The sequence below is a fragment of the Aquarana catesbeiana genome, linkage group LG07 (genome assembly GCF_042186555.1).
Source record: "Aquarana catesbeiana isolate 2022-GZ linkage group LG07, ASM4218655v1, whole genome shotgun sequence".
NCBI lineage: Eukaryota > Metazoa > Chordata > Amphibia > Anura > Ranidae > Aquarana > Aquarana catesbeiana.
The window spans coordinates 26,061,599-26,121,500 of record NC_133330.1 but is presented as its reverse complement, the minus strand read 5'-3'; the positions used below and the strand labels follow the sequence as shown (position 1 = coordinate 26,121,500).

At 45.1% G+C, this 59,902-nt stretch overlaps 1 long non-coding RNA gene across 1 annotated transcript; it reads right to left on the bottom strand.

The window, feature by feature from the left end:
• Positions 1 to 6,404: 6,404 nt before the first annotated feature.
• LOC141102391 (uncharacterized) lies at positions 6,405 to 38,414 on the bottom strand. Its single transcript, XR_012235097.1, has 2 exons — positions 38,297 to 38,414; positions 6,405 to 6,707 (listed from the first exon to the last, which is right to left on the bottom strand). It is a non-coding gene; the product is annotated as an uncharacterized lncRNA (long non-coding RNA).
• Between the last annotated feature and the right edge of the window lie 21,488 nt (positions 38,415 to 59,902).

The window sequence follows — 59,902 nt, the reverse complement described above, 5'->3', positions numbered from 1 at the left end:
ACTTGGTGCTTTGGATTGAGGCAAATACATACTATTGAGGGATATGCATTGTTAATTTTTCATATTAGAGAATTACAACCACTTAAAATGAATGAATACATTTTACTTGGATCTATTTTTTAATCGGCAGGATATGAATCAGAACAAAAGTAAAACAAAGCAAAGCTCCCCCTTACATCACTGTCCCATCAGAATCCCCCCCCTTACATCAGGGTCCCCACCTGAGTCACCCCTTACATCAGTGTCTCCATCAAAATCCCCCCTCCTCCTTACATCAGTGTCTCCATCAGAGTCCCCCCTTTCATCAGTGTACCAATCAGAGTCACTTCTTACATCTGGGTCCCCATCAGAGTCCCCCAATATGTCGGTGTCCCCATCAGAGTTTCCCTTACATCAGTTTGCCCATCAAAGTCCCCTCTTACATCCGTGTCCTCCATCCTTGTAATGCCTTACATTGGTTACTTTTGGAAGGTGGTGGAGAAGGGGAGACTGGGCACATCAGCTGCTGGTTGGATAAAATCTTGTAGCGGGCCACATGTGACCCCCAGCCACTGTTAGAGGACCCCTACTTTAAATGAATGTTCAGGGAGGGTGGGGGGGATAGCTTTTGTAAAGAACTGCATTTTGTGTAATGACTAGTTGTGTGCAGAAGCCACATATACATACTGGTGTTAAGAGTCTTCATTCCCCCTTACAGTTCCAAATCTTTGCCATCCACACAATGCATCCAGAAGCTAAAGTAGATTTAGCTATTTACATATAACATATGACTGGATTGTGTGCATTCCCTGGAATTCCTTTTTTAAGTACTCCTTTAAAAAAACACTTTGTAACCTAAACTGCTCGTAAACGATCAGTAAACTGACCCTCTAATCACCTCATCCTGATGCGCATTACCTTCACATAATACCTTTTTTATGTTCCCTCTGACCTTTTTATGTTTTTTTTTTATTATACCACATACATGGATTACTTGTGTGATAAATTAACGGGTTTGAACAAGTTTGAAAGCAGCTTCTAATTATACCAAAGTTTACTTTTTTTTTTTTTTTTTTTTACCATTACCCCAGGCCAAGGAGATAATGAAACTGTTACAAGATCTAAGGAGGCTTTCCGAGCATTTTTTCCCCCTGCCGCATTATGTTGGATTGCTTTGTAAACTGAACTTGTAAAGAAAAATGACAAACATATGACAACCATTATGGAGGAACACGATTCTAACGTGTAAAGGTTCCCGTCCTTTATCCTACTGCCGCGCCTTTACGAAACTGGGTACTTTTTTTGCCATGTCCACACCCATTTTGATGAATTCCCCCCCCCCACTACAGACTCGATCAAGCCACAAAACTGGGCTTTTTGGAAAAAAAAAGGTCTCCTGGCAGTGGCGTCGCTAGGGGGTGGCTTTTGGGGCTATAGCTCCGAATCTGGGGCCCATAGCCCTAAGTCTCTGCAGAGGTCCCCAAGGGGAGGGGAGGCTCACTGGGGACCCTGATTTAAGTGGGGGGCTCTCTGGGGACCCTGATGCAAGGGGGCGGCTCTCTGGGGACCCTGATTGAAGGGGGAGGCTCTCTGGGGACCCTGATTTAAGGGGAGGCTCTCTGGGGACCCTGATTAAGGGGGCGGCTCTCTGGGGACCCTGATGTAAGGGGGAGGCTCTCTGGGGACCCGGATGTAAGTGGGGGGCTCTCTGGGCATATACACACACGTATATTACTGTATATACATGTGTATGCCCGCCCTAGCGTATGACTTTCTTTACTACGCTGCTATGGGCTCTACCCCCAGATCTTTTGTAGACCTAGCAACGCCCCTGTCTCCTGGTAGCATTTCTACTTTGCTGCACTGGATATGAAAGAACAGGTTTTTGGTTTTAATAGGAAAGACTCCAATCAAAACGCTTTTTTTTTTGTTTTAGTCAGAGGGGGGAGTTAGAACCTCTGCTTTTTATTATTATGGGTTTATTATGTTTTTTATTACACATGAGGGCTCGTTTAGACCTATTGGAGGAACATGATTCTAACGATTCTAACGTTAGAATCAACAAAGCCGGGATCGGCTTTAAAGGACTGTCCACAATGGTAACCCAGAAGTGATGATATGACTTCATGACTGATGTCATGACTGAATCGAATACATTCAAAAATATCGATCTCTGTGTTTTTGAATGCTTTTACGTGCAGAAGAGGGACTTATTGACCCCAGATCCTTCCATAAATAGCACCTGTCACTAGTGGTCTATTTAGGCTTTGTGCTGCCCTAGGCCTGACTAAACCCATGCACCCCTAATTTAAATATGACCCTCCCCTTCTTGCCAAGGCCACATCCCTTTGAGTTTAAGTCCCACCTTGTAATCTGTAAACCACACCCCTTCCCTTTTAAGCTCCACCTTAGAGCTCCACCTCTTCCTCTCTTTACATTAAAAGTGGGTACCAAGTGTAGCCTCATCACTGCCTTCAATGCAGCCTCATCAGTACCCATCAATGCAGCCTCACCGGTGCCCATCAATGCAGCCTCATCGGTGCCCATCAATGCAGCCTCACCGGTGCCCATCAATGCAGCCTCACCGGTGCCCATCGATTCAGCCTCACCGGTGCCCATCAATGCAGCCATACCAGTGTCCATCAATGCAGCCTCACCGGTGCCCATCAGCGCAGCCTCACCGGTGCCCATCAATGCAGCCTCACTGGTGCTCATCAATGCAGCCTCACCAGTGCCCATCAGGGCAGCTTCACCAGTACCCATCAGCACAGCCTCATCAGTGCTCATCATCGCAGCTTAACCAGTGCCCGCCAATGCAGCCTCATCAGTGCCCATCAATGCCTCCTCATCAGTGCCCATCAATGCAGCCTCATCAATGCCTATCAATGCAGCCTCATCAGTGCAGGTTATCAGGGGCCATCAGTGCGGCCTCATCAGTGCCCATCACTGTAGCAAATCAGTGCTACCTTATCAGTACAGCTGAAGAGTGCCGCCTAATCAGTGGCAATCAGTGCTTTAACCTCTTTAGAGCCCTTTCACACTGAAAGCGCCCCGGCGGTAAAGCGGCGCTATTTTTAGCGCCGCTTTACCATCGTTTTAGCAGCGCTATTCGGCCGATATCGGGGCGGTTTTAAAAGGGTTAAATCCGCCTGCAAAACACTGCTGCAGCGCCGCTTTGCGGGTTGTTTTAACCCTTTTCGGCCGCTCGCACCGGTCCTGGGAAAAAAAAAAAAAAAATCTAAAAAATCAATTTGCTGAAAATTTGAATCGATTTGACCTACCAACTCGATTCAAGATTCAAATCGATTTTTTTCCCCAGCCCTAGCCGTATCGCAAAAAAAACAGCCTGGTCATTGAGCAGCCAATTCTTCCGGGGCTGAAGTGGTTAAAGTTCATGTGCGTGTAAAGGCAGGCGTCCCAATACTTTTGGTAATAGAGTGTATATCTGATGCTACCTCTGCTGCAAAAAAAGTAAAGACGCTTGTGGATATCTATTTAATACATGATTAAATTATTTGTGAAAACTTTGTAAGCTGCAAGTATCCGCTGACCCACATGGGAAAGTAACCCCCCCCCCCCCCCCCGGGGTACACATACTGGTGGTTAAGAACCTGTGATATACAGCATAAGGACCTACAGCCTAGTGTAATGGGATACTGTCATCGCTATTCTTAGCCACCGTTAGCACCGGTCCAGCCACACCATCTCCAATACGGGAACGCATGTGCTGCAGGCCGCAGCTGACAGCCCGGCTCAGAAGGGACAGGTGGGGGAGGGAGGGGGGGGACACCTGTTGCATCAATTTTTGCGGCTCAGCACTGGCCGAGGAGGAGGAAAGTCAGAAATTGATATTGCATCTCAACGATGTCATGAACCCCTGAATAACCAGGCTTGTCTCTGTCGCAAAACCACCGTCAACACCGTCCAACACGGCTTTGCCAAGAAGAGGTTAAGGCATCGTTACTTCGCGGCGAATTGCTTTTCACCTATCGATAGCCGCGTGCGTCATCTGGTTATACCATCCGAGTGTCAACAGCAGGAGCCAGGGTGGAGTCAGCGTGACCCACATTTCCAGGATGCGAAAGGAAAGCAGATATTCACCAGGTTGTGAACTCAATTCACCCAGCTGAGAAAAGGTGTAAAAAAAACTTGTCAGTACGGTTCACGCATCCGGAAAATGCTGGGTGCAGGCGAACCTCTCGGCCATTGACGGGAAAAGAAGAAAACAGGTACAACTGCTTTGAACTCCTGTGCGTTTACCCTGACTTACTACATAGTGCTGAAACATTCCACCATTAAGAGCCCAGTCACATTTTTTTACACTTAACCCCGGAAGATTTGGCTGCTGAATGACCGGGGCCATTTTTTTGCAAAACGGGCACTGCGTCGCTTTAACTGACAATCGCACGGTCGGGCGACGTTGTACACAAACAAAATTGACGTCCTTTTTTTCCCCCGCAAATAGAGCTTTCTTTTGGTGGTATTTGACCACCTCTGCGGTTTTTATTTTTTGCGCTATAAACAAAAAAAAAGACCGACAATTTTGGAAAAAAAAATATTTTTTACTTTTTGCTATAATAAATATCCCCCAAAAATATATGAAAAAACAATTTTTTTCCTCAGTTTAGGCCGATATGTATTCTTCTGCATATTTTTGGTAATAAAAATCGCAAAAAGGAAATATATTGATTGAAAGGGTAGTACTGTGGAGGGGGGAGGTGATGTGAAGTGCGGCAGTGCTGGGGGGGGGGGGTAAAGTAACACTGCGCTGCTACATCTGCTACACTAACCACTAGATTAGATGCCCCAGTGCTCAGGCTGGTGGCCGCTGTGGATGCATATTTTTGGTAAAAAAAAATCGCAATAAGCATATATTGATTGGTTTGCGCTGAAGTGGTTAATAGGGTCTGTAGGATTGTCCGACCACATGATCATTGTGATTGGCTATCACAGTGGTCACATGATTAGGAACCGGTCCCGCCAACTCCTGATCATTAGTACAGACCGGTCGCTGTACTGGGAGCCTGCAGGGAGGGTGCCCATTGACGCATATGTGCGGTATGTTCGTGCTAAAGCGCACACTCTTTGCCAACACACATATGCGTTACGTCGGCAGCAAAGGGTTATTTCAAGAGAGATCCCATTCATTCATGTGTGGTTAGAGTACATACAGTACATGTGCTGCAGATTTCTAGACTATAGGGGCCTGGTGCATTTAAAACTGAACTCCAGGAATTAGACAAAATGTACTCTTGCGGTGCCCCCCTCCCTCCTTCCAATAATGAAAAGGTGAAAAGCTTTTTTAGTCTAGGAGTGCAAGGATAAGGTGTATTATTTATCACTTGATGTGGAATCACCTACAATGCAGGGTCATTGTATACATAGTATACAGGCAATATAAACCATACATTGTACATTACTATATAGCGGACCATGGTCCGTACCTGGCTGGGCCACTGTCCCATCCAGACCCACGGTCATGCAATTTAGGAGCCGCTTCTTTCCCCCCTGGCCTCCGCCGCTGTCAATCTCAAGGCAGAGCGGAGAGCGGGAGGCAGGATAGCAATGAGCGGAGGGTGGGAGGCTCAACAGCACTGAATGGAGGGCAAGAACAGGAGATGCATGAGTTGCCTTTCCAGATTGACTAGCAAGTGATTGGTTGCTAGGACGGCCGGTGGTCCTAGCAACCAAACGCCAATTTGTTAATATGAAAAGTTAACTCTGGCAGCTCCTGCTCCTGCCCTCCATTCAATGCTGCTGAGCCTCCCGTCCTCCGCTCATTGCTATTCTGCCTCCTGCTCTCCTCTCTGTGTAAGGTAGGAGAGTGAAGGGGGGGAGGCAGTGCTGTGTGTGTGTGTGTGTGTGTGTGTGTGTGGGGGGGGGGGGGGTCATTTGAAGAGAGGGGCAGATGTGAAGGAGGCAGAGCACATTGTTGTAGGGCGGGCAAGTGCTGTGGGGGGTTATGTGAAGGGGGGACGTGCTGGCGGCGATAGGAGATGTGAGGTAAAGGAGAGGGGCGTTGTGAAGAGTGCTGTGGGGGGTCGGTGGGGTTTTGGAATTACAGAATGACAAAAAGGTAGGGAAAGATGTGGGGGGGGGGGGGGGGGGGGGGGCAAGTGCTGTGGGGGAGGTGATGTGAAGGAAGGGTATTGCTGTCCGGGGAGGTGATGTGAAGGAAGGGTAGTGCTGTGGGGGGAGGTGATGTGAAGGAAGGGTAGTGCTGTGGGGGGGGGGGTAATGTAACACAGCACTGCTACCTCTGCAACACTAACCACTAGATTAGATGCACCAGTGCTCAGGTTGGTGGCCGCTGCGGATGCAGAAAAGACTATATTATGATGAAATGCCGGCACTTTGGTAGTATCCACAATCAAATCTCTTAATTTCCAAGTGTCAGAAACCATGAAATCAGACCGAGACAGAAGTACAGTTAAATCACAATTGTTTAATAATAAGAGTTAATAGAACAAACATAGTCAAAACATAGCCAAAGTTCAGGAACCGGAACGGATAGTCAAACAAGCCAAACGTCAGGGAGCTGCAGATGAGCGTAGTAAAACAGCAAGCAGGATCTGGAGCCAGAAGGGATGTCAGCCAAGCAAGTCTTTTAACAGGAATGCAGGAGAGCGTCTCTAGAGATGTTGACCAAGGCGAAGGCAGAGATCCTCTGGGCTGGACGGCTTAAGTAGGCAGGACTGACGAGCAGGATATCATCAACAGCTGAGTACCTGTGGAGAGATAGGAGCTGGCAATTAGCCGACAGCTGAGTGGCCAGCTCAGAAAAGGAAGAGCTGAGCCCAGCCCTGTCACCAAGTAATGATGCATAAAATCCATCTGACAATCCGATGTGTTTCAACCATTAGGCCTTAATCATAGCAATGTTGCTAGAAAATAAAGGAGATTTGTTTGTGGATACTACCGAAGTGCCACCATTTCATCATGATATAGTTGGTTAATATTAGGATGGCCATACATACATTTTTTTTTTTTCAGTTCAAACAGCATGCTGAAGAAAAGAAAATGACTTGATTCCCCCATCTACACACTCGATGTGGATGGGGGATCCCTCCCACTGAGTTATTGTATTCTGACATTGAGGAAACTTCTCCGCCTTCAGAATACACTGATCAGCAATACCAACTATAGCCGGCAGCCAGGGGCTCCCCCCAGCCCCCACCCCCTACCCCCCTGTCGGTCAGTTAGGGACCGCACTTACCCTATCTTGCGGGCAGCGCTCCGGGCGGCGCTGTATAGAGCTGGAGGTGGGGCCGCCTGTGTGGAGGCTGAGGGAGGGAGGGAGGCAGCTCCCCGGGCACCGTACAATAGACGAGATCCGATCACCGGTCCCCTCACCTATGAGTGGCGACGGCTGCTCTCCGGTTCCCCAACGCCTCCTCCCTCCTCCTCTTGGCGGCCAATCCGATCACCTGTCCTTTCAGTCCAATCAGGTGACAGGTCTCAGGACCTGCTTCCTGATTTTGACGGGAGGAGGATCAGTGTGACAAAAGCGAATATTCATTCGCTATTATCACACAACTGTGTGGGCTCAGAGCGCAGTGCTCCACGCGCCCAGCCTCTGGCTCTAATTATGAGCTCCAAAAAAAACACACCCCCTTCCATTGGAATCCATGCATTCGGCGCCCTGTATGTAGATCAGGGGGCCGGACGCATGGATGGTGGGGGGGCGCGGTGCCCTTTAACCTCTAATGGACGTGCTGATGAAGAGAAAATTTTCCAACAGGCTGGTAGTACACAAGTTGATCGATAGACTACATGGATCGAAATCTGTCCGGTCTCTGCTGAACCTGCCGATTTACAACATAAGTATGGCCGGCTTTAGGCCTCATGCACACGAGACGTTTAAATAAACACCAGCGCTGCTGCCAGGAAAAAAAGCAGCGTTAAAAACGTGCTGTTAGCCGCGTTTTTGAATAGCGTTTATGGGCATTTTTCCTGCATTTCTTTGGCGTTAGCGCTTTTTTGCAATTGTTCAGTAAAAACACTCCCTATAATAATGAAATGCCAAAAAATGCTAACCGCTTGTTACAGCGTTTAGCCGCTCTTACCAGCGTTATTTGTTTTTTTTTTTGTTTTTTTTTCATTTTTACAGCTCAACAGCATCTGCTCCCGGACGCACAGGCTGTCGTTTTTTTCTACTGCCCCTAAACGCTTATACCTCCAAACGCATCTTCAAGTTTATGTGTGCATGGATGCATAAGCTAACATGGAGGAGCGTTTTAGAGGCAGTTAAAAAAAAAAAAAAAGTCAGACGCCCCCAACAGCAGCTGTAAAAACGTCCTGTGTGCATCAGGCTTTGGACTAATATCAAGAGCTAACCCCAACACCCAAATCTAGAGTAGGTCAGATCAAAAATAAAAGCTTCTTCAAGGGTCTGATCGTTCCTGATAATCAGGGGAGACAGTATACCCAGTCTTGTTGTTCTCAAAGAGATTGCGTTTGTCTTTCAGGGTGGTGATCAATCAGATATCTGAACACTATTGTTCTTAATGTGATAAGAAATATTGAGCCATCAGGTCTCCTCCCCTTCCCCTGTCCTTCAACATAAACATGCATGCTTGGTTGAGCTGTGTGTAAACATTCATAGGACACCCCACAGAGTCCTCCAGAGACTTTAGCTAGCCATAAAATGTTGTTAAAAACAAATTTGTTTTTGAAATGTTAGTTTGATTTTCCAATAGTTAACCACTTGACCTCCAGAGGGTTTACCCCCCTTCATGACCAGATGAAACATTAAAACTATCAGAAACGTGTTCCAGTGCTCCGCATATCTATTATTTCACTGAAAAGCCATGTTATTGTTTAAGCACTGAAGCAAAGCAGCAGGACACGGAGAACTGCTTGGATTGTCCGTGTCTGACAGTATAAACTCTACAGCCACCTACAGACATAAGGGATAAGGCCATAGGACCATGCATGTTGGGGACCACTGAACAACCTTTCTAAGGCCCCTTTCACACTGGGGCGGTGGGGGCGTCGGCGGTACAACAGCGCTATTTTTAGCGCTGCTGTACCGTCGTTCTTGCAGCTGTATTCGGCCGCTAGCGGTGCGGTTTTAACCCCCGCTGGCGGCCGAAAAAAGGGTTAAAATCCCTCGTACAGCGCGGCTATAGCCGCGGTATTGCGCGCTGTCCCATTGATTTCACCGCTCCAAAGAAGCGGTTTGCAGGACTTTTTTCACCGTCCTGCCAGCGCACCGCTTCAGTGTGAAAGCCCTCGGGCTTTCACACTGAACAAAACAGCGGAGCTGTTTAGGGGCGGTTTGCAGGCGGTATTTTTAGCGCAATACCGCCTGCAAACCGCCCCAGTGTGAAAGGGGTCTTAAGGAAGATCTTGGTACAAGCATGGATGTTTGCATTGGGCAAGTGAAGTGGAGCTGTAGCGTCACATATGGCGAGTGGCGGACCCATCACATTTGGCTACCCGCTGGAGTGCACTTGCGCAACGCCGCCATATGCGTTCCAACACTTTTACGCAGGGCTTTTTTTCTCAAACAATAGGTGCTGGAACTTAACCACGGCCCCCCAAATCCCCTCCCCCTACACATACCCTCCAAATCACATCAAATAGTGGGTGTGTTCAGTCAAATTTCACGAAAACAGTAGGAGGGTCTTAAAGGGGCATTAAATACCAGGATTGCATTACATACAGAGTGCAGAGCTGTCACTTGTAAACATAGAAACCAGTCTTCTGTGTTTACAAGTGATTGTGGTGAGCAGGCACCAAAGGGTCTGAGCCAGAGGTGGTGGAACTGAGTTCCACCAAGTTCCCCCTGAAAAAAAAACAGCACACTAAAACCGTCAGATTGTGTGACGGAACTGACGTTGAACTGCGCTTGAGCAGTTATTATGTGGCTCCACCCCTAAGTCCAGGTTCAAGCCCCACCATCCAAGTGGACATAAAGTTAGAATATAATTATGCCGAGCGAAGCGAGGCTGTGCCCGAAGCCGTTTCACTGCTCTGTATTGTCGTAAAAACTTTTGGAACGCAGTTACGCATGCGCAGTGCAAAATTTCTCAGCGGATCGGCACTTTTGTAGCCAAATGTGATGGGTCGCCATAAGTGACGCTAGAGAGCCCTTAGCAGACATCCTAGTGTATTGGTATCCTCTCTTGGCAGAAAACGAGAACAAGCAAACCCAATTGATCTCCCGAGCCCAGGAAAGGATATCTGCTTTTTGTGGTTATTTCCTACAATCATATGAACATTCCCTAAAGCCAACCAGGAAAACTTAATCCAGAAGTAAAACTTTTATTATCACGATCAACTGTTGTATATGTTATAGGAATATATGAAATATCAATACAAATAAAATTTTTGATGTAGTGTATTGAGTGTATTCAAGCACATTGAAGCATATTTTAATAAATGCAGAGTATCTGGTATTTCCGAATGTTAGAATTCGATACATTGGTATGGCAATCAACCAACATATCATACAAATTCTGATGATGCCATCGGATGCCCTGATAAACAATTGTTTGCTGAATTTTTGTACAGTTGTTCAAATAAAATTCTACTGGTGAATCGTCAACTTTAATTCAAACATAAAAAGTTGCATCAGGCAAACGTTCTCCGATGTCTGTAGACTGTGAAGAACCCATCTATAGTTACCTTTGGGTGGGATGTGACTCTTATCTCTTATCTCTGTTTATCTTGTCTACTGAGCTCCACTGTTTGAAGACCAAATGAGGCCATTAAAATGGTAATTTGGAAAGCGGAGTCGCATATCTGATAATTGTCTTCTAAACAACTTGTTTACAGAAACTCGTTTGGTTTCTACAGAAATTTCAAGCTGCTTATGCTGGAGCCACCAGAAGCCACATTATCACCTGCAAACAGAAAGATTTACAATCCTTTAGCTCATCAGTCAAACGTGTTAATTTTTAAATGAAATGCTGCTCACATGGCTTTTTTTCTGCATTAGTTGCAAGACAAAACAATGAAAAGGAATAGATTGGATCATGTGATATCTCAGCAGGCTTCCATTGTAGTCTCTCAAATGCTGGTTATTAAATTGTAATTGTTTTCAATGTGGCTGATCAATCACTGCGGGCCATGCACAAATTGAAACCATTTCTTGAAACTATAGGAGGAACAACTATGTTAACTGTCAGATCTACATCATTTAAAAGAGCCTATGTTTGGTCCATTTGTCTGTTCATCTACCTATCTATCTGAAATCCAATATTCAAAACCAAATCTTTTTGTTAGTTTGGGGTGGAAGTAGAGATGGGAAGGCCTTGAGAAAAAACTGTTTTATTTCTGTTGTTTTCCAAAGCCAAGAAAAAAAATTGAAAAAAATGGAGTGCGGAATATATTCTTTTACAATGATAAATACTATAAGTGAGATGGTATTCAAACTATATAACGTGAAGACCTTGATGAAAGATTTCTGAGGCTTTATGTAAGGTCTTAAATTATTTCAAGTTCCCTCATCTGAAGACAAGCAAATCCTGGAATACAATTCAAGTAACACCGTACGTCTCAATGCAGTTCTCAAACAAGATAAATATGCATTTCTGCCACTAGGGAGCACTGCAGGGGACAGGCTCTGGTCTAGTATGCTTGTGGGCTCCATTTTGTACCTCTTACAGTTGGGTGATTGTTAGGATACAGTAGATGATAGTTACTGTCCTATCAGACCTTAAAGTGATTGTAAAGTCTTGTTTAAAAAAATAAATAAAAAATAACAAATATGTTATACTTACCTGCTCTGTGCAGTGGATTTGCACAGGGCAGCCTGGATCCTCCTCTTCTCGGGTCCCTCTTTGCTGCTCCTGGCCCCTCCCTCCTGTTGAGTGCCCCCCACAGCAAGCAGCTTGCTATGAGGGCACCCGAGCCGAGCTGCAGCTCCGTGCATCCATTCAGACACAGAGCTGCCACTCGGCCCTGCCCCCTCTCTCTCCTGATTGGCTAACTGTCTTTGATGGATCTCAACCAATCAGGAGGGAGAGTCCTGGAGGGCTGAGGGAGTCGTGGACATCGCTGCACAGAGAGGAGGCTCAAATATATATTAGCAGGAGCTGGGGAGACTGCTACACACAGAAGGCTTTTCATCTTAGTGATAGTTCACACCAGACGCAGTTCTGTTCAGTTCCGTGCGCTTTTTTTCTGCACAAAATGCATGCACAGTGTTTTCCATGTATTCCAATGGCTCCAGTTCACACCATGCAGTCAGTTTCCGGTCAGTTTCTGATAAAAAACCTTCTGCTTTTACAACTCCTTTAATTGACAGGTAAGAGGGTAAATTTGTCTGACAAATTAGTTTATCTTTATAAACCTTTAAATTATTCATATTAATGTTTTCCACCATCACGGCATAATGTTTTCCTAGAGTCTGGTCAGTAAATAGTTTTTCCTTTTCCTCCACTCAGTAAAATGGTGAGACCAACATTTAGAGTCTGGAAACATTTCTACGGTGCAATTTCTGCTCAGAGCAAAGCTGCAATTTGCAAGAAGAAATTCTTTTTCAAATGCTACAAGGAGGAGAAAACACTTGCACGCAAGAGGTGCCCTAAACGCACAAAAAATTACTTTATGAAATGATGAGAATCAGAATGAAAGTGTGAGGAGCTTTTTCCTCCAGAGTTTCCCATTGTAGAAAAAACTCTTTCTGCTGCTCTTTTACAAATTAAAAAAAATCAAGCTTAGTTTCTTTACTGAATAAACTGTACTTGTAATTCAAGCATAATACTTTTATATACACACTTTCCAGTTTAACAAAATTAATTACATTCGTAGAACTACCCCACCCTGATTTTTTTTTTTCAGTTTTTTCGAACATTTACATTTTTTTAGAAAATAAACAGGGAAAAAAGTGTTTGTTTTTTTTTTTACTCAGGGCTTAAAAATTTCTTCAAATATTACATCTCTAGGTAGGGATCAAAACCATGCTATATTTTTTTTTTTTTTTGCTGTCTGTGTTCCAGCAGAGAAATTTCCCCTTCTCATCCCAGTGACACAACAGAAGGTAAGAAGAAATTTCCCCAAATGAAGGGAAAATCCACCTTAGGCAGTTGTTATGGTGTCCCATGGCCAGTGTCCAAACTGGGAGATTCCCCATTATTTTCTGTTCCTATAACAACTCTAGATTTTTTTTCCATTGCTTTCTGTACTGGAGCTAGTGGTCACCAAGACAAATAGGGAAGGTGAATGTTCCCAGCCTGGAAAAGATACGGCAATTAAAACCCAAAAGAGGTTCTAACCTTAAGAAATCCAAACCTTCTCGAAAATAAGTTTTTGGCTTTTAACATACCTTTTTATTTTTTTTATGGCAGATCTGTTTATATCTCTATATTAAACCAGTTCAATGATCAGGCCACCCTAATGTGATATATTATACAGTTTGTAGGTGAAGCCTGGTGGGCTTCTGATATGTCTTCTTCTTTTTTTTATTGTTGAAAAATAGGAAGAAAAAAGCCTGGTGTCCAAAAAAAATGTGAATTGGAAGGTAGGTTAAAAGGTGTATATTGCAAGTAGTGACAAGTACATTGAGCCAACGCGATTCAGGGAAAGGGCTCCCCCTTCTTTAGGGCTGCTGTATGCTATTAAATGGGAAAAAGTACTTGTCGCTACTTTCAATAAACACCTTTTAACCTACCTTCCAATTTTTTTGGTTGGACACTGGGCACTCTTTCCTTCCTAATTTTCCAAGTCTACATGTGGAAACAACCATGAGGCCGTACCAAAAAGGCAGCAGGCCAAACTCCAAGAGGTTTCATTGCCATTATTAAGTACTGGGCACAACCTGCTGGAGGAATCCCTTCCAACTTGCCTGCACAACCACCCACCCATGACCAGCGACTGATCCAGTCAGTCCAATGTAGTCTCCGGCACAAATTAGATATTCTTCTTTGTCTTGGATACCATAATTCCATAGGCGTGCGCACAGGCTGTGCCAGGTGTGCCTGGACACACCCTAATCACCCTGTGCTGCGCAGATTTCCCCAGCTGCTTGGCTGCAGAGAAAGTGGTGGAAATTCTAAGCTTCTCCTATAAGAAATTAATTCCATGCGCTAATAAGCACAATCATAGCTCCCTTGTATAATGCCAGGAAACCAACAAAGTGTCTCACAATTTGAACACTACTTACAGGGCTCTGAACACCATTGTGTGCACATTCCCACCACTACCAATGACTCGAGCCATACTCTATCATGGCTCTCAGTGGGCCATGATTTTTGCATGGTTATGCTATTGTTCCCATGTACGCAGATCCGTTTGACAACATACATTAATGAAAATTTCCACAACAAAAGGGACTGGGGAATCTCTGTCCTCAGTCCCTTTTTCTGTCTCTAAAGTGAGACATCAGGGGTCTGTTTAGACCCCTGATATTTCACCAAAGCCCCCCAATGGAGCTCCAAAAAAATTGTAAAAAAAAATATAAAAAATTATTGAAAAAGAATTGTAAAAAATACTGACGCCATGCACTGCTCTACGGTCACAACCTCTGCCCTACTGACACTGTCCATTGCCCTACTGCCCTACATATATTTTACACACACGCATGTGTGTTTGAGCTTTGGGGTGCACACCCTAATGCAATAGGCTATGCACACCTATGCATAATTCCCATCTAGTTTGGATGTGGAAGGGAATTGACTGCTATGAAAAAAAAATGGCTATACAGTAAACCATGAAAATTTGTAGGGATGTACTTTCAAAATCCATAATTGTTTCAAAAAAATTGAGATATTTGGCAAAATATAGGCATAAACAGTGGAGCTTATTCTCCTCAGTTTCTCCTGGCCACCTTTGCTTTTGTATATATGTAGGTCTTTTACAGTTGGAGGATAAATGTCAGAGAGCGCTGACAATGTTTTCTGCAAATTTCTTGAGAACTGCAGCCTCTTGTATCTCCCAGAGCAGCGGATTCACCTCCTTTGTCACTATTCTGCCTGCATTCCCCAGACATGAGCAATACCCAACCCTGACCCATAACTTTCAAGTGCAGGTGTCCGCATCGCCCAGAGCAACATTTGTACCTTACGGGAGAGACGCAGGTTGAGATAAATGCTTGTTTCCATTCTTTGCATTCTATTGAAGTATGTGTCTGACTACAAACTGAAGATTCCATGCTCTGCTGTCAATCTTACTGATATGTGTAGATACTCTGCTGTGTCTTTTTTTTGGTTGCATGGGAAACACACTGGCTAGGCTGTCCCAGATATCTCTTTACCTAACAAAGTGCTCCAGGAATTCTGGAAATTCCCAGGCATTCCTAGGTCATTAGGAAGATAATATCCCACCAGCCTGTTCTACTAGTGGGTGGCCCTGTCTCTATCCCTCCCAAGTCCAAACCAACATAATTTGATTGAAAAGCTGAAGATGCTGGGTAGGAAATTGTTGGCTGAACAGCATCTGTATCCAATTAGATGTTGCCACTCTTCGAGTATTTCAACATGATATGAGTATGGCCAGCTTTAGGGTAGGCATGGATAGCTGTTGGCTTGCCAAGAACGATAGGCTGTGAAATATTTGCTCTTTCTGCTTACAGTTTGGGAACCACCACCAGGGCCGTCTTTAAGGCAGGGCAAAAGAGGCAGCTGCCCTGGACCCTGCATTGTTGTGGGGCCCAAAGCAGCTGCCTCATACTTGCCAACTATCCTGGTATAAATTCCCTTGTCGCTTGAAGTTTTAGTCCTGTGCTGTGTCCTGATATCTCAGTGTGAAGTGCTGCTACTAATGCTGCCCAGCTCCGTCCTATTGTTGTGTACGGATGACTTACCTGCAGACCCTGTGTTTACATGTAAATAACCGGCATTCATATGTAAATAGCGGCTGCATTTATATGTAAATAGCAGCATCTGGCAGCATTGATATGTAAATAAACGTGGCATTCTTATGCATATCATGCCAACCTGAGGTCATATCCACCATCACCTATACTGAATGCTGCACACTGGGGAGGGGCATGCTTGAAAATCCTGCCTGCAACTGTGGTCATTAAGCCTACCATCAGCCTGTTCTGCAAAGGTAAGCAAATTGGTGGTGGGGGGAGGATAGTGTGGGGTGTGCAGAGGTAGGCAGAGAAGGAAATATAGTTTGGGGTGCACAGGTGAGCAAGGAGGGGATGTATGGAGGTAAGAAAAGTAGGTGCAAAGATGAGCAGAGGAGGCAGGTAGAGTTAAGGGGGGGAGGGTTGGAGTGGAGATTTTGCATGTGTTCCCAACACACACATGTGAATGCAGGCTAGAGGCTACATGTCTCAGTTACATTGGTGGTCATTGTAAATCTTCTCATTACATTGGGGCTTGGTGTAGAGTCCTTTCATTCACACTAGTGGCCAGTGTGAATGCTCCCCTTACATTAGTGGTCAGTGTAAATCCCTCCTTACATTTGGTGGTTACTGTGAATGCTTCTATTACATTAGTGGTCAGTGTAAACCCCTATTACATTGGTGGCCAGGGTTAAAACTCCTCTTTATATTGGTAGTCAGTAAAAAAAAATCAGCATTGCCATTGATCACATCCTCCCCCCCAGCACTGCCACTGATCCCCGGAGTTCTAGGATCCCTTGGAGTTTTCTGTCTATTGATAGGTCAGTTCACCACCCCAGTCCATGGTGTGCAGGCAGTGAGGAGATGGTGCACTGTAACCGCTAGCAACCAATCAGTGAGCAGAATTACTGTACAGTAATCTCTAGTAACCAATCAACAAGCAGAAATCATGTGTTGTAACCTCTAGCAACTAATCAGTGAGCCATATGTGTGCTGTAACCTCTACCAACCAGTCAGTAAACGGTAATGATGTACTGTAACCTCTGGCAACCAATCGCAAATGCTCCCTGATCTGATACAGTAAACTGATTTTGAGTCCAGTTGCTATTTATTGTATGTCTCAGAGCAGGTGGAGAGCGAAATTGCACAGGGGGGGCCCAAGAAAAATTTAGCCTAGGGTCCAATCAATATTAAAGACGGCCCTGACCACCACGATCCTTGAACAACTCTGTGGCATGAATGCTTGATGGCTGAAGGATCAGGAACCACTCACCTGGAGATTTTGGAAGCTGGAAAACTGTCCTATGAAGTAAGGAGCATCTTTGGCCTCTGGAAAATCTTGTTACCAAACGAAATTGGACAGTTTAAGAATACCCTAAGCCTATTTCCAAAAACCGCAACAATGGCAGCTGCTCTAATCTGTTAGAAACTAGCAAAAAAGGAAAGGTAAACATGGGCAGGGCTTATATATAAGACAATACACAAGGCCGCTGGCATATTTTGGGCGCACTTACATACTGTAAGTCTTCAGGTGCCTTACAAAGGCTAAGCCTGGGCTTCTTGTACATTATGTTGCTGTACCCTTAAAGGGGAAAGGCTACCTCCAGGTTAGCTTGCTCTCTGTTTGCGCATTACTGTATATGTCCCATAGTTGGGCAATCAGATAGTTAGGAACCACACTTATCAACAGAACCTTGCGGCAGTGTGGCTTTCACATGTATTTGCAAATGTATGAAATTAAGGCTTCTGTTTTTAACCTGAGTAGGTAAAACAGTTCAGTTAGGTGTTTTGTTTGAAAGTGTGCCAGGGACATTTATATCATTCTTTACATTCATATCAGTATTTGCCCTCAAGGAGCTTACAATCTAAGGTTCCTATCTCAAATGTGTACATGCAAATACTAGGGCAAATGTAGGAAGGAGTCAACCTACCAGCATGCAGTAGGTTAAATTAACGTGTAGGAGAAGACCTGAGTACCCTGAGGAAACCAACACAAGCACAGGGAGAATAGGAAACTCTATGGAGATAGTCCTGACCAAGATTGGACTTTGATGGTTGTAGATGATCCAAACCAATTTCTGTTGCAAATATACACCTAATTTCCCCCACTTGCCCCTGCATTAGCCATTGCTTTTGATCATGGGCATAGCTCCCAACTGTCCCTGATTTTGAGGGACTGTCCCTCATTTGGAACAAAGTCCCTCTTTCTTCCTTATGTGTCCCTCATTTTGTTTTGATTTTTATAGCTGTATATACAATGCACAATGCACTTCTTATCGATCAAAAAGTGTTTCCCAGCGCTAAACCTTTCATCCAATTTCTAAATTGCTGCATTTGTAAATTTCAAAAGCCAATATAAAAGAATAGTAGTGGTAAAAAAAGCACTTGTGGGTTTAACCAAACTTTTTTTTTGTATAATTCTCCTTTAAGGGGTGTGGCGGGGGGTGTGTCCTATGCCTACATACTTTTGCTAATAGGTGTCCCTCATTCCCATGTCAGAAAGTTGGGAGGTATGCATGGGCATAGATAGAATGCTCCCAAAAGGGAATTTTAAAAGTTTAAAATAGTTAACAGGCTCTCTTGAAAGTGAACAAACCCTCAGTGAGTTCTATAGCTGCAGGCACTGTGTAGCAATGCCTCCCCAAAGCTCACAGCAGAAGCACTAATGTTGTTCAAATCATTCTTTCAACAGCTTAGCTCTCCCTGTTACTTATCCCCTTCTCTAAAGTAAATATGGAACAGCCCTGGGATAGGGGAGCAGAGGGGACTAAGCTTAAGACAGAGAGATCTGGAAGACTTCAACTTTTAATTTCTAAGATTAATTGCTCCACAGTGGCTGCAGCTACAGTGTTCAGTAAAGTTTTTTTTTTTTACTGTTTGTTAAAGAAAAGCTTCAGCCAAGTTTCCAAAAATTAAAAGTCAGCAGCTACAAATACTGTAGCAGCTGACTTTTACTAAACAGATACTCACCTGTCCAGAGATACAGCGCTGTCCTCACTGGGCTGGTTCTTAACCGGTCTTCAGGTCCACGGCACCCACATGTTAGCTGTGGCAAGCCGGCTGTGACTCCTTGCGGCTTCACAGCCGGCTCCCCACTGCACATGCCCGAGCCGAACTGCGCCCTGTGAATGGTCTCGCAGCCTCCTGGGGCCTGTGAGGTGTCCCAGAAGGTTGCGGGCAGGGGCTGGGGGAACTAAACTTGTGGGAGTGGGTACCTGCCAAAACTAGGTTCCCGCTCCCTAAAAAAAATATTCCAAATATGGCAGAGTGGGGAGGGCGGGGGGGGGGTAGGAGGAGGAAGAGAGGAGCTTCCCCTTTTAGGTGAATTTATGCTTTAAGAACACGTAAATACTTGAATATCCATATTCAAAAAAAATTGCGTTTGAAAGACCGCTGGGCAAATACAGTATGACATAAAATATTGCAACAATTGCCATTTTAATTGCTAGGGTCTCTGCTAAAAAAAAAAATATATATATATATATATATATATATATATATATATATATATATTTTTTTTTTAGCAGAGACCCTAGCAATTAAAATGGCAATTGTTGCAATATTTTATGTCATACTGTATTTGCCCAGCGGTCTTTCAAACGCAATTTTTTTTTTGAAAAAACACACTTTAATGAATTAAAAAAAAAAAAACACAATAGTTACCCCAATTTTTTTGTATAATGTTAAAGATGGTGTTACGTCGAGTAAATAGATACCTAACATGTCATGCTTTAAAATTGCTATCCATCCAATGGATTGAATCGCTTCCAGGTTTACCGATAGCGCCTCTCAAGCCGCCTCTAAAAGTGATCCCATGGCAAATCTGCAGCCGGGATCACTTATATCTTATGCCGGATCATCCACAGAACAAAATGATACCTGGGTTATGGCAGCTACCTGCTGCCATAACTCTGGTATTAAACGTCAAAGTCATGTCAAAAATGTACTGTGGGCGGTCAGCAAATGGTTAAAAGGAAAATTCTTTTGCAGAAAATGAATAAATAAAATGAATAAATAAAATTAATAAATGCACCCATATTGCCTGAAATCAAAAATGTGTGTCTATTACCTTTTTTGCATTAGAACCTGCAAAGCATTGCAATCGTGGACAGTGGTTTGCGGGTGCAATGCTTTCGCTCCGGCAGGCTCTTCTTTCAGCTCAGGTCCTTACCATGGTGAAGCCTTCAGTTACAGAGCTGGAGAAAGTATCAATGGACTGCAAATGCGGTGAAGTCATGCCATGCGGTGACATCACAAGGGGGCGGGGTCTCAGGATAACGTTACCGGGTGGCCCCGCCCCATGGCTATATAAATAATGGCACATGGCAGGCCCTGTGTTACAGCAGTAGAGAGTGTCGAGACAACATCGGAGGAAGAACAGAGGGAGAAGACAGTAAGGAGAACAGAGGGAGAAGACAGTGAGGAGAACAGAGGGAGAAGACAGTGAGGAGAACAGAGGGAAAAGACAGTAAGGAGATAGGAGAAAAGAGACCCGGCAGCGTGAGTAGACAGCGGAGAGAGGAGAACCAGCGGCGGGAGAAGAGAATGGAGAACTGGTGGCGGGAGAAAACATCAGTGGAGGGCGAAGAACCAGAGGATGAAGACATCGCCAGAGGGAGAAGAAATCAGAAGGAGAAGAGACGAGAGAGCTGCTTGATTAAGGGGGCATCCAGATTTCGATAAGCCCCCCGCCCGCAGACCCCGACAACCACAGGCCAGGGTTGTTGGAAAGAGGCCCTTGTCCCCATCAAAATGGGGACAAGGTGCTTTGTGGTGAGGGAGGTGCAGGGCCCCCCCGCCCCAAAGCACCCACCCTCCCATGTTGAGGGGATGTGGCCTGTTATGGTCCGGGGGGGGGGGGGGCGCTTACTCATCCCCCCCTTTCCTGGGTTGCATGCTGGGATAAGGGTCTGGTATGGATTTTGGGGAGACCCCACACCATCTTTTTTGGCGTGGGGGTTCCCCTTAAAATCCATACCAGACCATTTCTGGTATGCTCTTGGGGGAGGGGGGGCCCCATACCATTTTTTTTCCCATTTTGGCAAGGGTACCCCTTCAAGATCCTCACCGCACAAGCTGCACCGCAAGTTGGATCATCGTGATCCAACTTGTGGTGCGACTTCTATTCAAACCAGTGGGTTCTCATAGGGAACGATTGATTTTGACATAAGCCTTGACGAGGCTTAACGCGGCTGTATCCAGTGTTAAGCCGCATTTAGCAGCCTTTACCAGGGCCAGACGTTTTTGCAACTCTAACGCCAGTCCTCAGGACATGCTGGCCCTGGGTTTTCTTTACAGCTTGAAAACGCCTATGCCACTTACAGCTCCTAAAAACCTGTTTGTGCATGGCCACATAGAATAACATGGAAAGGTGGTTTTAAGCTGTAGAAAAAACGTCTATCTCTGCTAAAAGCAGCTGTAATAATGTCCAGTGTGCATGAGGCCTTAAAGGTACTTGTAGACATTGGATGAATGTCTCCCAATCCAGTCAGGCTGTTCATCTGTAGTGTCTTCAGACAACTGTTCTTAAGAGCTTATGATCAATTGGACAAGTTAGAAAACATTGTCCAGTTGCTATTGATGCTGGCTCCAGTATCTTAACCCATTCTTTAGAATTCAGCTTTCCTTTTGGTATTCTGCCTGAAGACATTTGGATTCCAACAACAGGTCCAACCACCTTCTTAAAGCGTGACTCCACTACGGATGAGAAAAACAAAGTCGGCAAAACTGGTCTGGCAAAAGACGCAGGGCGTTGTATGACCACAGCCTGGGGATAGGTATGTCATCTGCTGCTGTTCCTGATCTCTTGTAGTCCTGGACCAGATTGTGCTCACTATTATAAGGACTCCTCAGGCCACAAATTTTGACTGTAAAATAATTGATGTGTGCCCTGGGGTACAAAGGCTTCGCAAATTTCACCAGTTTCTCCAGCGTTGCCTTCCTCTTTATTTTGTTATGACCCACAATAAATGGTTATTTCTTTTTCACAAATACTTGGCTATGTGTTTTAGTTCAAAAAGGACCGCTTGTTTGTGAGTAGGCAGGTACATTTCAAAAATACAATGTCAAATTAACAAGGGACACCAACCAACCTCCTTGAGATAAAAAAATACAAGATAATAATGGTGTTGTGGTAACTTGACACAAAAAACGAGAAATAATATAGAGAGCACTAGCAAAAAAAAATGCAGATCTTGATAAAAAAAAAAAGAAAAAAAAAAAAAACATTATTATGGAGATCTGACGAAAAACAAAATTAATATTATTCATGAGATCACGAGAATTAATAAAGAAATCAGTTTGTGAGAACTCTGTGTGAATATGAGCAGCAAAACAATTTCATTCTTCTAGCATTCTAAAGAAGAGAATGCTCTGCATTAAACTATTTAAAAAATTGCAGCATGACGAATGTGCTTATATCCATTACGAACGGTAGTTTTACCAGACCGAGCGCTTCCATCTCGTAACTTATTCGGAGAATGCGTGGCACTTTGTGCGTCAGAATTTACGCAAACGGATTTTGTTGTTTGAAAATTTGAGAACCAGATCTCAAATTTTGTGCGACGGAAATTCCGATGGAAACTGTCCGAATGGAGCCTATACACGGTCGGAATTTCCGACAAAAGGCTCTCACCTAACATTTTCCGTCAGAAAATACGACCGTGTGTACGGGGCATAAGAAAACAAATCAAAATTTGAAGGAGCCATAGAAAGTACCCAGTGACATACAGTATAGGAATTGTACAAACATAGACAGAACATTTTCCAATAAGTATAATTCCCTGGAGCAATATGCAATACAATGTACACAACAACAAATCCAGAAGAGAACTATACAAGAATATGCTTAAAGTATATGTGAATCCTTCCCTTGTAAAACAGCCAATTCAGTTTAAAAAAAAAAAAATATATATTTATATATATACACACATACACACACGCACTATATTACCAAAACTATTGGGACGGATACCTTTACACGCACATGAATTTTAATGGCTTCCCAGTCTTAGTCCGTAGGGTTCAATATTAAGTTGGCCCACCCTTTGCAGCTATAACAGCTTCAACTCTTGTGGGAAGGCCATCCACAAGGTTAAGGAGTGTGTCTATGGGAATGTTTGACCTTTCTTCCAGAAGGCGCTCTCGTCTTCACCCGTCTTGCTTCTGGGTTTGCAGACCCTGGCTCCGTGACTGGCCAGAGCCGCGGTGACATCACTCACGCGCATGTACGTGGGAGCCACTGTTCATGGCACAGGGCTCACGGGTGGCCGTTCCTTAAGAGCGCGTGCGCCAGTAAAGTCACTGGCTGCATGTACACTAAATATCTCCTAAACGGTGCACGGTTAGGAGATATTTACACTACCTATAGGTAAGCATTATTATAGGCTTAACTATAGGTAAAAGAAAGAGATGGAAGTTTACTTCCACTTTAAGGGAAGGTTATAACCCCTGTAAGGTTTATTTTTACCATCTTTGTCCCATTGGGGAGATTTCCCTTGACTTCCTGTCCCATAACCAAACAGAAAGTGAGAGAGAATTCCTGCAAATAAAGGGAATCTCTTGGGGTCCCCCAGGTCACCAGAATTAGTATCCCCATTGGAAGATTTCCCCTCTATCACTTTTCTGGGGACAACCCAAAATCTGGGATTTTCTTTTACTTTCACTTATAGTGAAAATGGTAAACAGGACAAATAGAGAGGGTGAATCTCCCTAACGGGAACAGAGACAGCAATAAAAACTGACAGGTGTTCTAATCCCTCTCCACTCCAAAACAAAAAAAGTTTTACATTCAGTTATGCTTTAAGGTATTGATGTTGGTGTAAATGATGTGGTTCCTGGGCAGGTGGCTTCTACACCCCAGTGGATCTCCGCACTCTCCTACTCTCCTTGTCTTGTAGTGTAATATAACGAAAATTGAAAATGAAGCTCCTCACCACCGCCAGATACAACTTTATTCCATTAAAAATCAGGGGGGCAAACCAAAAAGTAGCCAATGCATTTTGGAGGTCCAAGAGTGACCCCTTCGTCGGGGTTTTTCCAGTGTGAATTTTAAGGAAAGTCCTTTTCATCAGCTTGTTTGACAGCAAAGCCACAGTGTGAGGTCCTAGGAGGTTGGACAGATCATGAGTCTCCTGACCTGCCAATCAAATGGCATTGTTATGGTCGACGGTTCTGACCTGAAGTCTGAGACTGCTGGGTCCATTAACTGCATCAAGAGGGTTGCCACAGAAGAATTGGCATATTGGCATATTGGCATATAAGCTAATGTGTGTGGAAATGCGTGCAGTCGTTGTGTATGGGTGCTTGGGCGCGCACGCCTGGTGCATGCAAAACGTGACAGATCCTGGCATCCAGTGGCCTATATAAGGACAGCAGTCTGGTCCACAAGTTGCTGGATAATCTTTAGCCCCTGTATCATGTGCTTCTGTGCTGCTGTATTCTTGGATTTCCCGTTGCTAACCCAGCTTGCCCTTGGACCTGTCTTGGTTTCCCTCCTGGCCCTGACCCTGGCTTCTTCACGCAGACTTCTCTTACTGTTTGTATATGACCCTGGCTTGATCTTGACCCCGCTTCTGCTCCTATTTCCAACTGACCTCCTGTGCATGACCTTGGTTCTGGCTCCTGACTCCGCTTTCTGTTCCACTCGGCTGCTAACATCCGCCAGTGTTATTTGGAGTGACACCAGTCTTATTTGTACCTCTGCACGGTGAAGGCTTCACCTGCTCATCTAGAGTGTCTTCGGCCTTGCTGACACCGCTGCATGGTCAAGTCTCCTTCTGGTGCCTCATCTACCCTGACCCTTAGTCAAATCCGTAGCTGGCAACCCATGCTTCTTTGGGCGCAGTACTCCCTGTCTCCACCTTCAGGGGTGCTCTGCAGTCAGCCACAAGGGAAGCCCTCTTATCACTTGCTCCTCTGACCAGGTACGTGACAGGGGGATGTAGTTGCGTCACTGAAAATAGGACTACAGACGATGTGACAAGACAAGGGGGGAGGTAGGTAGAGGGCATCAAGGTTACAAACCTTCTAAAAATGGGTATGAGGCCCAGAATTCAGCCAAAGCAGTATGGGTCACTCCCACTATACCTATTACTGGAAAATAACATTCATTAAAAGTTAAAAAGCCCCAAAATAGACCTGCAAAAGGTCTTGCTCTTCTTTTTTTCTCTTTTATGTGCTTTATCGGCTGCTTGTTTTGAACAAGGTATAAACAAACATCAAATGTACGAATACGAGGCCCTGAGACTACAGAGGAGAGACCTATACATTCTCTGCTCAGTGGAAGAATTCAGTAGAAATATTTCAGTAAATGGCGGCCTTGAGGGCGAAATGTTGGAGGAAAAAGTTACATGTTGCTCGGAGGAGAAATATTCTGCTCTGTATTGTGATTGATTAGGTAAGAATGATTGGAATGCAGATTTTTCCAATAATGAGACTGTGCAAAACTCTTGTTTCCAGGACATTTTGTTTGCTATGTTGGTTATGAACTTGCAGATTCAGCTTATTTGTTGTGCATGGCTTGAATAAATACCCTTATTTTCTTACCAAGTTGTCGCTGCAAGGTGGAGCAAAGGTGAACAACCAGCACAATCCTAGGGACTTTTTAGAAATCCGCCGCTACTTCACACAATGAATTTTGGTGGGGACGACAGATTCATGTACATGTCGGGAACAGGTGCATGAATCTGTCGCAAGTAGGGGGTGGCACTAAGCAGAGGCGTAACTAGAACCTTCAGGGCCCCAGTGCAAGAAACCATGAAGGGCCCCTTGACACCCCGCCAGGGGCCCTTCCCTCCCAGCCCAGTGGCGGAAGGCCAGGGCCTGGTCATAAGTGCGACCTTTGTGTACCTGGTAATTCCACCACTAGTGTCAGTAATTTTTTATTTATTTATTTTTTACCAATTTTTTTTGGTTTTTATTACACTATTATTTTTTACCATTTTTTTTAGGAGCTTCGTTGGGGGGCTTTGGTGAGATATCAGGGGTCTAAACAGACTTCTGATGTTTCAGCTTTGAGACAAGTAAAAGGAGATTGAGGACATAGCCCTCAATCTGCTTCTCTGCAGCCTCAGCTACACAGAATGAAAGGACAGAAATAGCTCTGTACAGATCTTCCCCTCCATTCACAAACTGAAGCATAGTAAACACAGTTTCCTGCACTTCAGTTATGAATGAACAGAGTCGGTGATTGGTACAGATCACTGACTCTGTCATTTCAGTTAAGGAAGGGGCATACATATTTACTGACACCTTCCCTGCTCTTCATCCTGACTCATTCCCTGTAGCAACCAGCGGGAGAGAGGGGAACCCAGCAGAGCTGCGGTGGAGGACGGAGGGTAAAGGGGGGGGGCAGGAGACAGCATGGAGACCGGAGAAGGGGGGGAGGTGGGAGAGAGCAGAGGGACCAGTGAAGAGTGGGGGGTAGAGTTCGAGAGAGAGCACAGAAGTTGCCATTGCTGGAAAAGAGCACAGGGGGACCAGGAGAGAGCAGAGGGGCCCACGGGCAAGCTGGACAGGAGGGACGGCATTTAGAGGAACCGATGCTCTCCATATTCCTCCTGCAGCCTCTGAATGCCTGCGGAGGGCATTCATCAGCTGCAGGAGGAACATGGAGGGCATTGGTTCTTCTATATGCAGCCCCTCCTGTCCAGGTGTAGAGGGGAGCTGCATGGGCCCCCTGGAGCATGGGGCTGGGTCGCAATGGCGACCCCTGCAACCCCTGTAGTTATGTCCCTGGCACTAAGGTTGGAGTGTCCATTCTGCGGACGATCCATCCTTTGTGTTAGTTCAGCGGCCCTTGCTAGCTAGAATGCAGTTGGCTGGGCAGCCAACAGCGTAATTAAAACAGATGATCCATTCCCATTCAGCCACTGGCTGGTAAATGTCACCACTGTAGGTAAACAAAGGATCGGGATGCTGATGACATCATTGTCCAAATATAGCCATTGCCCCATTGTTTACTTCCAGCTGTTGGCCCAGTAATCTCCTTGCCGGCAGTTAAATCGGCCTTGGGATAAGTCATCAGTTGCTAGGAAGCTGGCAACCGCTAGCATCATAGCAACCAGGAAGTCCTATGCTTGGTCTGTCATATTCCTGACAGCTTCCCAATACACACATGCCCCACTCTGAGCACTGGTGTCTCTCTGTACACCAACTCAGAGTTGGTCTTAATTACCTCCAGTTTGCAAGTTCTGCAAACTGGCAGTAATTCTTTAAGGGCTTGTTCACACTAACAAGTGAGGGGCAGTAAAACCCGGCAGTTGAGCCGAGCCGTTATTCCCCTCCCACCTCCAACAGTTACCACTTTTAGTTGCAGAGGCAGCGGCCAATGATGTACACATGCCCCGGCAGAAACTATACCCCCTGTTGATTTCGGTGGGCATAGCGCCCACAAAAAGGAAACTAATTTAGGTGAATAGGGCCAATCAGCAAACACCTGCAACTGTGTGCGATGCACGCAGTTGCGGCACGCTAGTGTGGGGGTTCAAGGGGTTAAAGCGGGTGGTGAAAAGGCAATATAACACCTCTTCACTGCCCCTCAAAAGCTTTCTGAAGAGTGATCCATGTTTGGTTCACTTTTCAGAGAACAAAGCAAGTGGGAACGAGCCGTTAGAATATGTCGCAGCCACAGCAACAGATTCGTAAAGTAGACATTAATGGCTGTGTGTTGAGTTATTTTGAGAGGACAGCAAATTTACACTGTTATACAAGCTGTACACTCACTACTTTACATTGTAGCAAAGTGTCATTTCTTCAGTGTTGTCACATGAAAAGATAAGGTTGGAGTGTCCATTCTGCGGACGATCCATCCTTTGTGTTAGTTCAGCGGCCCTTGCTAGCTAGAATGCAGTTGGCTGGGCAGCCAACAGCGTAATTAAAACAGATGATCCATTCCCATTCAGCCACTGGCTGGTAAATGTCACCACTGTAGGTAAACAAAGGATCGGGATGCTGATGACATCATTGTCCAAATATAGCCATTGCCCCATTGTTTACTTCCAGCTGTTGGCCCAGTAATCTCCTTGCCGGCAGTTAAATCGGCCTTGGGATAAGTCATCAGTTGCTAGGAAGCTGGCAACCGCTAGCATCATAGCAACCAGGAAGTCCTATGCTTGGTCTGTCATATTCCTGACAGCTTCCCAATACACACATGCCCCACTCTGAGCACTGGTGTCTCTCTGTACACCAACTCAGAGTTGGTCTTAATTACCTCCAGTTTGCAAGTTCTGCAAACTGGCAGTAATTCTTTAAGGGCTTGTTCACACTAACAAGTGAGGGGCAGTAAAACCCGACAGTTGAGCCGAGCCGTTATTCCCCTCCCACCTCCAACAGTTACCACTTTTAGTTGCAGAGGCAGCGGCCAATGATGTACACATGCCCCGGCAGAAACTATACCCCCTGTTGATTTCGGTGGGCATAGCGCCCACAAAAAGGAAACTAATTTAGGTGAATAGGGCCAATCAGCAAACACCTGCAACTGTGTGCGATGCACGCAGTTGCGGCACGCTAGTGTGGGGGTTCAAGGGGTTAAAGCGGGTGGTGAAAAGGCAATATAACACCTCTTCACTGCCCCTCAAAAGCTTTCTGAAGAGTGATCCATGTTTGGTTCACTTTTCAGAGAACAAAGCAAGTGGGAACGAGCCGTTAGAATATGTCGCAGCCACAGCAACAGATTCGTAAAGTAGACATTAATGGCTGTGTGTTGAGTTATTTTGAGAGGACAGCAAATTTACACTGTTATACAAGCTGTACACTCACTACTTTACATTGTAGCAAAGTGTCATTTCTTCAGTGTTGTCACATGAAAAGATAGAATAAAATATTTACAAAAATGTGTATACTGTATATATATATATATATATATATATATATATATATATTTATTGTATACTGTATATATACAGTATCTCACAAAAGTAAGTACACCCCTCACATTTTTTGTAAATATTACCCACTTTTTGTTGCCAGCGGTTTAGACATTAATGGCTGTGTGTTGAGTTATTTTGAGGGGACAGCAAATTTACACTGTTATACAAGCTGTACACTCACTACTTTACATTGTAGCAAAGTGTCATTTCTTCTGTGTTGTCACATGAAAAGATATAATAAAAAATGTGAGGGGTGTACTCACTTTTGTGAGATACTGTATATATATATATATATATATATATATATATATATATATATATATATTTTTTTTTTTGCGCTGACACTTTAAAGTGGAACTACGCTGCATCTGAGCACCACAAATCAATAACGCTGTTTATTTCGTTTTTAATATTCAAAGCACACTCCCCCATCTAGCCACCCATCCATCCATGTCTCCAATTTTTTATTTTGCTAAGCAATCAGTTTGAAAACCACCCCCTAGCATTTCTGGCAGTAGCCATCTAAAGTAAGGGCAAGTGATTCATGTAACATTTACTTATTGGAATCCATCTGCCCTTAGCTCAGGCATGCAGGCGGGAAGGCGTGCTTAGCAGAGAAAACCCCTCCTCCCCTCCTGAAGACTCCTGGCACATATGGCATCATTTGCCTAGGCATGAAATCAGGAAGTGACTGAAGAAATGTAAAAAAAAAAAAAAAAGTTAAAACAAGTATAATATAGGATTAAAAATAGTCAATGTTGACTGAGAGAGTGAAGTTCCACTTTAATGCCCATGCATTGTCTATGGAAGCCCAACAAACTCATGTGGTTGTGATGGACAGATTTTTGGCCATAAAATGTATCCGATTTTGTATAGCGCTTTTCCTCTGAAGTTCGCTGTCAGTAGCACTTACTGGTAATGATTATATTCAAGCGTTTCAGGTAAGCGCATTCCTGACACGGGGGGAATGCAGAAAAATTCCTGGGGGCCAAACTGAACTTTTGCAGACAGGTTCGTCGAGTTTAAAAGGGTCCTTCTGGGAAGAGAAATGTAGATGCCACAGCTTGTATGAACTCCGCTTTATGGCCGCGTACAATAACAGGAGCAGCAGAAAATGGAGACACATTTTTTAAATTTCAGTGTTCAACTTGTTTCGGCAACCATGGAATGTCAGCACTTCGGTGGAGCTTTTTTAAAATCTTAATAATGACAGCAACATCTCCGAGGGGCTTGATATGAAGCTAAAGTTTTTTTTGTTTTGTTTTTTAAAGTTATAACTAATAATGATTACAGTGCTACTAAGTCTCTGACCTGGGCTTAGCCTGTCTTTAAAGCTAAACTACATAATAGAGCCAAAGGATTTGTATTTCCATCCAGTTCTGCTATCTATAGGCAACACAGCCAGCCTGGTGATCTGGCTTTTCTCTGCTGAAGTTAAAAAAAAAAAAAAAAACACAACTGGGTCAGCTCCCCACCCCCAACCTGTGTTTGGACAGTGAAGGATAAGCACGCAAACTGATTGAGTCATCTCTGTGCTCTCTCAGCACACTCATTTCCAAAAATCGTGCAGCTACCCCAAAATAGCCCTTAAAGATAAGCTGGATGAGATATGTGACACCTGAAGACGTCAGACGCTCTGACGAAACGCGTAGGTTGTGGTCTAAGCACGATACGTCACTTCCGCCCATGGTGGAACGCAGGCGGAGCGCTCCACAGCATCCCCGCGTCCACTTGTCTGTTTTTAAACTTGTTATCATGCCAGTTGGCGTTGGGCGCCATTTTTTTTAGCAATCAACCATGTTTTTTTTACATACTTCACCATGGGAGATTGTGTTTCATCCTATGTCTAACCTGGATATGTGTGGCCTTTCCTTTTATTGGAGATACTATCTGGATCGGCAGTGATGGATTCCTGGAAGCAGGTTGATAACCTGAAGGTGTTTATGATCCCTGTAATGGGGATCATCTCCATCTGGTGAGTAGGATGTTTGCTCGGTGTTGGTGGAGGATTTCCCTATTCACTCAAGCATTGGAAAAGTCACCTTTAATACATGAACATATTGGACGTTGTTCTTTAATTTTTTTGTTTTTTTGAACTTCTGTTTTTGATTGAGTTTTTTGATGCAGGACTTTTGTTTAATTGCACTTATTCTATCCACTAATATATATATTTTACTTTGCATAGCAGATGTTATGTTTGGTATTAATTTAATTGTTGTCTATGCCCCATTGGAGTGAATCCGGTGGTTTGTAATTTGGACTGTTTGCACTTTATTAGATATTTAATAGATTAAAGTGGAGGTCCACCCTAAAAAATAAAAATTACATAAAAAAGCTACATAAAAAAATGTGGAAAAAAAAAATTAAAAAAAAAAAAAAAATTTTACTTACCAAAAATGGCTGTTGCTAGGCAGATCGTCCCAATCTGCCACTTCCTATTCCGCGGTGATCTTCATTCTTCTCCGTTGTCTTCTGGGGAATCGGGCGCGCTGTCTTCTTGGACACAGCCGGCCATTCACAAAGCGCCGCGCGACTCGCGCATGCGCAGTAGGAAGGCCGCAAGGCTCCACTGCCTGTTTCCCTTAGTTTGAATGGCGGTACCGGGACCCGATCCGATGGACGTAGCGGCCGACATCGCGGGCACCCTGGACAGCTAAGTGTGCTTATTAAAAGTCAGCAGCTACGGTGTTTGTAGCTGCTGACTTTAAAAAACAAACATTTTTCAGCTGGAACACCGCTTTAATAGCGCGGTTCACCACATATAATTTTTCATCACATTGGTTTATTAACTTTTTGAACGGACAGCTTCTTATTTATAATTTGTATATATTATCAATTTGCGAGGGTAGGGAGCTAATGTCCCCTTATTACACATGGATGAGATAGAGACTCATGTGTTCGGATAACTCCAGTACTCAGGCATTCAAACATCCAATGAAAAAGAAAAGAAAAATCCGGCCCCACTTATTATAGGCTTACCTGTAGGTACAAGTAAAAAATAAGACTTTACTTCCACTTTAAGTTTGAGCGGAGCTCCACCCAAAAGTGGAACCTCCGCTTATCTTCTCCCCCCCCCTCTGGTGCCATATTTGGCACCTTTTGGGGGGGGAGGGGGGAACGGGTACCTGGTTTTGACAGGTACCTGTCCCCACTTCCGGGAGACCTGGCTGCAGCGAGATGTTCGGTCCTCCTTCCCCCGCTGCAAGGCCATTCAGAAAGGGCAGCGCGCTTCGCGCATGCGCAGTAGGGAACCGGCTGTGAGGCCGCAAGGCTTCACTGCCGGTTTCCCTTATAGGCAATAGAAGCAAATGCAGCCTCACCAGCACCCATCAAATGCAGCCTCACGAGCGCCCCTATAAATGCAGCCTCACCAGCACCCATCAAATGCAGCCTCACCAGCACCCATCAAATGCAGCCTCACCAGCACCCATCAAATGCAGCCTCACGAGCGCCCCTATAAATGCAGCCTCACCAGCACCCATCAAATGCAGCCTCACCAGCACCCATCAAATGCAGCCTCACCAGCGCCCATGAAATGCAGCCTCACCAGCGCCCATGAAATGCAGCCTCACCAGCACCCATCAAATGCAGCCTCACCAGCACCCATCAAATGCAGCCTCACCAGCACCCATGAAATGCAGCCTCACCAGCACCCATGAAATGCAGCCTCACCAGCGCCCATCAAATGCAGCCTCACCAGCACCCATCAAATGCAGCCTCACCAGCACCCATCAAATGCAGCCTCACCAGCACCCATGAAATGCAGCCTCACCAGCACCCATGAAATGCAGCCTCACCAGTAAGAAAAATGAGGGGAATAACTGTGCTACAGTGAAATACATAAACAATAACAATTATAGCCGGGATTCATCTATGTAACACAAACACAGTGTAATTAAATAAGAAAAAAAGCGCCCATCAAATGCAGCCTCACCAGCACTCATCATTGAATGTTTGCTTGCTTCCATTCATTCGGGAGTCGGGACACTGCGTGCTGACACTATGTGCGAATGGAACAGTGGCTGCCTGCTGATGCTGAGATTTAGTTGCTTGCTGCAGAGAGAAGAGAGTAGGAACACCAGTGGCCGGGCTCCGTAGGCAGCAGGGCGCCCTAGGCGGCTGCCTAGTTTGCCTAGTGGTAGCGCCAGCCCTGTCCTAATATTAAAAGTCAGCAGCTACAGTATTTGTAGCTGCTGACTTTTATTTTTTTTCCTGGGTGCCCAGAACCCCTCTTTAAGTTGTTTTGATGCACCTGGAATGTCTTCAGCTGATGTAAACTGAAAGTTCAATAGGGCTTTAAAGTTAAATAGCTGAAAATCATTTTTTTTCCCCGCCTTCTACTGTTATCTGACATTCAACAAAGGTTTAGAGATTTAATTTATAAGATGGAATGCTGATAATCTATGAGTATTTACCATATAGCTTAACCAATCAGCATCTCGCGGGGGATGGTGTTAAGAAATGTCAGGACGGTCACACAGCTGGGACTCACAATTTGCACCGGTGGTGACAGTTTTTCTAAGTCTCTGCACACCTGTCTTTTCACCTTTTTTACCTGTGACTCTTCATTCCTGGAGAAAGAATTTACCTCCTGGGAAAATACATAGCTGAACTTTCATGTAAAGTAGCGTTATACTTGACCCAATTGGGGAGGGGGTTTTTTGGAGGGTGGAGGGTGGACGGTACTTGTTGAGAATGATACTATTAACCTATGTATTGCTTGCAGGTTTTGCATACTATTTTCCCTATCCTCAATTATATAATCCACATATGTAGTGTATTGTACTCTGTTAAATGGTATTCTGTAACTCTGCTTATTTATTACAACAATAAAGCACCACTGTTTTTGTAAAGTAGCGTTATACTCCACATTACTGTGTTATGAGCCCCGGTTATGGCAGGAAACTTTTAGCGTGTACCCCCTCATGTGTGTTATCCTATATCATGTATCACCCCTTGCATTTTCTGCATGAATGCAAAACATTCTCTGATTGGATAAGATGGAGAGCGTGATGCTCTTCTCTCTACTTCATCCAATCAGAGAAAACTTTGTATTCATTGAGAAAATGCAAAGTGTTCTCTAAATTGCTCCCATGCTGAGCGGCTGACCTCCTGTGTTCACTTTGCAGCATAGGATCCTAAAACTAGTGGAGATCACAGGGGGTATCGGTGTCTATACAGTGATTTCCAGCTTTAGGAGGGCTTTGTGCACTGGTGCGCAGTCATGTTGGAACAAGAAGGGGCCATCCCCAAACTGTTCCCACAAAGTTGGAAGCATGAAATTTCCTAAAATGTCTTGGTATGCTGACGCCTTCACAGGAACAAAGGGGACAAACCCAACCCCTGAAAAACAACCCCACATCATAATCCCCCTCCACCAAATGATTTGGACCAGTGCACAAAGCAAGGTCCATAAAGACATGGATGAGTGAGTTTGGAGTGGAGGAACTTGACTGGCCTGCACAGAGTCCTGACCTCAACCCGATACAACACCTTTGGGATGAATTAGAGCAGAGACTGCGAGCCAGGCCTTCTCGTCCAACATCAGTGCCTGACCTCACAAATGTGCTTCTGGAAGAACGGTCAAACATTCCCATAGACACACTTCTAAACCTTGTGGACGGCCTTCCCAGAAGAGTTGAACCTGTTATAGCTGTAAAGGGTGGACCAACTCAACATTGAACCCTACAGACTTATGCCCCATACACACGATCGCACATTCCGACAACAAAATCTATGTTTTTTTTCAACGGATGTTGGCTCAAACTTGTCTTGCATACACACGGTCACACAAATCTTGTCGGAAATTCCGATTGCCAAGAACGCGGTGACGTACAACACGTACGACGAGCCGAGAAAAATGAAGTTCAGTAGCCAGTGCGGCTCTTCTGCTTGATTCCGAGCATACGTGGAACTTTGTGCATCGGAATTGTGTACACACGATCAGAACTTACGATAACGGATTTTGTTGTCGGAAAATTTCAGATCCAGATCTCAAATTTTGTTTGTCGGGAAATTCCGACGAAAAAAATGTCCGATGGAGCCTACACACGGTCGGAATTTCCCACAACAGGCTCCCGTCTAACATTTCCCGTCGGAGAATCCAACCGTGTCTACGTGGCATAAAGCCTCGTACACACGATCGGATTTTCGGCAGGGAATTGTGTGATGACAGAATGTTGGCCTAAAATCTGACCGTTAGTGCGCTCCACCAGACAATTGTTGGCAGGCTAGTAAATTTTCGGCGGACAACGGTCTGTTGTCAGATTTTCCTATCGCGTGCACTCAAGTCCGTCACACAAAAGTCCAAAAGTACAAACACGCATGCTCGGAAATCAATGCTCACCAAACACCACATTAGCAGAAGGTGCCCAAAGGACAAAAGTCTGACGCTTTGTTGGCCAACAATCTGATGGTGTGTGCGAGGCTTAAGACTGGGATGCCATTAGAGTTCATGTGCGTGTAAAGGTCAGTGTCCCAATACTTTTGGCAATATAGTGCATATAATTTCAAAAGTGATATGCAATATTTTTAAAGCTGTAGTTGTGAAATTAATACCTGATGATCCTGCAATGAAATTCCCTGTTTAGGCACTTCCTGTTATAGGGTGACAGCGGTCTGGGCTTGTCCCTCAACTGCTCTTCTGGGTCATCACCATGACTATTTCAACCCAGATTTGGCCCACTGTTATCACCCTCAGTGAAGGCCTGAGAAATGCCTCTGCGCCATACTTGCAATTCATGTAAACAGGAGGCATCTACAAAAGAAGCTGCAGGAGATCAGCAGCACTTATGCCGTGTACACACGGGGCGGACTTTTCGACCGGACTGGTCCGACGGGATGAATCCGTCTGACACTCCGACCGTGTGTGGCCTTCATCGGACCTGCAGCGGACTTTTTCGGTCGAAAATCAGACGGACTTTAGATTTGGAACGTGTTTCAAATCTTTCCCGACGGACTTGAGTCCGGTCGAAAAATCCGCTCGTCTGTATGCCAGTCCGACGGACGAAAACCGACGCTAGGGCAGCTATTGGCTACTGGCTATCAACTTCCTTATTTTAGTCCGGTCGTATGTCATCACGTACAAATCCGTCGGACTTTGGCGTGACCGCGTGTAGGCAAGTCCGTTCGTTCGAAAGTCCATCGGAAGTCCGTCAAAAGTCCATCGAAAATCCGTCGGAAAGACCGTCGGACCTTTGATGCCCAAAAAGTCCGCCCGTGTGTACATGGCGTTAGATCCCTGGTGCCCAACCAGCCCTTCGGTATGTGATGTGCGGCCCTTGGACCTCACCAGTCTGTAGTGGGAACATTGATTAGGGTAATAGCATTGATCTTCACTAGCCTCATGTGACACGTTCACAGTTTCGTGTTTTTTTCTGGGGCATCTCCCCAGCCAAAAATGAAGCATACCCATATATATATATGACAGTGGACAGTGTCAGTAGAGCAGTGGACGATGTCAGTAGAGCAGTGGACAGTGTCAGTAGGGCAGAAATTGATGTCAGTAGCTTATTTAATTTATTTTTTTATTATTACTTTTTTACAATTTGTTTTTTTATTATTTTTTAAAATTTTTTTTACAATAATTTTTTTTTTTTTAGAAGTCCACTGGGGGACCTTGGGGAAATATCAGGGGTATATTAGACCACTGATGTCTCACTTTTGAGACAGAGAACGGGACTGAGGACAGAGATTCCCCAGTCCCTTTCTCTGCAGCCAGGCAGCAGGGGGAATCTGCACAGTACAGGGTGATTAGGGCCCAGGCACACCTGGCACACCCTGTGCGCACACCTATGGGCATACCCACACTTTCTGACCCTCATTTCCTCTATTAGGTCTGCAGTTTCTTGATAGTCCCCTCGAGCATTACATATAGCAAAATAAACAATATGCGCTGCCCTTTGGTGATGTCAGGGGCTGGATTTCAGGCCCTCTTTAGTTGATGAGTTGACAACCACTAATTTAGATGCAACAAAGGATGAAAAGAAAAAGGTAAAAATAAGCCTTGTATTTTAAAAATAGTTTATGATACACGGCACTTTAACAAACTAAACGTCATTCAGTAAAGCTACTTTCGCACTGGGGCGTCGGCGGTAAAGCGCCGCTATTTTTAGCGACACTTTACCATCGTTTTTGCAGAGGTTTTCGGGCCACTAGCGGGGCACTTTTAACCCCCGCTAGCGGCGGAAAAAGGGTCAAAACCACACGAAAAAAGCGCCGCTGCAACAGCGCTATGTTGGCGGTTCAGCGCCCCTGCCCATTGATTTCAATGGGCAGGGGCGCTTACACCGCTCCCATAGGTCCCAACTGTCCCTGATTTGGGGGGGACTGTCCCTGATTTGGAGCAATGTCCCTCTTTCCTCCTCATTTGTCCCTCATTTTGGTCTGATCTATATAGTTGTATATAAAATGCACTTTTTATCTTTCAAAAAGTGTTTCCCAGTGCTAAACCTTTCATCTAATTTCTAAATTGCTGCATTTGTACATTTTAAAAGCCAATATAAAGGAATAGTAGTGGTAAAAAAAAGTCCTTGTGGATTTAATTAACCTTTTTTTTTTGGTTAATTCTCCTTTAAGGGGGTGTGGCAGGGGGTGTGTCCTATGCCTACATACATTTGTTAGTAGGTGTCCCTCATTCCCATCTCAAAATGTTAGGAGGTATGCGCTCCTACAGCGCTGCAAAGATGGCTGCTTGCAGGACTTTTTTTTACCGTCCTGCAAGCGCACCTCTCCAGTGTGAAAGCACTCGGGTGAGGAGAGGAGAGGCTCTTTACAGGGGCTATACAGGTTTGGAACTACATTTCCCATGATGCTCACCTACACTGCAGAGTGCATGAGCATCATGGGAAATGTAGTTCCCAAAACATCTGGGGTGCCAAGGTTCGCCATCATTGGCATAAACACGTCTCTTATGGCAGAACCAGTAAGAGGGAGCTCTTTCCCATCTCCCCGCTGCTACCCAGAGTGATAATGCTAATGCACATCAGGTGATTAGGGTGTGCCCGGGCACACCTGGCACACCCTGTGTACATGCCTATGTGAGACTTCCTGTAATAAAGACCGCTCACTGCTGCTCTCTCTCCTTGTGCAGGGTGACAGGTCTTGTCTCCGCCCCTCTCCTGCAGTTTTCTGCAGGCAGCCTGTAGTAGTAGGTGGAGCCCGCTGGGCCCCACCCACAGCTCTGCTCTCAGCAACAGGCTGTGTACAGCCTGTTGCTACTTTCACAAAATATTATCTGGGTTTGTAAAGGCATTTGCTGCACACAAAGTAGATTTAAATCCGTTGTGGCCATTGAGGAATATATTTAAATTAAAATGTTTCTGCCTGGAGTTCAGTTTGAATGATTTTATTGCTGCCTGGAGCTAAGCTTCAGCATTTGCCCCGAGCTCTTCTGTGTAGCAGCTGCTCGGTCTTATGTAGTAGTGAACTGCAAACGCTGTGATCACTCATACCGGTTTTCTCCACGCTACGCTACAAGGCGTGTTACAATTACAGTTTATGTTATATAGCTGAATAAATATTGAACAACCTGTACAAACTGTTAAATATTTATGCTGTCGTCTGCTTAGACAGTTGACATCAAAAGATTTGATTTATCTTTTAGGGTTGGAAGCACCTTGGGCACTTAAACAAACTCAAAGTCACTTAAAAGGAAACCTGTGCTGTGGGAAAAGTTAGTTGTTATATCTTTTTAACTCACACTGACCTGTAACAAGCATGCGTCCAGTGAAGTCTGAACCCGTACCTCCCAACTTTCTGAGATGGGAATGAGGGACACCTATCAGCAGAAGTATGAAGGCATAGGACACACCCCTTGCCACACCCCCTTAAAGGAGAATTGCACAAAAAAATAATAAGATTGGTTAAACCCACAAGTGTTTTTTTTACCACTACTTTTACTTTATATTGGCTTTTGGAATCTATCTAACACACCCACACACACACACACACACACATATATATATATATATATATATAGCTCATTGGCTTTTATGCGGAGCTGCACAAGATTTTGCATGCTCCAGTTTGAGTAAATAACCCCCCAATGTGATTAACAACTACAGTGCCTTGAAAAAGTATTCACACCCCTTGAAATGTTCCACATGTTGTCACGTTACAACCAAAAACGTAAATGTATTTTATTGGGATTTTATGTGATAGACCACCACAAAGTGGCACATAATTGTGAAGCGGAAGGAAAATTATAAACGGTTTTCAAATTTTTTTTCTTACAAATAAATATGTGAAAAGTGTGGCGTGCATTTGTATTCAGCCCCCTTTTACTCTGATACCCCCTAACTAAAATCTAGTGGAACCAATTGCCCTCAGAAGTCACCTAATTAGGAAATAGAGTCCACCTGTGTGTAATTTATTGTCAGTATAAATATGGCTGTTCTGTGAAGCCCTCAGAGCTTTGTTAGAGAACCTTAGTGAACACACAGCATCATGAAGGCCAAGGAACACGCCAGACAGGTCAGGGATAAAGTTGATTTCCCCCCTTAATGACCAGGCCATTTTTTACGATACGGCACTGTGTCGCTTTAACTGGCAATTGCGTGGTCGCGCGACGTTGTACCCAAACAAAATAAGTGATCCCGGCTGCAGATTTGTCATGGGATCACTTTTGGAGGCGGCGGGAGAGGTGCCATCAGTAAACCTGAAAGCAATCCAATCCATTGGATGGATGGTAATTTTAAAGCATGGCATGTTAGATATCTATTTACTCAGCATAACATCATCTTTTACATTATACAAAAAATTGGGGTAACTATTGTGTTTTTTTTTGTTTGTTTTTTTATTCATTAACCACTTCAGCCCCGGAAGATTTGGCTGCTGAATGACCGGGCCATTTTTTGCAATTCGGCGCTGCGTCGCTTTAACTGACAATTGCGTGGTCATGCGACCTTGTACCTAAACAAAGTTGACGTTCTTTTTTTTCCCACAAATAGAGCTTTCGTTTGGTGGTATTTGATCACCTCTGCGGTTATTATTTTTAGCGCTATAAACAAAGAAATAGCTACAATTTTGAAAAAAAAACAATATTTTTTACTTTTTGCTATAATAAATATCCCAAAAAAATGTAAAAAAATAAAATTTCCTCATCAGTTTAGACCGATATATATTCTTTTACATACTTTTGGTAAAAAAAAAAATAAAAAAAATCGCAATAAGCGTATATTGATTGGTTTGCGCAAAAGTTATAGCCTACAAAATTAAACTCTAGAGGAGCTGCAGAGATCCGCAGCTCAGGTGGGAGAATCTGTACGCAGGATGTAACGAGCCCCTGCTCGCTCGATTCCACTCTCCCCTGACACTCCTCTGCAGCTATAGAATCAGATTGCAGATCGCAACATCTGATGGTTCGGTCATCCGATGCTCCGGGACTAGAACTACAGCTATGTGCCGTTCTATTCCAGTTGTGTAGCTCAGAACAAACACCAGGCAGGCTGTATGTAAGTTCAACCAGGAATCTCTTTTATTGAAAAATACAGGCTCTTTTATACAGTAAAAGAGGAGGTGCATACCTCCTGCTCATATTACTCTGAACATACACCTGTGACCAGAAACCTAATTAACATGGGCTAATTAACTAATCTCTTTGGGCAGCCTAGATGACTCAGACATGACCTTTAGGCCAGACTGGCCGTCTTGTAGCTCAGAAAACCCAATCAACATTATCACAATAGCAGAGTTAATTAACACAAACAACAATGGGGATCTAATGACTCTTAGATCCCATACTAGAGACTTATTTACAATACACATTCTAGCAGGCAACAGACAGACAGGTGGCTGGAATTGACATCAGCATCTCCTAACAGTATTTGTCCCAGCATTATGAATCAGCCACTATTTCTAATATGGCAAATCCAGGGTCCCCAGAGTCTGTGTGTCCTGGGGGACCAGGACCCGAATCCATGGTAATACCACCTCAAGGGTCCCCAGGCCTACAGCTCACAAAGAGCACCGTTCCCCCAAATGCCAGGGCCCACGATCGATCGGCAAGAGGCTAGCATTCAGTCCCCTCCAAAAGTCTCTCTCCTGGCTAGGTCTGTCACACAGGACAACTATTATGCCGCGTTCACACGAGCGGACGTTTTCGACTGGACTGGTCAGACGGACAGAGTCCAGCGGACAATTCGACCATGTGTGGGCTTCATTGGACCTGCAGCGGACTTTTTCGGTCGAAAATCTGACCGACTTTAGATATGGAACATGTTTCAAATCTTTATGTCCGAACTCCGCCAGACCCAGTTCCTATCGAAAAGTCCGCTCGTCTATATGCTAGTCCGACGGACGAAAACCAACGCTAGGGCAGCTATTGGCTACTGGCTATCAACTTCCTTATTCTAGTCCGGTCGTACGTCATCACGTACGAATCCGTCGGACTTTGTTGTGAACGTGTGTAGGCAAGTCTGTTCGTTGGGAAAGTCCGTTGGAGGTCCGCCGAAAGTCTGTTGGATAGTCCGTCTGACCAGTCTGGTCGATAAGTCCGCTCGTGTGTACAGGGCATTAGTCGTGCACTCCACAAATCTGGCCTTTATGGAAGAGTGGCAAGAAGAAAGCCATTGTTGAAAGAAAACCATAAGAAGTCCCATTTTGGTTGTAACATGACAAAATGTGGAGAATTTCAAGGGGTATGAATACTTTTTCAAGGCACTAAATCTTCAGCATAAAGAAGAACAGGGAGTCCTGGAAGGGATGGTTTGGCCCCCTCAGAGCCCTGATCTCACCATCATGGAGTTTGTCTGGGATTACATGAAGAGACTGAAGGATTTGAGGTAGCCGACATCCCCAGAAGATCTGTTCTTAGTTCTCCAAGATATTTGGACAACCTACCTGCCGAGTTCCTTCAAAAACTGTAAGTCTACCTAGAAGAACTGAGGCTGGTTTGAAGGCAAAGGGTGGTCAACCCAAATATTGATTTGATTTGGATTTCTATTCTGTTCATTCAAATATATATATGGTATATATATATATTTATATATAAAAATGATAAAAGTGCATTGTCTTGTTGGGAATATATCCTCAAAAAATGCTTTTTATTTAGCCTTCGTGTGTCATAGGGTGTGCCATTGCCGGTAAGGTTGTCATCAACTGGCACTGGGGACACATCCATCTGCGGCTCCATGCATGCACCGGTGTGCATTGTGTACAGACTGTTGCAATTAGGGTTGTCACATCATCCCTTTAATCCAGGACACATATTAATTACACAAGTTCTGAGGCTGATTTAATGCAGATAAGGCACCAAGTGAGTTTAATTACCAGCTTAATCAGCCACAGAACCTGTGTAATTAATGTGTGTCCTGGATTAAAGGGTTGATGTGGCAACCCTAGTTGCAATGCCCTGTTGAAATGCATTACACTGTTTGCTTTTTAGTTTTTTTAACTTTACTAAAGTGTAACAAAATGACAATTCATTTAACTCCATGCCCGATGCGACTCGATGCAGTGCATTGACATGCGGCAATCAGTGTAAAAATGCAGGCATGCAGCACACCACAATGCAACTTTATGGTATGAATGGGGTGCACAGAGAACAATTGTTTTCTATGTGTCCATGCGCTGAGTCTGCGTTGTTCAATGCAGATCAATGGACATGGTGTGAATGAGCCCCTACTGAACCCCTCTTATCCTCTATGGTTATGTTTTGTTTTTGTTTTTTTTAGCTGTTTTTGGTCCTGGATACTATTACCTGCAGATCAGACAGAGATCAGATACCTCCCTTCCGGAGAACAATCCCAGCACTCCTGTTGAGCTTCTAATGTATATTCCGTGACGCTTTTATTGCATTTCGCAAGGTTATACTTTGGCGTCTAAATTTAGAAAGCCATTAAATGGTTCTTAAATTACAAAACAACTGTCACAAATATGAGCCGCCTTATCACATGTGAGCGAGTGCTTTTATTTTACTGCAGCCTCCGTCCAAGAGGCAGTCACATGGGCTCGGCAATATTGATTTTTACTGCGTTTTTCTTTGTGGGATGGAATATATTTAGTAGCAATGATATCTAACATCACGGCTTCATGGAAAAGGCCAGCGTCGCTCTATCTCTATTAAAATCAGCCTGGCATGTAAATGAATTGGACTGAACGTGCGGCCTGCTTGGTCAGATTAATGGGATGATATTGCCTGTGAAATGAACATTATTCGAGAAATCATAACATGTCAGAATAAATATGGGAGCTGCCACTGACTTTTTTTTTTTAACTCTGAAAACACAAGATGCCTGGTATTGCTTTTAGCAGGTAGAATAACCACATCTGTGCACCTCTCTGATTTAGTTTCACTTGGTTAATAGAGCTGGACTTCTTTGCTGAGGCGGGCAATACAATATACAATTTTCTTGTACAATTTTCCTTTAGATTGGGGTGTTAAGCTCAACTGCACTGCGGGCTGCATCACAGCGATATGGTTCCGGTTGTATCTCTAAGACTCGATGTCCAGAAAGATCACCCCACCCCTACTTACATGCCAAGAACCACCCTACCCCCCCACCATCAGAAGTCAAGAGTTCCCCCACCCTCCCTTACATCACAGTACACCCCCCCCCCTAAAAAGCTGGTGGTGCAGAACGTGCAGAGTCTGGAGGAGGAACAGAGGAGAGATGGAGACACCTACCTGAATGTGAGACCAGGGGAGGCGGAGACAAGGGCATCCTGCGGCTTCAAAGAGAGGTTCAGGATCTGTGGGAGGAGTTCTGTATTCTTCTCTGCTGCAGACTGCTGAGACGGTGGGGGGGAGGTGGGGCAGGTGGCAGAGACGAGCCTCTCCGTGGCTGCACGGAGAAGTGCAGGATCTGGTGGAGGAGGTCTGTCCTCCTCTCTGCTACTGACTGCTGGGACAAGGTAGTGGCAGGGATGAGGGGGGGTGCTGCAGCTGCCGGAGAGGTGCGGGGCCACATGAAATTGACTGCCTGGCCAGTTTCGGCCTGCGGGCCTTGTGTCTGACACATGTGTTTCAGATTTACTAAACCCATATACTCTGAGGTCAAACATAAACACTTTCAATTGCAAACCAGGCAGGCCCTTGCACTACATAGTTGAAGGTAAATGTAAAATAAATGTAAAGGAAATTGAATAAGAAAATTGTATAATGTATGGCCAGCTTTAGCTTCATCTCCTGTCCAATAAGAGCGCCCTTACTGGCAACCAAGGCAGTTCCATTGGACGGGGGGATAATAATCTGTGGAGTCAGGCCCCAGTAATGAACTGAATCTAAATCAGAGAGGGGCACAGAAGTGGATTTTCAGCACTCATGTGGCCTTTGCATGCAGGCAAGACATTCTATTTTAACGGAGATCTAAACCCTAACTGGATGGCATTTGTTTGTTTTTGTAGTATTAACAATTGACACTTTTTTCCTTACATTTTTATTTTTTTTATATTTGTCTCTATCGTCTCATGATGTACCATAGCAGCTAAGTGGCTAATATTCATGGCTTGCAGCACAGGAGTCCTGAGTTAGATTTGCCTTATGGCCCATTTATATTTGTGCAGTGCAACAATGCACGTGTGTTAACTATGTTGCGCCTCAAGGTGCAGTGCATTAAATCAGCCTATTGACATCAATAGGCATCTGACATGCCAAAACGTCCCAAAAATTGGACATGTATCAAACATTTTGCTGGCAAAGGTCACAGAAAAAACTTTCAAGAGACCATCAGGTGCCCGAGAACCTCAGCCTCTTCTGTTCAAGCCGTGATGCAAAAAAGAGGGAGAAGCCTGAGCCTCACCCAATACTTCAAAGAGACATCTGAAGACACCTGTTTCTGTATGAAGTTACGCTGTTCAAGAGAGAGATGTCCACCAACCACCAAAATGTCATCAGGTGCGTTGCTTTGAAGATTGCAGAAGAAGTATACAAGTCAACTTAGCTAGGCCTACTATGTCAAGTGATTCTACTAAAGTTCTTGTCAAACTGGTAGGTCCTTTGCCTTTGATGCCCATCTAAATAGAATGCATTTACGAAACAGCTCTCCTTGATCCAGGTGTCCAAGTGACTTTGATAATTCAAGATTTCTACAACAAGCACCTGAAGTATATGACTCTGCAGGAGCTCAAAGACTAAACCTTTAAGGCATCAGGAGGACAGAGAAGTACCCCTGTGATGGACCTATGGATCAAGCTGACATTTTCCCCTTTTATTGGTCAGAAAGCCAGGGACCTTAGACACACTAGCTATTGTGTGTTTTTTTTTTTTTGAACCCCATAGTTTACCACAAGCTCTTTGATTGTGGGGATAAATACAGATCTAGTGAAATTACTCTTAAATTGGCCATACATTATACATTTTTTTAAAATTGAATTTCCCTTAGATTTACCTTCAACTATGTAGTGCAAGGGCCTGCCTGACTGCATACAAATTGAAAGTGTTTAGGTTTGACCTCATATTATATGGTTTTGGTAAATCTAATGGAAAATTGTACAAAAAATTTGTATAATGTATGGCTAGCCTTAGTCCCTAGATGTAATTCTTTGCCAGAGAGTCTGCACCCCATGGTGTGCCAGTGTACCAGTATTTGGTTCAAGAGAAGAAGGTCCCAACACAGAAAGTGTCACAGCTGGAAGAGGTGCCCCGAGGACCTGAAAATAGAGACCCAGGGCCCATGAGAAACATCCTCTTCATCGCTTCACATGAAGAAACATCTTCTTTATTGCTTTCAGAGAGACCTTGGAATCCAGAGGAGAGCAAAGGGTGAAAGCATTGGATGCGGCCTACTGTTAAATCTACGGGTGATTCAAGAGGGGCATATAAACTGTTATTTGGTTAAATGTAATGTTTTGTTCAGCTAAATGTATACAGTATGTTGACAAATTTTTGTTCTTCGGTGGACCAAAGATCTATCCCACAGACATATATGTCACAGTTGTTTCACTTGCACTGATTTGCAACAGTTTCACAGGGACACCTATTCAATTACTGACCCAAAAAAGAAAAACTTCACCTGTTTTCAGGATGGAAGGTGTGATTCACAAACGCAGATTTGCTCTACACTTATTCCAGATGAGTAAAATTTGTTCTTCAGTGGACCAAAGAATTTTGGTGGGGGAAAACATAGCTTTCCCCTGTCAACACTGTCTGCGTTGAGGGGGGGATAGAGCGAATTTCTTCCTGCAACCCTAAGGCTGGCCATACTCTATATAATCTCTGTACAATCTGTACAATCTACTTTAGATGTACCTGTCAGGGCTGGGCTCAGCCCTTCCTTCTCAGAGCAGGCCGCTCAGCTGTCGGTTAATTGCCAGCTCCAATCTTTTCCACAGTGACTCACCTGATAATGATATCCTGTTCGTCAGTCCTGCTGGTTACTTAAGCTGTTCAATTCAGTCCCTCTCCTGTGTATCTGTTGAAGACTTGCTTGGCTGACGTCCCTTCTGTTTCCTGATTTCCTGGCCTGTCTTGAAGTACGCTGATCTCTGGCTCCCTGACGTCCTGGCTTGTCTGACTATCCATTCCGGTTACCGAACTCTGGCTATGAATTGACTACAATGCTCTGTTTACCTTTTACTATTATTATTATTAAACAAGTGTGATTTTTAAATGCACGTCTGTCTCGGTCTAAATCATGGTTTCTGACAGTATCAGAACTAAGTAATATGAGGACCTACCTAAACAATCAATTCAATTTCTATGAAATCCCCACATCAAAGGCCCCCCAGCCACATAGGTTCTTCCATCGCAGAGCCCCCTAATCACACAGCCCCCCCATCACAGAGCCCCCTAAACTCACAGTCCCCTCTTCACATCAGAGCCCTACCTTTTGGCTCCAGCACCACAGAAGAAAGTGAGAGGTAGAGGAGGTCTTTAGAAGGCCGATTTCCAACTTTTCCTGAATGCTGGGGGTGACCCTGCATGCCTCCTGCCCTGGGTCAGATCAAGAGTTCAAGTTTAAAACAGGGGTTTCGTTTATACACATTTGCAAATACATGCATAAGCTGTAGGGGCCGCAACAAGAATCCCACTTCTCCATAAAGGCACAGGGGCGCACTGGACACCCAGCAAAAAGCACAATGGAAGACAAGGTGTTTAGTGCGCCCCCCACCAAATAACCAACAGTACAAACAAAGACGACTGCCCCAACCCATAACTGGCCTTAACAGCAAGGAGCACATGGAAGGGCGACACATGACAAACAAAAAAAAAAAAGGGGGGCTGGTTGGTGAGTTGAGCTGGGAATTTTTCTTTGTTTTTGTTTGACATGCGTCACCCTTCCATGTGCTCCTTGCTGTAAAGGCCAGTTATGGGTGGGGGCAGTTGCCATTTGTTTGTACTGTTGGTTATTTGGTGGGGGGACACACTGGACACCCTTGCTGCCATTGTACTATTTGCTGGGTGTCCAGTGCACCCTTGTTCTTTTAAGGAGTAGTGGGCTCCCTCCAGGCAAACCTGCCCTCAATCCATCGATTACTATGTATGTGCTCCTACAATGGAGGCTGTCAAAATGTATAGAGTTAGGGCTGCAGATAACAGTGGTGTGCCTTGTTGCGGGCTCTGCAGCTTCCACATGTATTTAAAAATGTGTGCAAACTAAACCCCTATTTTTAATGTGAACTGTTGGTTTGTTGCAGGCTGGTTGGCAAGTTGAGCTGTGAATTTTTCTTTGTTTTTATTTGACATGCTTCGCCCTCTCATGTGCTCCTTGCTGTTAAGGCCAGTTATGGATTGGGGCAGTTGCCATTTGCTTGCTCTGGGTCAGAGTCATGCATTGCCATGGTGCAGGCAGGCTGGACGTGCATCCTGGCCCTAGAGGGTCCTTAAAGTTACAGTGCTGCCAGCTGGCTCGTCCACACCATGGTAACTCACAATGCTGATTCAGAGGAACCTGGGTCCCAAGTTTGTGGTACCCAAGAGGAACCCAAATGGCTCCCCAGTTGGTAAACACTGGTATAGTGAATGGTCAGCTTAAATTGCAACCTTGCCCATTACAAAAACCTATGCTCCCCCGTTTCCTCCTTCCCCCCTCTTACAGTACTGGAAAAAAACTTCATTTACAATACCCTTTGATGCTGGGCATGGGGGGGGGGGGGTTACTGAAGACTCTGATGAGAAAGCGGGAGGGGATTAAGGAATCTGATGTGAAGGGGATGGGGCAAATGAGGACTCTAATGTGAAGGGGAAGGGGGGACTGATATGACAGGGGACCCCATTTTAGGCTGGGATGCTGCGTTGCAACCAGTATTGGGGGGGGGGGGGGGTGTTACTGAAGACTCTGATATGAAAGAGGGAGGACTCTAATGTGAAGGAGATGGGATAATTGAGGACTCTGCAGTGAAGGGGGGGGGGACTGAGGACTCTGATGTGAAGGGGTTGATATGACAGTGGACCCCATTTTAGGTTGGGGGTACTGCGCTGTGTCCAGTATAGGGGGGGGGCTACCAAGGACTCTGATGTGAAGGGGGAGGGGACTGAGGACTCTGATGTGAAGGGGGAGGGGAATGAGGACTCTGACGTGAAGGGGGTGTATGATATGACAGGGGACCCCATTTTAGTCTGGGGGTGTTTTTGATGTGTCCAGTATTGGGGGGTGGGGGGTGATTAGTGAAGACTCTGATGTGAAGGGGGTGGGAGTACTAATATGACAGGGAGCATCATTTTAGGTGGGGGGCGCTGATCTGTGTCCAGTATGGGGGGGGGGGGGTTTACTAAGGACTCCGATGTGAAAGGGAGAAGGGACTGAGGACTGTGATGTGAACGGAATGGGGCTGATATGATAGGGGACCCCATTTTAGGCTGGGGGTGCTGTGTCCAGTATGGGGGGGGGGGGGTTTACTGAAGACTCTGATGTGAAGAGGGGTGGGGACTAAGGACTCTAATATGAAAGTGGGATTGGGCCAAGGACTCTGATGTGTGAAGGGGAGGGGACTGAGGACTCTGATGTGAATGGAATGGGGGGGCTGATATGACAAGGGACCCTATTTTAGGTGGGGGGAGCTGTACTGTGTCCAGTATGGGGGGGGGGGGGGTTACTGAAGACTCTGATGTGAAGAGGAGTGGGGACTGAGGACTCTGATTGGAAGCAGGTGGGGGGTCTGATATGACAGGGAACCCCATTTTAGACTGGGGCACCTTGAGAATTTGCACCATGGGGAGGATTTTTGCTTTTGCCCTGGAGATCAGATTTGATGTTTAGAAGCCTTTTACTTTCCTCCCGATGTTCTCTCGTCACCCTATAACCTCTGCCCTGATCTGAAGTGACCTATAATAACATAAAAAAAGAAATCACCAGAGTCGTCTGTTCGGTGTTATTACAAAGAGTTACTCAGTAATGGGCGCTGCGGCACGGCTGCCAAAGTCCAATTTCTGGCACGGCGGGGCCAGCGTGCCTAATCCTGACATTGCGTGACCCGGAGAGGTGCTGACACGGCTGAGCCGGAGCATAGGCACAACAGTTACACAGTTACCAGGTCCCCGGGGACAGCGTGCTCAGGTGGTTGAGGTTTCTTGATTAGCCCTTTAATAATTTCCTAGAAGGTTACATTCCCAGGAGACGGAGCAAAGGCCTGAGCGATCAAACTGGCTGGTAAACGGGCCCGCGAGCCCATCAATAAAAAGGACATGACACGGCGTCCTTGTTAGGGTCGATGTCAGATGGCCAGTCCTAGTCTGCGGCTTTTTGGAAAGAGGACCTGTAGCCTTTGTTGGGCCCCAGTCACACTTCTGCTTTGCGTTAACAAGCGTTAAAACCCGCGTTAACACGTGGTGTAGGTGCATTACCATATCCTTCGGATGGCACCACACAATAAAAAACCTGTGCTATAGGGCACCACAGTGAATAAATGTGAATAATCTATGTGTTGTGGTGCACTGTACTGACTATAATAATGCAGGTCTGTTTTTGCTCTAAAGTGGTTGTAAGCCTCAGACATGCATTGTATGTGAACAAAGCTAGGGATGAGATACATAAGTTTGACTCGAACATCGGGTGTTCACCGAATCTAGAACATTATGGGGCATTTGCGGGAAGTTTGAGTGCCCGCGGAACGCCCCATAATGCATAGTGCATTGGCGGCTGCTGATTGGTCAAAGCATGCGCCTGACCTGCATGCTTTGGCCTTTCACAGCTCGCTCTGCTGCGAGAGCCATGATTGGCCAAAGGCAGGGTGCCTTTTGGCCAATCATGGCTCAGGGGGCTAAGTCCACGCACCACACTATGTAAAGGTTGCTTACATAGCGGCCATACATAGTGTAATGAATGAGAGCAGCAAAATGACATTTCTAAAGGAAAAAATGTCATTTAAAACTGCTCACGGCTGTAATGTATGTAATGTATTGCCGGATCCCGGCAATATACATAAAAATCATTGAAAAAAAAACGTTGTGAGTCCCCCCCCCCCCAGTCCATTACCAGGCCCTCCAGGTCTGCTAGGGATATTAAGGGGAACCCTGCACCAAACTAAAAATAAAAATGGCGTTGGGGGTCCCCCTAAAATCCATACCAGGCCCTTCAGGTCTGGTGTGGATTTTAAGGGGAACCCCAAGCCAAATTTTTTTTTAAAAATGGCGTGGGGGTCCCCCCAAAATCCACACCAGACCCTTATCAGAGCACGCAACCTGGCAGGCCAAGGGGGGGGAAACGAGAGAGTGCCCCCCTCCTGAACCATACCAGACCACATGCCCTCAACATGGGGGTGGTGCTTTGGGGTTACCCCCAAAACAACTTGACTGCAGGCAGGGGGGTTATCGGAATCTGGAAGCCACCTTTACGAAGGGGGCCTCCAGATCCAGCCCCCCCTATGTGAATGGGTATCGGGTACCTTGTACCCCTACTCATTAACGAAAAAAAGTGTCAAAAACGTAAAAATGACAGGAGACAGTTTTGAACAAAAAAAAAAAAGTGGCCCGCGAGGTCCATCCATCTTCAATCACAGCGTCCAACGGTCCCGAGAAAAAAAATAAAAACTAGAAAAACTCTGCTCTCTTGGGAGGCATCTTGCCGACTGCAGCTTTTCGCGATGACAGCTGTTATATAGCTGAGGGTGGGGCCATCTGGTATTGTAAACGGGTGATCCCGCCCCTATGATGTCAAGTGACGGCATATGACTTCAGAAGTGGGCTGGGTCAACCGATTATGTCACCGGATGGCCCTGCCCTCAGCAATATAACAGCTGTCATTGCAAAAAGGCTGCAGTCGACAGGATGCCTCCAATAAAGGTGGAGTTTTTCCATAATCTTTTTTTTCGGTCTGTCGGCGCTGTGATTGGCCACGCGCTTCGGCTCCAACGTCACGCCATAGGCCCACCCGCGTGCCCCCTAGTGGTCTTAAAGCGGCCGACGTACCATGATGGCGATTCGTCCGGGAGAGACGACCTTCCGCAGTATAACTGCAGCGGCCGATCTTTAAGCAGTTAAGCTAATGCTTTAAATGAGCCATTAACCTCCCCCTTCCCCAGCAAGCAAAACCTTTTCCAGTTTCATTACATACTTTATTTTAGACCCAGTGACGCTGTTGGGTCTCTGTGCTTTTCTATGCGAGGCAGGCTGTTCATGGCTGGTGGGAGGGGCTGGCAGGGTGCTGTACAAGTGTACATAGCTTCCTGAAAACATCACAGCACCCGGCCTCATTTGCAATAACCCTCAGTCCTGATGCAAGCATTATGCCCCGTACACATGGTCGGATTTTCCGACGGGAAATGTCGGATGTGAGCTTGTTGTCAGAAAGTCGGACCGTGTGTACGCTCCAGGGAACCTGGAAGTGACGTCAGCAGCTCCGTGGAACGCACGGCATGAGCGTAGCTGCCTATAAGGTAAGTGAGACTCCGGGCTGCATTTGATGGGGCACAGTGAGGCTGCATTAGATGGGGCTTAGTGAGGCTGCATTTGATGGGGCACAGTGGCTGCATAATATGGGCACAGTGGCTGCATTTGATGGGGCACAGTGGCTGCATAATATGGGCACAGTGGCTGCATTAGATGGGGCACAGTGAGGCTGCATTAGATGGGGCACAGTGAGGCTGCATTTGATGGGCACAGTGGCTGTATTTGATGGGGCACAGTGGCTGTATTTGATGGGGCACAGTGGCTGCATAAGATGGGCACAGTGGCTGTATTTGATGGGGCTCAGTGGCAGCATTTGATAGGGCACAGTGGAAGCATTTGATAGGGCACAGTGGCTGCGTTTGATGGGCATAGTAGCTGCGTTTGATGCAACAGTGGCAGCAATTGATGGGTACAGTGGCTGCGTTTGGCACAGTGGCTGTGTTTGATGGTACAGTGGTGGCAATTGATGGGCACAGTGGCTGCGTTTGATGGCACAGTGGCTGCGTTTGATGGGCACAGTGGCTACGTTTGATGGGCACAGTGGCTGCGTTTGGCACAGTGGCTGCGTTTGGTGGTACAGTGGTGGCAATTGATGGGCACAGTGGCTGCGTTTGATGGCACAGTGGCTGCGTTTGATGGGCACAGTGGCTGCGTTTGATGGGCACAGTGGCTGCAATTGATGGGGTTTTTTTTCAGAATTTTTCAGTTTGTTTGCGCCCCCCCCAAAAAAAGTTTGAGCACCAGCCGCCAATTTAAGTAGGTCTGCCATAATGGGCGAACATGCTGTGCATAATGGCACATTATGGTTAAAAGCTCCTGGGGGACCCAATTTTTTTATTCTGGTCGGTCACAGAAAGACACTGAAAAAAAAAAACGAAGCCGATACTTTCTTTCCATTGCCTCCTATGTCTTCTGCCAAGGGGTAATGGGAAAACATGTAATCAATGAAATGAACACCAGGCATGCGGGGGGGGGGGGGGGGGGGGCGTTATCTATGCTTCACTGAAGGAGGAAGAAGGAAGCTGAAAAATAGAAAAGACATTGACTGAGATCAAAGGTTTCCCTGCCAGAGACCCAGGCTGAGCACAATGGAGGGGACAATTGTGGGCAGAACTGCCGTTCCAGTAAAGACAAAAGTATTTCCAAGAAGGTGTATTGGACGTTGCCTGTAAAACCCTTCCTTAGTTCCATTTGTGCCCCCTTGTGTTATATAGATGCTGCTCCCTGCAAACGGAGACTCTGTTTTCTGAGCTTGAAAATTATTTTCTTGTGCAGTTATTGGTCTGACCAGGGCTGGGACAAGGAGGGGGCAGGAGGGGCAGCCACACCACAGGCACACTTCAGACTGGGTGGGCAACTAGCAGACCTCAGCCTCCCTTGCACCAGGCTGTGTCTTTCTGTGGTTACTGCTGTTGCACAATTCTCCAACATGCCCACATTCCATTCCCCTCACCCCAACCGCCCACAGAAGATGCAAAAAACACAGCGCATGCACAATCGCCCACATCTGCTAGAAAGCAGGTGAATAGTCACACATGCGCAGTGCACCCTCCATGTCTACTCTGGGCAGCCAGAGCACGGGGGAGAGAGGACAGGTGCACCACAGCATGCTCATCTTCGCCCCTCCACAACATATTTTGAAGGTGTCACTTTTTCGCAGGTAAATCTCTCAGGGCTAGTTTACAGTTGCTTTAAAACAAGGCTTCGGACAGGCTTTGTTAAAGGTCTCTGGACACCAGTCAAAGCTCCTATTACTAAATAAAATGGTTAGCTTACAGTCCTGTTTACACCTTGCTTTTGCTTGGTGGTTTGATGAGGCTTCGATGGTGCTTTTGTGGGGCTTTGGTGGGGCTTCGATGAGCCTTTGGTGGGGCTTCGATGAGGCTTTTGTGGGACTTCAATGAGCCTTTGGTGGGGCTTCGATGAAGCTTCGGTGAGGCTTCATGGGGGCTTTAATGAGGCTTTGGTGGGGCTTCAAACGAGCTTTGCCATAGACTTTTTTGGAAGCTTGGAAAAAGCTTTGAAGCACCACTGAAGCTACATGGGGTATAATTTTTGAAGTGAAGGCAAAGCAAAGCAAAAGCAAGGTGTAAACAGGACTGTAAGCTAACCATTTTATTTAGTGACAGGAGCTTTGATTGGTGTTTAGAGACCTTTAACAAAGCGTGTCCGAAGCTTTGGGATTCACAGTGACTGATTACTGTGATAGCCAATCAGAGGCTATCACAGTGATCAGGTGACCCGATTGTTAAAATGAGACTCCGGTCTCTGTGCTGGGAGCGCGTCGTGCGGCCTGTTCCCAGCACAAAAGAGAGATACGCAAATATGCGGCCCCCGAAGAAAAAAGGGCAGTCCAGTGGGGCCGCATATTTGCATACGGAATAACTCTACACTAAGTTCACTATATGGACCCCTTATGTATTTGTACATGATGATCATAATCTTAATCTCTTCTCAAGAGAGAATACATTTAGTTTCCTCTAATCTATCCTCATAGCTGAGCTCCTCCATGCCTCTTATCCGTTTGGTTGCCCTTCTCTGCACTTTCTCCAGTTCCCCAATATCCCAATATGGCTTCCTAGGGACCTTGTTGTTTAGATTTTCCCTGCAGAAGTCTCTGCCCCTCTCACAAGATCATTTTGAAATTGCCACTTTCTCACAAATGCATTGAATGCCGACTGTCTTCAATTTGCCCGGACAGTCCCACATCTTGGCCCTCTGTCCTGGCGATGCTGTGTCATGGGCAATAATCTGGATTGTGAGTAAGTAGTTCCTGAATATTTTGAGGCGGGGTCTGAACAAAGCAAGGTCCTTAAAGTGATGGATGAGTGAGTTTGGGGTGGAGGAACTTGACTGGCCTAGTCCTGACCTCAACCCGATAGAACACCTTTGAGATAAATTAGAGTAGAGACTGCGAGCCAGGCCTTCTCGTCCACATCAGTGCCTGATCTCACATATGCACTTCTGGTCAACCATTCCCATATACACACTCCTAAACCTTGTGGACAGCCATTCCCAGAAGAGTTGAAGCTGTTATAGCTGCAAAGGGTGGGCCAACTCAATATTGAACCCTACGGACTAAGACTGGGATGCCATTAAAGTTCATGTGCGTGTAAAAGCAGGCATCCCAATACTTTTGGTAAATTAGTGAATATACCACACAAAATCAGATAAGAGCTTGATCACGTTATCCTAAACAATTCAAATTGTAAACCGTAATATCAGTACAACAGCTAACATAAACATATAAACATCCCACAATAGTTTGGTAACGAGATGACACAATACAAGCAGACAGACAGAAACAATAGGTGACTCAATTAACAATGGAAATTTACACCTAGGAGGCACACAATGGGGAAATTATACCATGAGAGAAAACAGATTATAGCAGGAGACCCCAGTATCAGGTTGTTTTTAGCTGACTATATTAACATCTATTCTGAGTCTCTGAGTCTGGGGGGGTTGGTGAAGCAGCCAATGCTGGTTTGGCCACAAAGACCCCAAATCTGTATCCAGGTCCTAGGTTCCCAGAGTCTGTGTGTTTTTGGGGAGACATGGACCCGAATCTGAAGCAAAACCACTCCAAAAAAGGTGCCCCAGGCACAAACCTCCCAAAAGAATAGAGCCCCCTCAAAAGCCAGGGCCCGTTGTCAGTACGCAAGAGGCTACCGCAAGAGGCTACCCTGCAGTCCCCTCCAAAAGCCCCTGTCCCGGTTGGGTCTGTCACAGGCGCCATTAACAATTAAGCGCAATTTTTCTGACGTTCCAGGAGCGCACGCGTAAATGTGCCTTTCTGCGCACGTTTCCAGAGTGCCCAGATGTGAACACAACCTTAGGTACCAGGGAGTCCGGTGGCAGTACCTCCGAGACATATACAGTACATGTGATGCAACTTGCCAGCGATTTGGTTAAAGTGGGAGCAGCTTTGACATGACGTGAACTGTTAGGAATGTGAATTCACCCCACTCAGGCATCAGATTCTAAAAAACAAAATAGCGATCCGCCACCTAAGCAGAGGCTCGCGAACTGCTAAGTAAGCAGAATGTTTAATTGCCACATCAAATTATTCTGCGACATGAAAACGTCTCCGACCGTATGAACCTCGGCAGACGCTCCGGTGGCAGTTATCTCGCCCCTGAGACATATAAATGTGATGCAACTTGCCAGCGACCGCGCATAGCCGAAATATCAATATAAAATGTTTGATCTGGTAGTTTATCTATTGTCCGTACCACAATACAGCTTTGTGTTTTTTCATAACTGCAAAATAATAAAGACGCATGACGTCACACGCTCTCTTTTTTCTACCGATGACATCTGGCTGTAATTTTTTCTCTGTATACACTCAGCACGTGTTTAATTGTAAGCGTCTGCTGCGGTTCATACGGTCGGAGACGTTTTCATGTCGCAGAATAAGTTGATGTGGCAAATAAACCTTCTGCTTACTTAGCAGTTCGCGAGCCTCTGCTTAGGTGGCGGATCGCTATTTTGTTTTCAGGATCTGATGCCTGAGTGGGGTGAATTCACATTCCTAACAGTTCAAGTCATGTCAAAGCTGCTCCCACTTTAACCAAATGCTGATAATCTCTATTTGGGCGACCAGGAATGTTAAACTGGAACTCTGGGCAAAATAATATAGGGAAGAAAAAAAAAAAAAACTTTAATACAGTGTTAATTTTTTTTTTTTTTTTTTTACAGGATTTATATAGCACTGACAGTTTGTGTAGCGCAGTACAAAATAAAGGGAAACAGTACAGTTCGGCCTCATACACACTGGACATTATAGATTATAAAGATGGACTTCATGGCAAAGGATAAACGAATAGTACTGGCCCAGGTCACTGTATTGGTATATAAAGGCTCCTCCAAATACCAATTTAATCAAGAGCTCACATAGACAATAGGATATGTAAAATAAAATAGCTCCACTGTTAGGGCTGGGCTCAGCACTTCCTCCTCTGAGCTGGCCCCTCAGCTGTCGGCTAATTGCCAGCTCCCATCTCTCTCCACAGTTACCCAGCTGTTGTTGATTCTGCTCGTCAGTCCTGCCTAATTAAAGCCGTCCAGCTCACTTGATCTCTGCCTTCGCCTTCACAAGAAACCATCTCCTGCGTTCCTGTTTAAAGACTGGCTTTCTGACATCCCTTCTGGCTCCTTATCCTGCTTGCTGTTCCTCTACTTGGATCCCAGACTTCTGGCCTGGCTGATTACCCGATCTGGTTACTGAACTCTGGCTTGGCTGATTACCCGATCTGGTTACTGAACTCTGGCTTGGCTGACTACCCAATCCGGTTACTGGACTCTGGCTATGCTTACTCTATTTAACTTTTTATTTTCATTAATAAACAAGTGTGATTTTACTGTACTTCTGTCTCGGTCTGATTCATGGTTTCTGACATCCACATAGTGTGATAATGTAAAACCATCCAGGAATTTAATAGGATAAATTTGCACTTACAAAGCAGCAAGTAATCTACAGCATGGCACGAGAGAACGCCATCAAAAAGGTCTTTCTCCAATAACTAAAATAGCCAACAGTCGACTGTGTATAGTGCGCAGTAGTGCGTGTGCGTGGCTCTTCCCTACGCGTTTCAACAGAGTTGACGTCATCGGGGGCACGATGGACTGAATGTGAAAACCACGATTTTTAATCCTTGTCACATTTGTGTCAGAAACCATGAAACCAGACCGAGACAGAAGTACAGTTAAATCACACTTGTTTAAAATTAAAAGTAAATTGAACAAACATAGTCAAAACATAGCCAGAGTTCAGGAACCGGAATGGATAGTCAGACATGCCAAATGTCAGGGAGCCAGAGATGAGCATAATAAAACAGAAAGCAGGATCTGAAGCCAGAAGGGATGTCAGCCAAGCAAGTCTTTAAACAGGAATGCAGGAGATAGTCTCTGTGATGTTGACCAAGGCCAAAGCAGAGATCCTCTGGACTGGACGGCTTAAGTAGGCAGGACTGACGAGCAGGATATCATCAACAGCTGAGTAACTGTGGCGAGATAGGAGCTGGCAATTAGCGGACAGCTGAGCGGCCAGCTCTGAGAAGGAAGGGCTGAGCCCAGCCCTGACCATTTGTTTTTTTTTTAAGATTATTTTGTGGTATAGTTTATTATTAATGTGCTGCATTTTTTTTTGTGATGTTTGTCTAATTGCCTGGTATCAAAAGGTACAGTGTTCAGCAGCAGTTCTTTATTTAACCACAAGCACAGATTTTCCTTTTTTATTTTTAATGAAAAAGGTTTAGGGGGGACCCTGCACATGAGAGCTTACAATCTAAAATGTTGCATTCTTTAAAAACTATACAGTATGGGCCCATTTACATTTTCAGCTGGGTGGAGGCAAAACCTGAGTGGGTTGCTCTGGTGCACTACAACAATCTCTGCTCGAAAAACGCAAACCGCGGAAAGTTGGACTTTGTTCCATGTAGGACTCTTATTTTCAGTTCTGCCTGGGGTACAACTTAAAGTGCTCCTCTGAGTTGTGTGTATGCCTTAGAGTGGGTTCACACTAGGACGACTTGTCAGGCGACCTAGCCGCCTGACAAGTAGCGTCCCGTTCTGTACAATGGAACCGTTCTAATCTTAGAAAAAGGTTCCCGTACTACTTTGGGGGTGACTTGAGGCGACTTGCATAGACTTCTATATAGAAGTCGTTTTGCAAGTCGCCGCCCCTGTCGTGTCCAGGTCGCCTGACTCTCACCACTAGAAAGTTAAAGTGCCAGAGAAGTGTAATGTTCCTCGCCTGACCATTCAACCAATAAGTGTCCACCAGAAACTGGAATATCAGATTTGGTTACTGTTGGAACATCTTAGCATTCGATGCTCTTGCCTTTCCCGAGATGTGAGCTATGGTATACCTCACTTTGGATAGTTGAAGGTACTAGAGAAGTATAGTGTTTGCCTGACCATTCGATCCATAAGTATCCACCAGAAACTGATATATCAGATTAGGTTACTGTTGGACCATCTTAGCATACGATTCAATGTTATGACACATGCCCTTGACTTTCCAGAGACAGGACTTCACGTGAGCTACACAACATTTACTGTTTCTGTATGAACACCAGTACACCTTGTGATGTTCTACTCATGTTGCCATTTAATTAAATAATGTGTTTGTCCCTGAGGTGTAACCTGGTACAGTGAGTCACGTTAATGTTTACCTACAGGATCCACGAGCAGACCAAACCAAGAAAAAGGGGCCTTTGCCTTGTGGCTTTGCCAGGGCGAGGCCGCACATGGCTGCCCAGCTCCTGTTCCCGCCGTTGCCAACTCACCGTGCCAAAACTCTGCCAAGCAGCTTGCTCAGAGGACAGCAATAACATTGGCGTAATGGCAGCAAGCTTTTTTTTCTAAGCAAAAGTTAATAAAGAACTCCGTTGTTGTAATGTGTTGCTTAGGAAAAAAAAAGTACAATTGCTACATTTTGTAGTTTAATGTTAAAAAAGAAACAAAATGGCCTAGTTTCAAGCCAAACATAGAAGAGAAATGATGGAAAAAGACCAAGCGGTGCATTGAGTCTGTTCTTTTTTTTTTTAATGTTTTTATTTAACTGTTTTTGTTTTTTTGTAGTCTGGGTATAGACCAATGTTTAATCCAAGCATGCTGAGTAGCACCCTGTATATACCCCTTCATTTTCAGTGCTGTGATAGTTTGGCTGACAATCACTCGGTCATGCAACACCATACCCAAATGAATTTTATACCATATTTTTGAGACTGATAACACGTTCTTTTGTAGGTTTTATATAACAACTGGGTTTATTATTTTTACTATATATATAAAAAAAAAACCTTGATTCCCTAGAAGAGAAGCAGTGGGAAATGACCAAGCAGTGCACTAAGTCTGTTCTTTTTTTATTTTGTTTTTGCTGGGTTTTTTTTGTAACTTTTTTTTTTTTGTATAGACCTATGTGTATCCCAAGCTTTTTGAACCACTCAAGTACCATCCTGTATATACACTTCCATTACCAGGCCATTTTTTAGTTTTCAGTACTGTGATAGTTTGACTGACAATCACTCAGTCATGCAGCACAGTACCCAAATTCATTGTACATCATATTTTTCAGACCAATAGAACTTTCTTTTCGGTGGATTTTAATAACAACTGGATTTATTATTTCTACTTTTACTATATAAAAGCAAAAAAGTCCCAAAATGTTGAAAAAAAAACCCTGTTTCCCTAGAAGAGAGGCAGCGGGAAATGACCAAAGTGGTCGTAACCCTAAGAAAAAAAGATCCTGTTACTTTAAAACATTATATACAACATAGTGCTTATGCAGAGTCATTTGTCCCTCTCTATGCTGTATAATATCTGGTTGTTCCTGCCTGTTCCTGTGTCCAGGGCTGTCTTTAACGCAGGGCAAAAGGGGCAGCTGCCCTGGGCCCTGTCATTGCTGTGGGGCCCAAAGCAGCTGCCACTTAAGCCCTGTGCTGCCCGCAGTTTTCCCGGAGTAGTGGGTACAGCCGATCCCCCCCCCCTCCCCTGCTTTCCCAAGTGTGGCGGCCACAATATGACAAGAGAGCGGGACAG